This window comes from Mustela nigripes, chromosome 4 (genome assembly GCF_022355385.1).
Source record: "Mustela nigripes isolate SB6536 chromosome 4, MUSNIG.SB6536, whole genome shotgun sequence".
NCBI lineage: Eukaryota > Metazoa > Chordata > Mammalia > Carnivora > Mustelidae > Mustela > Mustela nigripes.
In genome coordinates this window covers 156,519,548-156,591,398 of record NC_081560.1, presented here as the reverse complement: position 1 = coordinate 156,591,398, position 71,851 = coordinate 156,519,548, and the positions used below count along the sequence as shown (strand labels likewise).

Here is a 71,851-nt window from a genome sequence, read left to right as displayed (position 1 = left end):
CAGTGATGAGTACACAAAGGCAGGGGGAGCTTTTGTCTGCTCTTTTCAGGCACTTTTGTCAGAATCATATGCTACTAGTCAGATAGCATGAAATTCAGAAAATTGGTTTAGGGTGAAATCCCATGTAAACTGAGGACATTTAATACAGTTTTGTGAAGAGTTTTGTTTCGACTAATTATTTGCTCTCTGCACTGTTGGTTTAAAAAATAATTACCTGAAAAATTACAACCGTGCATGTGGAAAAAAAAGGTTCGGGAGGTTTGGTTCAGGTTCTCAAAATATTCGGAGATTGTTTTCTGTTGTCGTTTTTGCAAAGACAGGCATGTTCTGTTTGGCTTCATAGTAATATTGTTTTCCACTTAACTGGAAGTCTGATGTGTAAGTATGTTGGTTATCTGTTGCTTCATAACTAGCCACCCTCAAACTTTGTGGTTTAAAACAAGGATTTGTTCTCCTGATCCCTATGGGATCAGGAGAGATCTTCTGCTTGCTTCACCGGGCTCACTCACACAGCAGTATTTGGCTGGAAACTCAGCTGTACTTAACACAGTGCTCAGAAAAGTTCTTCTACAAAGGGCCAAATATTAAATATTTTAGACGTTCATGGCCTGATATGGCCTGTGTCACAAATACTTGAGTCTGCCATTAGAACACAAAAAGCAACCACAGGCAATATATAAACAAGGGTGGCTATGTCCTAACACAGTTTTATTTGTGGACTCTAAAATTTGGATTTCACATAATTTCCATGTGCCATAAAGCAGTATTCTTCCCTTGATATTTTCCAACCATTAAAATGGCTGAAACTATTCTTAGTTCATAGGCTATATAAATATAGCCAGACTGGATTTTGCCCATGGGCTAGTTTGCCAGCTCCTATTTAAAAGGTCTGGGATGGTCTCACTCAATGTCTGGCCGTTGTTGCTGGCTGTTGTCAGGGGCACCTTGGTTTCCCTCCACAAGGCTTCTTATCCTTGAAGGGGCTGGTCCAGCTTCTGGTTGTGCAGTCTCAGGGGAGCAGTCCAGATGACAGGGGCTGCGAGGACTCTGGAGGCCTACCTAAGCTCCACACTTTCCGTGGAGTCATTACTGTTATATTCTCCGAGAAAGAGTACGTCATCAGTGCTATCTAGATTCAAGGAATGAGAGATTAAACTTTACCTCTTGAGGGGAGGAGCTGTAAAATATTTTGGTCATGTTTTTCAATCTACCACAGTAAGTAACTGTTCCTGGTTGAATTGTATCTCCTCCAAATTCACAGGTTGAAATCTTAAACCAAGTACCTTAGAACGTGACCTTCCTTGATATAGGGTTGTAGTAGATATAATTAGTTAAGATGAAGTCATGATGGAGGAGGGGATGGGCCCTAATCTGATATAACTGCTGTCCTTTATCAAAAGGGGAAATTTGGAGACAGACAGGTAGACACACACACACACACACGAAGTATGCCATGTGAACATGAAGGCAGAGATTGGGGTTTTGCCTCTACAAGCCAGCAAATGGCAACATTGTGAGTTTATTAGTTTCTTAGGGCTACCATAACAAAGTACCACACACTGGGTGGCTTAAACAAAAGAAATGTATTGTCTTACAGTCCTGGATGGTGGAAGTCCTAGATCAACCTGTTGGCAAGTTTGGTTCTTTCTGAGGGCTGAGGGAACATTCTGTTCCAGGCCTCTCTCCTTGACTTGGAGACAGACATCTTTCCCCTATGCCTCCACATCGCCTTCCGTCCATATGAGTCTGTGTCAAAACCTCCCCTTCTTATAAAAATGCCAGTCATAATGGATTAAGATGCACCCTAACGACCTCCTTTATTTTGATTAAAGGTCTTATCTCTAAATAAGGTCACAGTTGGAAAACTGAGGGTTAGGACCTCAACATACAAATTTTGAGGGAATATAATTCAACCCGTAAGAGCCAGAAAATGACCAGAGGCTAGGAGATAGGTCTGAAACAGATTTGTCCTCGTATCCCTCAGAAGGAGCCAACTCTGTTGCTTACAGCTCCCTGTCTGTGGACCTTTGCTTTGGCAGACCTAGGAAACAAGTATGGGAACCGTAAGTAAAAAGCAGCTTTCCAAGAGCTAAAACTGCAACTGGAAATCAATGGGAGGTTATAACACATTAAAGATCTGAAGTTCAGCACTCGGATGCCTCTACCCAAATCTCTGACAGATAAAAATATTCCAAAAGTCACTGTGAGTGATTTTACATGTGTTAGTTACAAATACCAAGGTTTGAAAGTCTTCACATTTCACACTTTTTCAAAATAGAAATCCAGGTAATAATATTCCCGATCCTAATTTATATTCCTATACAAATATGGGAACATAAATTGAAGGAAACCAATGATTGAAAACCAAAATATTTAGGGATAAAAAGAGGCATTTAACTAATTTCAGTTAATAGTTGAGAAAAATTAGTGTTTTTTGAGAAAAATTTAAGTTTTGTTTTGTTGTTGTTGTGTTTTGTTTTAATATATGCTTTATCTAAATTCAAGAAGTTAGAGTGCTAGGTCACTTACTCAGACCCACTATGTAAATACTGTGATCTCTTTATTCTTAACCAAATGTTCTTTCAGCCACTGAGCTATCTCCCTCCTTTTGAATTCAACACAGAAATATCATACTGTATAATTTCAGTTTAGGGGTTTTAAAGTTTTTTCATACACACACACACACACACACACACACATCCCCTCCCCCCCCCACCATCTTTGTCCTAAATGGCAGAATTTGTTATATTAGTTTCATAGATGACAGAATGGGAACTCAAGATCATTCAAGATAACTAAGTCAGGTGGACAGAACCTGAACCCTGGTGTTTAGATTCCAAATTCAATCCACTTTCCATTACAGTTCAGCTGCCTCCCTAACACTAAACAAAGGCATCAGAACTCAAAACCAGTTGGTTCACATAATCAGGGAAATCAGATCTGGCCTTAAGTGGTGAAACTAAAGCTTCACTATAAAAGTTCTATGCATCACTGTTTATTTAAACCCATATTGTGCTTTCTTCAAAAACTAATACATATACATTTTTCAAAGACCTGACCCAAATATGGTGAGAATGGTGTGAATTTTCATTTCATTTTGTAAAAGACCAGCTAGTGCTGAGCATCACCCTTGCCAAGTGGGGTTTTCAAACACTGTTAACTATTGTTGCCTTTACAAAACTATAGGATGCCACCAACATGTTCGTGCCTCAGGTAAGCAGAGTGCTCCTATCCCTGGGCACTCGGGCTAAGGCAGCACTGTCAGCATTCTCTCATTTCTGATAACAGCACTATGAGTTGGTTTAGTGAAGAGTGTGGGGCTAGAAACCAGCAGACTTGACTTCAGGTTCTGGCTCTGCCACTTGCTAGCTGGGTCGATGTTGTTCAGTTACTCAGTACCTTTGAGTAACTTTAAAATGCCTCAGGGTCTCCATCTATAAAACGGGGATGATGACTAGAAGTGCTAGCACTGCACTAATATGTAGTGTTTCTCAATTTTAGCCATCAGTAGTATTAATGTGAAGCATCTCATTAATTGGAAGGCATATCCAAGCCATCGAGGCAACGGGGGACAGACACTGGACAGTGATAGCCATTGGTGTTTGTTCCTTGATCAGACTGTACACCTCCCAATGTACTTTTGTTCTGAAAATTATTAGTGTATTTTATCCCTGTTCTCATCTGCTGGATCATGTTCCTCCTTCTGCTTTAGCTGTTGAAAGATCAGAACCAAACTGGCTGCTCAACCCTAATGACAGTACAGAACTAGAAACCCTATGAATCTTTGACCTGAAGTTTCCTTTTCTTAACTAGCATTCTATTCCATTTATATTTTTTTCTTATCCTAGTTTTTATTTCCCATTGTATATAAATGCCTTCTTATAAATTATTTTAAGTCTTCTGTGGAGCAAAGTCAGGTAGGTCACTAGGTTCCTGAGGACCTGTAACCGGTTGGAAGATAAACATGAAACATTTTTGTTTCTTTCAATAGTTGCTCCCAAGTCCCAATTATCTTTTATAAAATCATTCCATATGCTTTCACAGTCTCTTAGATAAGAGTCCATAGCCTTCTCTTCACTTTCAGTTGTTAAAATATAGTCTGGTACAATATAAACTCCAATCTCCTATGTACTTCAAAGCTCTTTACTTTTCCTATCCACTCATCATGGTCCTAGCTCCTGCAGTGGGTTAGGGTGATGTATTACCCAGGCCTCTCCAGAGAAACAGAACCAGTAGGATATTATATTCAATATATAGACATAGTTATAGAGACAGATAAATAGGTAAATAGAGATTTATTATAAGGAATTGGCTCATGTGATTACAGACCCTGAGAAGTCCCAGGATCTGCAGTTGGAAGCTGGAAACCCAAGAGAGATGATGTTCTCAGTTCAAGTTCCAGTCCAAGTCCAAAGGCCTGACAACCACGAGAGCAATGGTGTGAGTTCCAGCCTGAGTCTGAGTCTGGAAACAAGAGACTAATGCTCCGTCTCAGAGACAATCAGGCAGAGTTCAATTTCTCTCTTACTCAGCCTTTTATTCTATTCAGACCATCAACAAACGAACTGAATGAGGCCCATCCACACTGGGGAGGGCAGTCTGCTCTACTCAAGTCCACTGACTCAAAGGTTAATCTCACCCAGAAACACCCTCAGAGATATAGCCAGAATGTTTCAATCACCAAATATCTGGGCACGCTGTCCATTACAGTTGACATTATAAAATTAACCATCACAAGTGGGGAAGAGAGAAGGAGAAAGGGCAAACTTGTTTTTACTTAACTGGTTGAGGTCTTCCCATGCTGTATTGTTAATTATCTAGCTCGTGCCAGTCAATGACCACACCTCCTCTATGACGGATTTTCATGCAAAGGTTCTTTGAGGCTCCTGAAAGCCCCTTCTCCTTCCTCCTACTTTATAATTCCCTGACTGGAAGATGTGGCTCCAGTCCCACTTCTAATCCTGGGCTCTCCTTCCACTTCAGTTCCCTCCAAGGGTGGCTTACGCAATATCCACTTATTGTTGGGTATCTGCACAACAGACAATCCTCTTTGAGGGGAGAACAGCAAGATGGCTCAAAGCCCAAATCCCTGAAATCCACTGTGTCCAGTTTTCCCTTAGGAAACTCAAGCTCTTTGCCAGGCCCAGTGGCATGAGAGCATCCAGCTACTCCAAGTGATAGACAATCCCCCTGTACTCTCCACGTTTCTCCAATCCTCCTTGACACAGATGAGGAAGAACTAATCTGCTGTGAATATCCAACCAGAGGAAGGAGATGCCAGTCTCCTTTTCATGGCAGAAGCCCCAATCTCTATACCCAAGTCTCTTACTGATGCTCCCATCTCCCTTTACTTGGCTTAGGTGGGAAGCTTCTTCCTCAACCTCAACTGGGGAAATGCAGTTGTAGCCATGCCTGATGACACTCTCTTAGACTTTCATTCCTTTCTTGGTCTTCTCTATAGAGGACAATGTCTGCAAAAAGTGTGACACCATCTCCTAGGGGCACTTTGGAAATATGTGAAGCTGTTATTGGTTGACACGGTGACTGGGAGACTGCACTGACACTTAATGGGCAAGGCCAGGAATTTCAGACTGCCAGGAATGCATGGGATGACTCTATACCAAGAATGGTCTCATATCCAGCATGTCTTTCCAGTGCCCTGCAAGATATTTTATAATTATTTGAGCTTAGAACCTAATTCCATTATACATAAAAAATAAAAGGTATTTTTTATGGCTTTAATCGACCTTGTTTTTCCAGAAACAGAACTACATGTGAATCAAGGGAAGATTATACAGCTCTTCTTCTTCTTCTTCTTTTTTTAAATTTTCCTAAGAAACATTAATGATTTTGGACAATCACACCATTGATGGCAAGGTCAACTATGCTGCTTAAGCTGCCAATCTATCGATCCACCTGCTACCTGTTCTATTGATAATAAATCTACATGTAAAAAGAAATTTACTTAAGGGAGAAATCAAGATGGCAGATGAGTAAGAGACTGAAATATCATCAGGTCCCAGCAGCACAGCTAGATAGTTATCAAACCATTCTGAACACCTACAAACTCAACAGGAGACAGAAGAGAAGAAGAGCAGGAATTAGAAAATTGACACTTTCTAGAAGGTAGGACGTGTGGAGGAGTGAATCTAAGGTGATGGGAAGATAGACTGCTGAGGAAGGGACTGGTTCCTGGCAAGTGGTGCAGCAACAGAGCACAAAAATAAAAACTTTTAGAAGTCTGCTCCACTGAGGGATGTCACTCCAGGGGATAAGTGGGGGTGGAGCCCTCGCAGGGACAGTGTGGTCTCCAGACCTGCGGGGTTACAGAAAGACCAGGAGTGTCTGAGGGTGGTAAAGCTCCCAGATATTGGAGCAGGGAAGCTGGCTGCAGAAACGGAGCCAAGGTGGGGGCTTTCAGCTCAGGGTTACCTTAAACCATGATCTGAGGCACAGTCAGGCCACTGCCACAAGTGGCAGATCCGGAAAGACCCCCCCCCCTTCTTCCTCCAAGAGAAGCGGCGGGAGCACACTGCAGGAATCTGCTGGGTTTGGAGACTGCAAACGGGACTGTGTGCCAGAGATAGAAACACTCGGTCACAGCCCGAATGAGCAGAGTGAGGCCAGAGACCAGGGAGACGGGAGAGATTGTGCGCTGAGGGCACTGAGGAATGGGGCTACGAGCTCCCAGCTCCTCCCAGCGGGAGATTGGGAGGCCGCCATTTTCATTCCCATCCTCCAAAGCTGTAGGGAAAGCGTTCAGGGATCAAAAGCTTCAAGCGCTAACCTGAGCAGATTGCTGAACCCGGCCCCTGGCAAGGGCAGTGCAATTCCACCTTGGGCAAAGACATTAAGAGTCACTGCAAAAGGCCCCTCCCCCAGAAGATCAGCAAGAACATCTGGCCAAGACCAAGTTTACCCATCAATGAGAACTGTGGATGGAACTCCAGAGGTAGGGGAAAGCAACATATAGAATTCATGGCTTTTTTACAATGATCCTTTAGTCTTGCAAAGTTAAATTTTTAAAATTTTATTTTATTCTTATTCATTTTTTTTAACTTTTCCTCTTCCCTCTTTTAACATTTTTAACTATTTTATCTTATCAATACCTTTTTTAAAGAATCTTTTTAAATTTTCATTATTATAGTCATATTATATCCCTTCATTTTATTTAACCTTATTTTTTTGTATACAGATAGGGTTTTTTTTTTTCTTTAAATTTTTGGGATACAATTTCTTTTAATAGATCAAAATATACCCTAAATCTAGTGTGTGGCTTTGTTCTAGTCTCCAGCCTGATTACATTTTTTCCTCTTTTTTTTTTTCTTTTTCCAACCAACTTATCAATTCCTCTTTTAGAATCTTTTTAAATTTTCATCTTTGCAGTCATATTCCATCCCTTCATCATGTTTACCCTTATTTTTGTGTATGATATGTTTTTCTTTCTTTAAAATTTTGGGAGGTATTTGGGAGGGCATATTTTGATCTATTAGAGTTAATAAAAATTATATAAATCAATTAATAACAAAATCAAGGAAACACATAGACAATAACACAATAATAGTAGGGAGCTTTAACACCCCCCTCACTGAAATGGACAGATCATCTAAGCAAAAGATCAACAAGGAAATAAAGTCTTTAAATGACCTACTGGACCAGAAGGACATCAAAGATATATTCAAAACATTCCATCTCAAAGCAACAGAATACACATTCTTCTCCAGTGCACATGGAACATTTTCCAGAATAGATCACACCCTGGGTCACAAATCAGGTCTCAACTGGTACCAAAAGATCATTCCCTGCATATTTTCAGACCATAGTGCTCTGAAGCTAGAACTCAATCACAAGAGTAAAGTTGGAAAGAACTCAAATACATGGAGGCTAAAGAGCATCTTACTAAAGAATGAATGGGTCAACCAGGAAATTAATGAAAAAATTCATGGAAACAAATGAAAATGAAAACACAACTGTTCAAAATCTTTGGGGCACAGCAAAGGCAGTCCTGAGAAGAAAGTATATAGCAATACAAACCTTTCTCAAGAAACAAGAAAGGTCACAAATATACAACCTAACCCTACACCTAAAGGAGCTGGAGAAAGAACAACAAAGAAAGCCTAAACCCAGCAGGAGAAGAGAAATAATAAAGATCAGAGTAGAAATCTATGAAATAGAAACCAAAAGAACAGTAGAACAAATAAATAAAAGTAGGAGCTAGTTCTTTGACAGAATTAATAAGATTGCTAAACCCCTGGCCAGACTTATCAAAAAGCAAAGAAAAAGGACCCAAATTAATAAAATCATGAATGAAAGAGGAGAGATCACAGCCAACACCAAAGAAATACAAACAATTACAAGAACATATTATGAGCAACTATACACCAGCAAATTTGACAATCTGGAAGAAATGGGTGCATTCCTAGAGACATCTAAACTACCAAAACTGAACCAGGAAGAAATAGAAAACCTGAATAGACCCATAAACAGTAAGGAGATTGAAGCAGTCATCAAAAATCTCCCAACAAACAGGAGCCCAGGGCCAGACAGCTTCCCAGGGGAATTCTACCAAACAGTCAAAGAAGAATTAATTCCTATTCTCCTGAAACTGTTCCAAAAAATAGAAATGGAAGGAAGACTTCCAAACTCATTTTATGAGGCCAGCATTATCCTGATCCCAAAACCAGACAAAGATCTCATCAAAAAGAATTACAGACCAATATCCTTAATGAACACAGGTGCAAAAATTCTCACTGAAATACTAGCCAATAGCATCCAACAGTATATTAAAAGGATTATTCACCACAACCAAGTGGGATTTATACCCAAGCTGCAAGGTTGGTTCAACATCCGCAAATCAATCAATGTGATAGAATACATTAATAAAAGAAAGAACACGAACCATATGATAGCCTCAATAGATGCTGAAAAAGCATTTGACAAAGTATAGCATCCTTTCTTGATCAAAACTCTTCAAAGTGTAGGGATAGAGGGTACATACCTCAATATCATCAAAGCCTTGTATGAAAAACCCACAATGAATATCATTCTCAATTGGGAAAAACAGAGCTTTTTGGCTAAGATCAGGAACATGGCAGGGATGTCCACTATCACCACTGCTATTCAACATAGTACTAGAAGTCCTGGCCTCAGCAATCAGACAACAAAAAGAAATTAAAGGCATCTAATCAGTAAAGAGGAAGTCAAATTCTCACTCTTTGCAGATGATATGATACTTTACGTGGAAAACCCAAAAGACTCCACTCCAAAACTGCAGGAACTCATACAGGAATTCAGTAAAGTGCCAGGATATAAAATCAATGCAAAGAAATCAGTTGCATTTCTATACCCCAACAACAAGACAGAAGAAAGAGAAACTAAGGAGTAGATCCCATTTACAATTGCACCCAAAACCTTAAAATACCTTTGGTTAGGAATAAACATAACCAAAGAGGCAAAGAATCTGTACTAAGAAAACTATAAAGTACTCATGAAAGAAATTGAGGACGACACAAAGAAATAGAACAATGTTCCATATTCATGGATTGGAAGAACAAATTTTGTGAAAATGTCTATGGTACCTAAAGCAAGCTACACATTTAATGCAATCCCTATCAAAATACCATCAATTTTTTTCAAAGAAATGGGACAAATAATCTTAAAATTTATAGGGAACCAGAAAAGACCCTGAATAGCCAGAGGTATGTTGAAAAAGAAAGCCAAAGTTGGTGGCATCACAATTCCAGACTTTAAACTACTACTACAAAGCTATAATCATCAAGACAGTATGATACTGGCACAAAAACAGACACATAGATCAATAGAACAGAATAGAGAGGCCAGAAAGGGACCCTCAATTTTACAGTCAACTAATCTTTGACAAAGCAGGAAAGAATGTCCAATGGAAAAAAGACAGTCTCTTCAAAAAATGGTGTTGGGAAAGTTGGGTAGCCACATGCAGAAAAATGAAACTGGACCATTTCCTTACACCACACACAAAAATAGACTCAAATTGGATGAAAGACTCAAATTGGATGAAAGACATCTGCAAAGAGTGAGAGTTTGACTTCTTTGCCGATTCAGATGCCTCTAATTTCTTTTTGTTGTCTGATTGCTGAGGCTAGGACTTCTAGTACTATGTTGAATAGCAGTGGTGATAGTGTGAGACAGGAATCCATCAAAATCCTTGAGGAGAACATAGGCAGCAACCTTTCTGACCTCAGCTGCAGCAACTTCTTCCTAGAAGCATCACCGAAGGCCAGGGAAGCAAGGGCAAAAATGAACTATTGGGACTTCATCAAGATCAAAAGCTTTTGCACAGCAAAGGAAACAGTCAACAAAACCAAAAGACAACTGACAGAATGGGAGAAGATAGTTGCAAAGACATGTCATATAAAGGGCTAGTATCAAAAATCTATAAAGAACCTATCAAACTCAATGCCCAAAGAACAAATAATCCAATCAAGAAATGGGCAGATGCCATGAGCAGACATTTCTGCAAAGAAGACATCCAGATGGCCAACAGACACATGAAAAAGTGCTCCACATCACTTGGCATCAGCGAACTACAAATCAAAACCACAATGAGGTACCATCTCACACCAGGCAGAATGGCTAAAATTAACAAGTCAGGAAATGACAGATGCTGGCGAGGACTCGGAGAAAGGGGAACCCTCCTACACTGTTGGTGGGAATGCAAACTGGGGCAGCCATTCTAGAAAACAGCATGGAGGTTCTTCAAAAAGTTGAAAATGGAGGTACCCTACAACCCAGCAATCGCACTACTGGGTATTTACCCTAAAGATACAAGTGTAGTGATCCAAAGGGGCATGTGCACCCAAATGTTCATAGCAGCAATGTCCACAATAGCCAAACTATGGGAAGAACCTAGATGTCTGTCAACAGATGAATGGATAAAGAAGATGTGAAATATATATATACACACACACACACACGCACACACACACATACACACATATATATATATATATATATAATGGAATACTATGCAGCCATCAAAATAAATGAAATCTTGCCATTGGCAACTATGTGGATGGAACTAGAGGGTATTATGCTGAGTGGAATAAGTCCATCAGAGAAAGACAATTATCATATGATCTCCCTAATATGAGGAATTTGAGAGGCAGAGTGGGGGGTTTTCGGGGTAGGGAAGGAAAAAATGAAATGATGGGACTGGGAGGGAGACAAACCATAAGAGACTCTTAATCTCACAAAACAGTGTTGCTGGGGGGAGGTGGGTTATGGAGAGGGTGGTTGGGTTAGGGACATTGGGGAGGGTATGTGCTATGGTGAGAGCTATGAAATGTGTAAGCCTAATGATTCACAGACCTGTACCCCTGGGGAAAATAATACATGTTAATAAAAATAATTTAAAAAATTAAAACCTTACATGTGGGAAAAAAAAGAAATTTACTTATTTAAAGTATATGGGGAAAAAAGAAATTTACTTATTTAGGCCTTATTTCAATATGTTAACTATAAAGACAAAGTATTAACAATATTCAACTTGATGTTGGCTTCTATTTTTTTTTAAATCCAAACTTATTCATTATAAGCAGGCCAAGCGATCGGCTACTTTGTTATGATTTCTAGTGTCGTTGTGCCCCAGGAAATAATTACTAAAGCAGATAGTACTTTAATTACAAATTACCTCCCTTTTATTTATATTAAACATTAGTTTTTCACTTCAATTCATTCAATTCTGTTTCAGCTCAGCTGGAATTGACTCAATTAGAATTTTGAGTATTCTCAGAATTTCTGAGATCTGCCTTCATTCCTTCTTCTGGAAGATCTGAGTTTGCACAAAATATATCAGAAACAACATAATTATGGCAAGTGTGCTGCCACTCCTCATTCTAGTGTCTGTGCTGACATGGTTAATCAATCATGATCCTTTTTCTCACCAAGTCTTGATCCATCCTAAGACTATTTTTTGAAAGACTTCAGAGTAGTCATGATCAATGGATTGGAGATGGCCCAGCAGAAGCAGCTTAAAGGACCCTGGACAAAGATTCAGGTAGACTTGGCCCAGGCAACGGCTCTGAAGTTACCAAATATGTGACCTTGAGAAAGTACTTAACCTCACTGGGTCTTAGTCTCTTTTTCTGTTACAATGGGAATACCAATCCTTAAGTCATAGAGTTCTAGAGAAGATCATCTGAGATCATAGATACCAAACTGCAAATGGCATAGGACTTGATGAACCTGAGTACTCTTTCCATGATGATCTCCATAACATTCTGAGATTTACTGATTAGGCCCAGGGGAGGCTTAGCAGGATCCCCATCTGGGACATTTGTTGTCACTGGTGCTCAGAGCCAATTTTCTCTCTGGATCTGGACTCCTTGGTGGCAAGTCTGGCCATACGACAGGTATTTAAAAACATAGACTGTAAGATCAGCAATTGTGGGTTTGAATCTCAGATCTCTTTCTTCTTAGCTGTGTAAACGAATTGCTTTAACCCATCAGGCTCTATTTGTCCATCTGTAAAAGAGAGAAAATAATCATACCTTTTAAAAATGACTATGAGGGGCGCCTGGGTGGCTCAGTGGGTTAGGCCGCTGCCTTCGGCTCAGGTCATGATCTCAGGATCCTGGGATCGAGTCCCGCATCGGGCTCTCTGCTCAGCAGGGAGCCTGCTTCCTCCTCCTCTCTCTCTCTCTCTCTGCCTGCCTCTCTGCCTACTTGTGATCTCTCTCTGTCAAATAAACAAATAAAATCTTAAAAAAAATAAAAAAAAATAAAAAATAAAATAAAAATGACTATGAGATTTATATGAACAAATCAAACATTTGTCCCAAAGGGTAGCATATGGTGAGTGCTCAGTAAATGGTAATAAATAGGTTAGATTGAGGGAGAGTCCCATTACAGTTCAGAATTTGTCCTAGGTGGAAAATTTCATACCCTATATAACCCTTCCACAAGACTTTAAAAGCCATTTCTAATCAATTTCATGAACCATGAATTTAAGGGATAGGTTTCCCAGCCTTTCTGGCTTGGAATCCCCTTTAAAAAAAAAAAAAAAGTCAACGGTCTATACCCTTTACATTCTTCACTTTTGCCTGTCTGTCTCCCCTGACCTTCACTGCAGCTGTTTTCTGCAGCTGAAATTGGTGTCATCCATTTTGAAGATTTCCTGCAGGTTCTAGAAGGATTCAGTAAAAATAAAATCCCTAAAATGCCATGGAGGAATGCTTGATTAAGCAAAGCTCTTTAATAAAAAAGATATTTTCCCATAGATTGGTTTGAAAGGTTTTTAGCCAGGCTTTAGCTCAAGGAGCACCTTGGAAAAATACTTCTCAGGGGGGTTAAATCTCAGGCAAACAAAATCATTCGCTATCCTTCGTTCTAAGGAATGAACAATTGCAGTGTTCTAGAATGTTCCTGGCATTAACCACAGCAAGAAATGAGAGAAATTCTTGATATTTCAGAGCTCTGATGGGGCAATTCTTTGAATATTCTTTTAAAAGGAGGGTGAATTTAAAAAGAAAAAAAAATCTTTCAATAGTTGCATTTTTGTATCTGAGCATTCTTTATCCAGTGGATTTACTCTAATTATCTAAATTGATTCTAGGGAAGACAGTTTCCCCTCCACTAAGGGCACAGCAAAGTGATCATAACAGAGACATGAATGTAAATTGCTTTGGGATGGAAAATCGACGGAACTGTAACAAGTGGCAGCTGCCAACAGAGAGTCTCTGCTGCCTTTTATAAACCAGGGTCTGGCTGCATCACTCCGTTTCCTCTGATCTCAGGAGGATGGATATAAGGTGGGTCAGTGTTTGTGACAGACTGAGTTTCCCTGAGTATGGTGCAGGGTGTGAGCATTGCTTGTCTACCATGATCTCAACCCTGACTGAAACCCTTACCATATTTGGGCATCCTTAATGCTCACTCCATCAATAGAAAATGCATCATAGCAGCAGAGGCAGCAGCCAGAGCCAAAGCAAAAGGCAGGAGTAAGGAAGGGAGGGGGACAGAGAGAGGAAGAGAGAGGAGTGGGCAGCCAATGACTGAGGAATACACTGAACCCCACACAGAGAAACGCAGAGAGAAGACCTACCCACTGGCAGACACACAGGGAATGAAGCGGTGTTAGAATGTAGAGGAGAAAGAGAAAAGAGACTACAAGGAATGACAAAGAGGCAGAAAGAGACCCAAGTTCATCTCTCTTTCTCTCTGCAGTTAAATATATAGAGATATATACATGTGTTACATATATGTATATGTGTGTGTATGTGTGTGTGGCTAACCCTTTCACACACCAGCCAACCTTGTTAATGACCTAGTAGGGTCTCCAGTCCATGTTTCCACAGTTTGAATGTAGAACTTAAGGCACTAGTGACCTCAACTACATCAAATTCCCTTCAGGTGAGAATTCACCTAAGTACCTGACACAGGATCAGGAAGAAAAGGTCCTCTCCTCTTGGAAAGCTATCAGCATGTCTAACCAATTCATTGTCTAATTTACACTAGAATAAACTCTAGATTAGCATGTACTAGTTCTTAGGTTTTCCTTCAATATCCACTCAATTTTCTTCCCTTTACAAGATATCATTTAGAATCCTAGATGCCCAAGGTTGTCCACGGACAACGTTTTTCCTCATTAGCTTCTTGCTCCCCGTCCCCTCACTGCTGGAGAAGATGAGATCTGTTTAAGAACTAATTGCTTCAGTTCCACATTTTTGCTAGGAATTTCATGTCCCCTATTAGGAGCTCTAAGCGAATCTTCACTCTCTTGCCCAGAATGTGGTAGATATGAATTGAAGTAACTGGTTTTCTTTCCGTCTTTCTTTCCATTTTTGGCAGGAAGGGGTTCAATATCCTGGCATAAATTCCTTTCCTGGATTCATGCCCACAGCCCTGGAAGAGTTTAGCCATCAATTCTCTAAAGTTTGATTGATTTGTCATTTTCTGATGCTGGAATGAGTTTGTTCGGGGAAATTTATGAACACATTACCTTAACTGGCAAGGGCCTTGAGTGCTTGAGGATTTCCTGAAGAGACACTCCAAGAATCTTCTGTGGCTTTTTGTTTTTCCTTAGGATGTAGTGTGATTTTCACGGTCTATTTTTCATAATGCTTCCCTGACATAAAATACTCATACAGCATAAATAAGCTCTCCCTGAAATACTTTGGATCTTTTCAATCTGTAAGTCTGAGCTTAAGCTCCCTGCCTTAAATATACTGCAGACAATTTATCCATTGGAAGAGACAGCAAGTTTCTGTTGGGTCCAAACAGTACTTTTTATTATGTGTACCTGTTTTTAGCATGCCTGAGTATACAGATTTGGTCTTTCGATGTTTCCAATGCTATGTTGTTGAATACATGCACGGTAATGATGCGCAGAACTTCTTCTCAGATGTTGTTCATCTCTCTTTCTCCCATTTGGCGCTTTTTGCCTCAGATTTATTGTGTCTGGTACTAATATTGCCCCTTCTGCATACTTTGGTAGCCTTTACATGGCGTCCCTCTGTCCATCCCTTTATTTTCTTCCTCTCAATCTTGTGCTAGCACAAGTGTGTCTCTCATAAATAGCTGATAGCTTGGTTTATATTATTTCACCCCATATAAGAGCATTTGTCTTTTAAAAGAGAACTCATTCATATGTATCGATTTGGATGTATATCCTGCCACTTTGTTTCGTATTTATATTCATTCATCTGCTTATGTGTTTAGCAAATATTTTCTCTGCTTTCTTGTTGTTTCTCAGATATAGAAACTTTGTCCATTGCATCTGAGTTGGGGTTGTTACCCCAGTGGATGTTGATGGACATGCAAATGTACCTTTTGATACCATGCCTTGAAGAAGGAATGCTTGTCTTGAAGTTAAGGATACCCGAACTTGGCAAATCTTCTCATGGTGACTGCCATCAGGGGTATGCTCAGTTCTGATGGGATTTAACTGCAATAAAGGGCCTCTGGACATGGAGTCAGCCTGGGCTTTGGATTTGAACTCTCCCTGCCCCCCAACACGCACACGCACATACGTGCTTGCTATGTGACCTCTGCACCCACTAATTTCCCCATCATAAAAATCTTACACTGACTGAGGAGAGACCCTGGAGGAACACGGGGAAGCACATTCCATAATTCTAGGCTTATTGCAATGTCTTAACAATGTCTCTATAAAAATAAACCTCCATCTCTCTTGGTTTGTGGTGTGTTCCCTTTTCAGAGCTGGGGTCTGGTTGGTATGCAGGGAAAGGAGAGGCATGTGAGCTATGTTATCTGCTTGTCATCACAAGAGGAGCCAAGTGGCAGGCCATGGGTTGGAGCACTTCCGGAGCACTAGGGTGGGCCTCAGAATTCCTCAGTGAAGACTCTGAGATAAGACAGGGGGCTGGGGAGGGGTGGGAGGGGGGCGCTGAATGTCTGGGCTTTTGCTGACCAGGGCCCAGTCCTCGTGCAATGAGAGATGAGGAGGGAACTTGGCTTCTCAAGCCACCAAATAAGGAAGGACATCATCTCTTTCTGCTAAATGTCAGCCACCAGAGCTACTCACCCCACATCATCCAGTGGCCCCTAAACACAGGTTTGAGAAGACCTAGGTCAAGCTCTTAGCTAAGTAGGGAACACATACACCAACAAGTCAAGCATTCCTCTTATTTCTCCCTAAGTGATTTCCAACCCCTCATTTTTTCTCCTTTTCCTTCATTTGCCATACATAACCTACCTAGAAAAGAGAATAGCTGTCCTTCAAAGGCAGGAGTTGCTTTAAGCATCACCAAGCTCCCCTAACCCTCAGCCCCCACCCCCACCCCACCGAATAGGGCTTTGTCCAGGTTGATGGTTCTGATGGTTACTATCCCAAACTGAGTCCCCAGGGAGTGACCAGTTTGTGCCTCCAGAGGTCATTTCCTTGCCAAACATTCCTTTTCAGTGAGAGGACATTTTCATTCCCTGTAAACAATCCCCAGCCTGCACAAAGCAGAGAAGGGTGCCTAGCCCTCTTCCTGGCTCTCCACTTAGTACTGAGCTGATTCCAACCCCAGAGGCGTCAGTCTGCTCTATAAATTCCTTTGTGAAACCTGAGAGCCCCGGCTCCAGCTCCGAAGGAGAGCTAAGAGCTTGGAGGGGTTACAGTTTCCCTCCTCCCTAAAAGGTCTGCTTGTGTTGGCAGTAGAAGAGTATGTTTTTCCAAACAGGCTCTTCCCTTTCTTAGGTGAATTCAGTTCAGAAAACCCTGCCAGGCTCCTTCTGAGGGGGAGGGGTAAGAACACCTTCACTTTTTGCAGGTTGACACAGGAAAGGGATGACATGCCTGGGGGTGGGAAGAAGTTGGGGGCGGGTGTTTCTAGTTAAAGGATCTGAGCCTCTTTCTGAAATAGTCACTTAATAGGATGGCATGGCCCCACTTACCAAGTTTTAGGGACGATGAAGGCTGGGGTCCTTCAACCTGACTTTGGTTTCAGTCCCTCTGGTTTTTGAGGTAGCTTGGAGGTAGAGAAAAGAGGAAGAAAGGAAGGGAAAGGAGGGATAAAGAAAGGAAAGAAAGAAACCTTTAGGTGGTCGCCCTTGGGCTGAGCCCCTCTCTAGTCTGCATAACACCTGAGTCCCCCACCACCCCCAGGGACTCTCCTCCTCCATTAGCCTCCAGGGCCATTTTTGTTCTATTCATCTTTTAGCCATTAGTACACATTCAAACAGAATTTGGAAATGACGTAAGAAGTCATCAGAAGTCCTCAATGTTAGACAACTTTTGAAAGCAATACACTCTTTTGGTGGCAGGAAAGGAGATTTAATAGAGAAAGAAGGCAGCTGCCCCCTGACCATAAGACTTTCAATTTCACCATTTGCATGGGGGGCTCTGGGACCTCACGACCCCAGAGGGTCCACACATGCTCACATTTCCCCTGGGATCCATGGGGTGTGCCTGAGCAGCTGCGTGAGGTCAGAAGCCCCTGTTTTCTCCTCTCACCAGAAACCTCTCCATGCCATTTCCAGCTCCACGGGTGGTGTTGGCAGGAAAGCAGGTCACGAGTAAGCCCTTCAGGCTGAGGGACTCTCTCCCCAACCTGCTGCCTCTCTGGCAGCTCAGAGGCAATGCAGACAGAGGGCTTGGTGAGAGGGGCCCCGGTGCGGGCGTTCCTGCCGCCGGGGTCTGCAAACCTCAGAGGGACAGGCACGACACCTGCAGGCTCCCCGCTTCCGGCCCTTCCCTCCAGCCCCAAGCCCACCGCCTTCTTCATGTTCGCTTTGCATTAGACCCAGGTTTACTGAGTGCCTACTATGTGCCCAGCGCACATCAGTGAGACAAGCAGGCAAACCTCTCCTGCTTCATGAAGCTTATGTTCTAGGGTTCCTATTTTACGAAAAAGTTGTGGGTATTTTATTTTTTTTTTAAGCTTTTATTTATTTGAGACAGACAGAGAGAGAGAGAGAGACTATGACTGGATACAGGGGCAGAGGCAAAGGGAGAAGCGGACTCCCCGCTGAGCAGAGAGCCCAGTGCGGAGCTTGATTCGAGGACCCTGGGATCTGACCTGAGATGAAGGCAGATGCTTAACTGACTGAGCCACCCAGATGCCCCAAGTTGTACTTATTTTAAAGTTTGAAAAGGTACAGAAAAATGGAAAGAACAGCAGTCAGTGAGAATCCCTATACTCTTCACCTAGAGTCAATTGTTAATATTTTATAGTTATGCTCTTTTTTCTTTCTTAGTCTTTTCTCTCCAGATACAGATACACACATAGAGTTTTTCTGTTGAACCATTTGAAAGCAGGTATCATGACATCCCACCCCAAAATAATTCAGAATATATAAGGACATCCTCCTGCAGTACCTTAAAAGCATTATAAAACATAAGAAAACTATTGTTAATAGTGTTTAAAATTTAAGTTGTATTCAAATTTAATTGTTCCCAAAATATATTCTATGGTTCTTGTTTTTTAAATTACAGGATCCAACCAAAATCCATGTATTTTGTTCGATTGTTATGTCTCTTTAAGTTTCTTTTAATCTAGAAAATCCCATTCGTTTTTTGTTTGACTTTTCAAGTCATTGACCTATTTGAAGAGCCCAACTGGTTGTTTTGTTGAGGGTCTGACATTCTGGATTTGTCTAAATGTTGCCTCATGATTGGACTCAGGTTAATTATTTTTGTTAAGGATATTGCATAAGTGATGATGTCCACTTCTTATCGCAACACTTTAGGAAATACATGTCAGGTTGTCCTGCAGGAACAGGCTAAATAAACATTGAGTGAATAATTTACATATAAGATGTATTTTTTCCCAAGGTCTTATAGTCACAACTCTGAGACTGTGACAAGGGTGGCTTAATTGTTCACTACAACTTCAAAAATACATATATATGTATATTTACATACATATTCACATAAATCTCAGCCCTAGGATGGTCTTCTCAACTCTACATGGAAATTTGAACAGATGGAAAGTTTTAAAAACTACTGAGACCTGAGCCCTAGTGCTTCTTTTGATAATAAGTTTGGTCACTCCTGAAAATGGTGCCTGCTGGGTCTCTCCATTTTAAAAGTGCTTTTTGCCCCTTACTGTCTAATAAATAATCTCTGTGTGATCCTTTAGTACTATGAGAATATCCTGATGCCCAGAGACCTTTCATAAAATAGTTTTAGCATTCATTGATAATTTTTGCTTGGGTCAATTATTTTGCTGGGATGAACTTTCTAATTTTACCTTCTCTCTACATTAATTAGCTGGCATTCTTCTGTAAAGAAGAGCTTCCCTTTCCCTTCCTTTCTCTGTTTACTCGCTGACATATTTATCTTATTTTATTATAAACTTTACAAGGTTTTTAAAAAATTTATTTTAGAGAGAGAGAAAGAGTGCGCTGCATGCACATAAGCATGAGTGGGGTGGGGCGGAGGGAAAGAATCTTCCAGCAGGCTCCCCACTGATCAGGGAGCCAGATCCCACCACTCATGGCATCATGCATATCTCAGCAGAAACCAAGAGTCAGAGGCCCAACCAACTGAGCCGCCCAGGAGCCCCATATTTATATTATTTATTTATTTATTGAGTATCACTATGGACCCAACAGATCGTTTCATTCGTAAGTTACTGTCATTATTCTTTTTCACACTCAGCATACATTAATCATGAGTACCTGCTTGCTTTCTGACACAGAATATTCTAAGCTCATCTTATACCTTCTTTGTTCCAAACCTGGAATCAGCAATTTCCCCAAGGGATAAGAGGCTATGTGTATTTTTTAAGTGACAGAGCTATAACCCTCTGTATACAAGGAGATAGAAAACATGAAATAGTACCTGTGTGGACATTTACTTTGAAGGGAATGGAGCACCAGATATCAGCTAACCTATCTTTGTGAAGAAAAAGTATTTTTTCCCATCCTCATCTGGGCATGAAGGATGGGCCTAGAGAGCTGGATTTGTACCCCGGCCCTGTACCTCCTAGAGAGCTGGATTTGAACCCCGGCCCTGTATGCGATTTGGGAAAAGCCCCTTGACCTCTTCAGGTGTCACTTGCCCCAGGGTGTTTAGTTAGGGGACTGGGCTAGACAATATTGAAGGCTTTTCTACTTTCCAAAATCCAGTATTCAAAAGAACTTGAAAATACCTAGTGATAAGAAGGGTTTTGAGCCAGCAGAAGGGGGTAGTTGCAGGAGGATTTCAGTGGCTAGAACTTGATCTTTCAGCTCTCTCTCCCTTGATCTAGGAAGACTCACAGTAAAACATGCTCAGTGGATGTTTTTGTTGTGGATGGCCTTTTCTGAAGCTAGAATGAGACAAACTGACTAAACTGTCAAGACTTAGGTGAGCCACGAGAAGCAATGTTGCGGTGAGATTTCACACATCAGGATGTTTACAAAGGGAGGTTTTAGTCTTCAAAGTAGAAGGGTCCTGGCTGCCTCAGCTTGGCCCTTCCTAAAGGCCAGTGACTCAGTGACCACTCAGTGCGTTTACTGATTTTTACTAAATTTCTCTGCTTCGCAAAGAACCCATACTTAAGATGTCTTGCAGCACTTTCTTTTTTATTAGGAAACTCCAAACTATACCGAGACATTTTTTTCCAATACCCCTTACCTGAAGTCAGAAATTGCATTTAAAAAATAATTCTTCCCTGCTTTAATAAATTGACTAAAGAGGTTAAATGCATTTTCCTTCTATGTTTGCAGTCATAGAAGCACTTATCTCTCACCCCAAGTGGATGTCCTATGTAATTGAATGTGAAGTTATTTCCAAAGTTGCTTCAAAATCTTTTCAGAGCGTTACTATGACAATTGGACTTTTTTTTTTTCCCCCCAAACTGCTTCAATGCAAACTCTCTACCATGCCCTTGTCCATTCAGTGAAATTTCATTTTATGAAGTAAGTTTAGCTTTTCAGAAACGTTAGGGGCAGGAAGGGGAATCGTTATGCATTCACATTAGCTGATTCTCCTGCACACCTGTTCTTCCCGTAGTAAGAGACAGTCCCCTCAACCTTATCACTGGCTCAGAATGTTGATTGTTGAGGGCTCTGTCTTACTAAGACTATGGAAATTAATGCAGGGGCCTAAAATAGAATCCACTGTTTGGAGAAATACGACTTTTAATATAAAGTCCCTGACAGCCCTTCCTGTCCATTGATCAGTCCTTTTTCTACATGGATTCCAGCAAAGGCCAGAATTGGGGCAGAGATTCTCACATGGGGAAGGAGGAGGGAAGAAGCCTTATCAAGATCTCTAAGGTCTGGGGAGGCTTTGGAAAAGCCTATTCAAAATGACTATTGCTTTGATTTGGTTTTGGCCTCAAGTTCCTCTTGACATTCCTATTCATGTTAACAGAAGGTGTGAGATTTTCATGGTTATCAAATGGGGGTGTGTCTTTAAAATGTCTGGGCTAGTGGAGGCTTTATGGACCATTTCCTCTTTTAGAGGCTTTGGAGAATCACCTCTGCCATCTGCATGTAATGCTGCATTCAGGAATATTTATTTCTACCTTTTGATTCAGTGGTTTGAAGACCTCTGTAAAATTTTAGGGCCCCAGAGATCATTTCATTCAAAACTCTCCTTGGATATCTGGAAGATTTGAGGTCCTAAGATGTGAGAGGACTTATTCAACCAGACACAGGGCAGGGTGAGGATTAAAAGCCAGGCTCCCTCTTTCTTTATCTCAGCTCTATAAAACTGCCTGACACATAGTAAGGCCAAATATTGAATAAATAAGGTGTGTGTGTGTGTGTGTGTGTGTATTTTCCATAATCATCATAAAGACAGAATCTTTAACAATCAAAATTCAGAAACTGGGGTAAGAATAGCTTGACTGCCTCCTATACCTTCAAGAATATATGTACATTTATTTATATACATAGTCACTTAAATTTAGATCCTGTGTTGGTATTCTCAAAGCTGGGTGGAGATTAGAATCAGCTGGAGAATTTTTTTTAAATGCCAATACCTGGAACTTACAGCAAAGGCTCAGATTTCATTTACTTAGGGGGAGGCTGGAGTATTAGCATCTTTTAAAAGCTTCATAGCCAATTTGAAGATGCACCCAGCCTTGAGAACCACTGCCCTGGGAAAGGTTAATTCACCTCTGACCTCTGGCACAGTACACTTGTGGTTACTTAGGGTTTATAAGAAGTCTATCAGTTTCCAGAATGTTCTGGAAGAGACTACCACAAGCCCTTTAACCATCTTTAACTCTTACTAGTACTAAAGCATTCTTTGTTAATTAGCATTAACAATATTACAAATTATTTATCATTGAAAGGAGGATTCAAGATATGTGGTGTGGCTAGAAAAGCATATAACTATACAGTCAGGTGTTACTTAAGTATTAAGCTCTACTGTATGTTAGACATTTTGCTATGCCTGTTAGAGTCCTAGGTCTGTAGTGAGTACAAGGACTTTGTCAGATCTCGTGTTGGGCCATACATGGAATGTTCTGTCACCTGATTAGACCAGAAACTTAGCTAAAATTTGCTACTAAGATGTGGTTTCATTGGCCTCAACTGAACCTTTTATGCTGTTTGTTGTATGAGGGCCTAAGATGGGGCCGGTTTCATTGAGTTTGTAGAAGAGAACATGTGGCTGTGTTTGCCTATTGGCTGACATGGGTTCATATGTATGGCAAAATTCAGGTTGAGACATGTAAATTACAAGGCACCTGCCATAAGGTGTGGAGGTAAGACCTACCCACTCACCTACCTCTCCCTCTGGGGGCCACCAATACCTGCAAAAAGAAAGCTTGTGCCCCATTGCTTCCAGGCAGTGTGCATGTGCTTTGATTCCAGAGCCCTGGGCAGAAAAGGACTTGAGTCTTACCTTTGTCTCTTGAGAGGAGATGAAGGCAGATACCACCATCCTGCTCAAATATGTCCCCAGTGTGTTCAGCTTTTCAAATACAGGTTATTCCATTCCTGGTTGGTGGGGGTGGGGAAACAACCTTGAGCCTTCTTTGCTTCATTTTATGACCTGCCTTTGGCATTTTCAAGTGTGTAAACTGAGCCATGGCTTGGCCGTAAGGCTACTTGGATTCCTAGTCAGGCAGAGTCAGCCTCTTCTCTGAGCCAAGGGAGGTGAGTAGCTGCTGGCTCCGGGAAGGTTATGAAGAGGGATGGCAAAATGAGCAATTGTAAGTACAACCGCGGAACAAGGTGTCTTCTGAGTCAGAATCTGGCTACGGTCCTTGGAGTCATTCCTTTTAGTATGGAGGTGGGTGCTCTAAGGACACGGAGTGTTAATAACAATCAAATGTTATGCACTATAAGATGTCTTTGATTGGAGCAAATAAAGGGGCCTGTTTCAAAAAAACAGCCTAAACATCCACAGATGGGAGAGTGGGTAAATAAGCAATGGTCTGTCCACACGTGGAAATCCATGCTGTTGATTAAGATAGCGAAATAGATTGGTCTGTGCTGGTAGAAGACGAGGGCTCAGACACGTTATCGGGTGCAAAAAAATCAAGTATCAAATCAACACTTGGTAAGATTGCAAATAAGCAACATTCTGGGTCTTTTTAACAATGACATGCACAGATTACTTACGTACTTAAGAAAATATAATAAGAGAAATATCTTAGTAGAAGTACAGTGAAGTACGAGGTCCCCAAATGTGGAAAGACAAGATTGCCCTTGGAGCGGAGCTGCCGCACAATTCCCGGGGTGGGGTCTGGGCACGTCTTTGGAACTTGGGGTGACAACAGTTAGTGCCGGGGGCTCTGTTCCTCTGCCTCTCACTCTCTCCAGCTGGAAACAGGGTGCTAATTCTGGTCCCACCGAAATGCAGACATGCTGTGGAAATTGGGTGAAAGGCTCATGAGGCAACGCCAATAAAACCCAGGAACCATTTCCCTGCTCCCTCTGTCCACAGACGGCTGATGCTGCGTAAAGAATGGTAGAACCGGGGCGCCTGGGTGGCTTAGTGGTTTAAACCACTGCCTTCAGCTCAGGTCATGATCTCAGGGTCCTGGGATCGAGTCCTGCATCGGTCTCTCTGCTCAGCAGGGAGCCTGCTTCCCTCTCCCTCTCTCTGCCTGCCTCTCCATCTACTTGTGATTTCTCTCTGTCAAATAAATACATGAAATCTTAAAAAAAAAAAAAAAAAAAGAATGGTAGAACAACTGAGAAGCTTTTTTCTCTGAACTCATCTCGGTAAGGCAGGGTTGTACCTAGTGTAAGAGTAAGATCCAGCCAAATATATATGTTTCAGAACATCCCCCATGAAGTGCTTTGACAGGAGGCAAGTTTTTAAAACAAAAAAACAGAAGAGACAGAACTTCCCTCTAGTTGAGAAGTTCTATTCTCAATTTTGACAAGAATGATTCGAAAATACAATTTTGTCTTCTGCGTTGTCAGGGAGCCAAATGCACCTAGAATCGCTTTTTGAAGCACAGATCCTGTCCTATGTTGTCATGCCTACTGGCCCAACACGGGGACAGGGGCGCGGAGAGGCCCGGCAGGGATTTTGCTGACCTGACAATCATGGCTGACCTGCCTGGTTGGCTCCTTTACTCTCAGTTCAGCCCATTCCATGAACTGTCCTCCCCTCTCACCCTCTGCGAAGTTCCCTTCAAGACTTCCTGGAGGGGCACCTGGGGGGCTCAGTCAGTCAGTGGGGGCTGACTTTTGATTTTGACTTAGGTCTTGATTTTGGGGTCGTGAGATCAAGCTGGGTATAGAGTCTGCTCAAGATTTTGAAAGATTCTCCATCTTCCTTTCCCTTTGACCCCTTCTCTCTCTCTCTCTCTCTCTCTCTCTGTCTCAAAAAAAAGAAAAGAAAAGAAAGAAAGACTTCCTGGAGCGTCCAGTACAGAATTAGTCAGGTTTGAGAGGAAAAACTCAGGGACTAGGGGAAGATTAAAGCTTGATGTGCCAACTTCCACCCACTTCTGCTTGCATTGTTTGAGGTGATCTAAACAATGAGCGCCTTTTATCAGTTTTGGTTGGGGCTTGCCCTTGAAAATCTCCTCTGTGCTCTGTGAGCTTTAGCTTTTGTTGGATGGAATCGAAACTCTTCAACCGAGTATCCACCAACCTGCTGTGTATCTGCAGCAAGTTACTCACTGTTTCTGGGCTGCAACCCCCTGTGTAAAATGAAAGCATGTGGGTCTTGCTTGAACTTTCAGGGCACTGATGGTGGTGGGATTCCATATTCAAGATCCTTAACCTGTGACCCTTCCCCAAAGATGTCTCCTAACCCTATTCTTGGTGTGGGTCAAGCCTGGAACAAAAAGTCCTGAGAAATGGTAGGAAAAGCTAAAATGGCCATTTCTCACTTGGATGGAAAAACCAAGGAAGACCTAAGAGTTGTGTCTGCCTCAAAGAGAACACCAGGAAATTTGTTTTAAGTAAAACCCTTTTTAGGAAAGAACAGTAGGAGACCAGAACAGATAAAGGAATTATAAGGAGGGTTCTTCTCCGCCAGGGTAGGTAGTCAATGTCTCATTCTGGCGGTTCCAGAAGATGTCCAGGAGCTGATCAGTTTGAGGGGAGAAGAGGATGGCAGCCATGTTGGTGGGGCAGAGTAGTCTTGAGGGGTTACAGATACATAAATTCAACATAACATCCTAACAGTCCCCTCCATAAATACTCCCTCTCATTCTCCCCTTTGTTTCTCTTACTGAGAAAACGAAGGTTATAAATGGCTTTGAAGGTATAATCCTAGTCTCTTCCTGAACCATAAAAAGACCTAAATATTGGAGCTCTTGGGTGTCTCAATGGGTTAAGCCTCTGCCTTTGGATCAGGTCATGGTCTTGGGGTCCTGGGATCGACCCCCATATTAGGCTCTCTGCTCAGCGGGGAGCCTGCTTCTCCCTCTCTATCTGCCTGCCTCTCTACTTGTGATCTCTCTCTCTCTGTCAAATAAGTAAATAAAATCTTAAAAAAAAAAAAAAGCCTAAATATTTTTAGATAATTTAACAGCTCTGAATGAGAAACCAGAAACTGGGGTAGTCTTCACCCCTCCCCAGAGCAAAGCCCTCTGCCCCTCTAGCAATGTGTCTCAAACCTCTATGCATCAGAATTTTCTGAGTGCTTTGAAAAATACAGATTCCTAGGACCCACCATAAATGGATTCAGAATGCCCCGGCGTGGGCCCAGGAGATCTGCATTTTTGATAAGCTCGCACAGCTGAGTGTTTTAGTGATAGCCTCTGAGAACCTTGGCTCTATGACCCAAGCAACACCATGCCATTTCTAAATAACTGATCTCCTCTAATCTTGGTGGGGACCATTTGTATCAAAGAGGCCCCAGTAAGTATGTCCTTTTAGATGACAGGAAGCGTGTCATGTGCTAATTATGGCCAGTGACACCATAAAATAAAAGTGCATTACTGAATGCTTTCAGTTTCTTATAACGAGGGTAAGGTGGCATGTCATGAGGCCTTTTTAGTCCTAGACATCACTCCAGAGAATTCCAAACTGATATAGACAAGGGTCATTAGGACCCGGATCCTTTCCTCTCAGACTGTTTACCGATAGGAATAGGATGTCCTAAAGCAACACTTCCCCCAAGTGAAGTGTTGATAAGTCTGGTTATCAGCAAGATATTACTGGCAGTATGCTATGCAGGGTATTTACATTTTCTTGATAGGGTTAGTCATATGAAAGCTGGCAAAGAAGGAAAAGGAGCAGCCTGTGGTGTGGCATCAACAGACAGCTGTCCCCTGGCTTCTCGATAAATGGATGACTTGCATTGCTGAGCGGTGTGGTCACCGCCCAAGGAATGGCCCTCTCACATTTCTTCCTGATTCACACATTCAGGGGGGTTACTTGGCAGCCCCTCCCTCCTCTGCTTCCCAGACACAGAGTCTGGAATGAAAATTCACCTGCCTCTGAGTTGGCCGCGGGTGGGGGCAGGGGTGTTACTTGGGTTCCCAGGTTGGGAGATGACCTCACCCGGCCCTCACTATATAAGGCGACCGGTGTGGAGGGGCTCCGCAGGGCTGACACGAGGCACTCGTTCCACAGCAGCAAACAGGCAGACGAACCAACCTCAGGCTGACATGATGGTGATGAAAGTGGAAGAGTTGGTATGTAAGACACGTTGTTGTCTCGCCGTGAAAACCAGTGTAGTCTTGGTTTTTATATGAACCCCGAAATGTCCTTCTTCTTCAGGCATAATGCATAGGTACTCTGATGTCGTCCACAGAGCAGGTTTGGCCTAAGTGATAAAATAAGTGAAACTGGGAAAACAAATCTGGCCGTCATGAATGTTCTCTGTATTTCCTATTTATTCTCCTTTGGTTTTCTTACGAAAGTGTGGATTCACAGGTAGTTATGAGGATGCCTTAGGGAAGAAGTTCTATGGCAAGAATAGATGTCTGGAAACTTACACAACTCAAGGCCAAGAGTCAGTCAAAAGTACCCGAAATGGAAGAATTTTAAATAATCATGGAGGGGTTGTAGTTTTCTTAGGTGAAGTGTGATTAGGTGGATTAAAAGTGCATTTAAATGTATCAGCCTAAACTCAACCTTGCTTTACCAAGAGAGGAGGACCATCGTCTGATGGCCTTCCTGGTCTCCTGCAGCAGCAGCAGCAGCAGCGTGTCCCAGCCTGGGATCTGAGAGCACAGCCCACGGAGGTGGCTATCATCAGGCAGGGAGGACCAGGGCCCCCCTGCAGCATTGTCTCTGGAGAATGATCCCAGGACAGGCCCTGCTACTTCTGACCTACAATTTTCTTTCCTCCTAGGTCACAGGGAAGAAGAATGGCAGTGAGGAGACTGGGGAGTTCCTACCTGAGGATTTCAGAGATGGGCAGTATGAAGCTGCTGTTACTTTAGAGAAGCAAGAGGACCTGAAGACACTTCCAGCCCACTCCCTGAGCCTGGGGGAGCAACAGTGGAAAATTGAGAAAGAGCGAGAGGCGGAGGTAAGGACCCTTCTTGGAATCCACTAGTGTGGGAAGTCAGGGATGGGGTGAGAGAAGGAGGTGCCAGGCAGGAAGGAGAAAAGGGAGGAAACAAAATAAATGCAACCATCCAAAGGTGTTTCTTTGCCAAATTCAAACCCATAAAGAGACAACTTCTATAGGACAGGTTGTAGGAACTAATTCTGTAGCAAGACAATGACTTCTGGATTCTAAATCAATGATTGAAGGTTCTACGACTACGTTCTGATTTAAAGACTTGGAAAGAGAAACATGACCAGTGAATTTCTGATGTCATACACTGTCTAGTTAATCCCAGGCAAGAGAGACTTTTTCTCAATCACATGGCTTTGGCTGTGTTCATTATCTGTGCTGACAATCCGTGGTGCCGTGTGAATTTACATTCCTTGCTAATTGCAGATAAAACATGCCTTAGTTAGCAGTAGTCTCAGGAAAGCCTGCTTCATGAGCCCTGCTCTGTAGGCTGCCTGAAAGAGACTGGCATTGATATTTCGGAACTTAACCCTTATTGTTGGATTCTTTTGAGTTAAATAAAAAAATTTGACAGAAACCCAGGGTTTGTTTATGGAAATGATGACTCGATGCTCAGTTACAGACTACATCCTAACTCCAATGAGTCAAAGGCTGATGCTACAGGCAAGGGAAGTGAAGATGAAAATGTAGACGCCCCAAATTCTTGAATAAGAAGTCACTAAGTCAAAGTCCATGATTAGTTTTAAAGGTTGCTGTTGCTTTTCTTTTTTTTTTTTTTTTTTGTTTTTTACTTTTTTTTACTGTTTTGCTCCCGCTGTTTCCCCCATACTTATCACAGACCTTGCAGATTTTGTTTAGACACAACCAGAATGCTGGTCACCATGTTTTGAAATATGGATTTCTTTTTTAGCTCAAGAAGAAAAAACTAGAACAAAGATCAAAGCTTGAAAATTTAGAAGACCTTGAAGTCATCATTCAGCTGAAGAAAAGGAAAAAATACAAGAAGACTAAAGTCCCAGCTATAAAGGAACCTGAACCTGAAATCATTGTAAGGATGGTTTGCTTTGCTAGTATTACATGTCTGGCATTAGGCTGCTGGGGAATAAATATCTGTGGAGGGTTTGATCGGATGTCGGAAAGCTCACAGTAACTCCCGCACTTTGCTCTTGGCTTTAGACGGAACCTGTGGATGTGCCGAGGTTCCTGAAGGCTGCCCTGGAGAATAAACTGCCAGTAGTAGAAAAATTCTTGTTGGACAAGAACAATCCAGATGTCTGTGATGAGGTAACTTCTACAAAGTGCTGCAAAATCCAGCTCATTCATTTTGTGCTGTTTCTGCTTAACTTCTGCCTTGCTAACACGGTGCCAACAAGCACTCCACCTGGAACAGTCTCTCCAGCTGTTGTCCCAGATGCCACTAGCATATTAGGGTAGTGCAGTGGTCCAGAACAAAGACGCTGGATTCGAGCTGAGAATTGCAGCATTTTTTGCACTCTCATATTCTTCCAGCTGACTTTTTAGTTTGTCTTTAGCTTTTCATGTTCTTGGGGTAGACTTTTAATAAGGCAGGACCAACAAGTCCCTTTTAGACAGACATACAATAGCAGCATCCTTTAAAAGAAAAAAAAAAAGATTTTATTTATTAGACAGGGGAAGGGCCTGAGCAGGGAGCATGATGCAGGGTTTGATCCCAGGACCCCGGGATCATGACCTGAACTGAAAGGAGATGCTTAACCGACCGAGCCACCCAGGTGCCCCAATAGCATCATCCTTGATTGGACCTAAACACATCACCACTACTCAGGGACTCTGTGACTTGAGTTCAAGTGCTGGCTCTATCACTATGTGACTATTTGATTTTAGCAGCTACTTTGCATTTCCTAGACCTCTGTTTCCTTGTCTGTAAATAGAGGACACTGGAGTGAACAGTGGCAACAGTTGTTCTAGGCCAAATAGTCAACCCATTAATATGAAGTCTTTTTACCAGAAGCACTAATCCTTTTTGTATCCTTTCCCCCCCTGAACTGAATGGAGAATCATTTCTGAAGTTGAACTAAAAATAAGTCCCCCATTCTCTTAAAGAAGAATTGAATACTTTTTGATATTCAACCCAGCAACGGTCCCAGATGGGAGAAAACCTTCTGGTCTGCATGGCAAATTCTACACAAACAATGAAGGCACAAAATTCAAGAAAGGGAAATGTCAGCGTTGAGGTAGTTGTGAGCTTGAAGTTCACATCCCTCCATGAGGACCACTGAGCACTTAGAAATGTACCTGCAGGAAACTCAAGCCTCAGTTGCAGGATCACTGTTCCAGTTCTGAAATATTAGTGCATTTGACATTTCTAATTCAAAAAGTACTCGAGTTTCTATCAGTGAGGTTGTAGGAGTCCTCAGCTTCCTGCCTCTTAGAAAGGATTTCTGCTCATTTTTATATGCATCGCTATCTCTCTCTTTTTAAATCTCTCTTCTGACAGTATAAACGGACGGCTCTTCACAGAGCGTGCTTAGAAGGACATTTGGCAATTGTGGAGAAGTTAATGGAAGCTGGAGCTCAGATCGAATTCCGTGATATGGTAAATATATTTCTTTGTTTGGAAATGAGCCAAAATAAGGAATCCATATGAAGCTTGAGAAAACCTACGATGAAAAATGGGGCTGATTGGATTGAAAATTGATCTGAGAAAACCAGGCAAAAGCTCATTTCTCCATACAAAAGAAGTTGGGAGAGGGGGCTAGGTCATGTGGAAAGTATTTTCCATACATACTGAAGAGGAGACGAGTGTTCCAGGGAAAAGAAGGAAGTGAAAGCCACTGCATGCAATTCAATATCCCCATCAGAGAGTTGGGTCAGTATCAAGTCAGTAGCATTACTGAGAAGTAATACAGTCAGCACTTGCCTCTCGGTGTCCCTGTCCTTCCATTATACACGACAGTCCACTCGTGGCCCCTTGGCAGCCAGCGATGTGTCAGAATTCTCTAGCTGTACACCTTGTATGATAGATGCCATCAGTGAGATCAGGGGCTAAACTGCATACGGAATGAACTGCATCCATGGAAAGTAGCTGCTATTCAGACTTCAAGAATTCAACTACTGTGAGTTCTACAAAGACCAGCACACAGCATATTTTATGGACTGAAGATTGGGCTGGGAAAATGCTTTATTTATTTAAATGCAGCTCAATTTGACTTTATAGCAAAGTGGAAGAGGGATATTAAAAAAGTCCAAAGAATTTGAACAAAATTGAACCCTGAAGACAAACACATAGGAAAGCAATAAAAAAAAAAAAAAAAAAAAGGTTTGCATGAAAAGACACTAACATTCATGAATGCATGATTTGGAAGGCCAGGAACATGTCAGAGAGGGGAAGAGGGCATCTCCCAAGAGTCAGGGCAGTGTGTGATGACTTTGAGTGGGGACACTTGAGGGACACTGGTTGTGTTGGCATAAACGTCAGCACAGAACCAACAAGAGATGAGGAAAAAAGCACGGGACACAGAAAGAGGGGGCAGATCCAGATTAAAATCTCTTGGAAGGGAGTACTTTTATTCTGCCAGAATTTTAAAATGCGTTTCTCTAGAACTTCTGAGTATATTTGGCAAAAGTGGCTAAAAGTTCCAGGCAGATGTGGGTTTGGATATCTATTCTGATACTTACTAGCTGTTCTTCCTTGGGCAAGAAACTTGACTATTTTGGAGACTTGTTTTTCTCATCTGCCAAACGAGTGCAGTCACACTTACCTCATAACGTTGCTGGGAGGACCAGTCCATCGAAAGTGCACAGCACCTTGTCGGCATGCTGAAATTCTCAATAAACTGTAGTTCTCAGTCGTAATGCATAGGGGGACAGCCTACTGCTACTATGGATGCTTCAGCCAGTTGGTGTTCCCAGGTCTCAGAAACCAAGTATTAACTCCTCGGACTAGTTCTTTACATTAACTCATGTCTTTTTACCTTCTGGTATAGCTTGAATCTACAGCCCTCCACTGGGCAAGCCGTGGAGGAAACCTCGATGTCTTAAAATTGCTACTGAATAAAGGAGCAAAAATCAGTGCTCGGGATAAGGTATTTATCTCCCCCTCCCCCATTCCTGGGCCCCTTTCCCCTCCCTCCTCCTCTCCTAAAGCCACCTCACCGTTTGGGTCAGCGGGAAGCTTATGCTGTGTGGGGCACCATAGTGGCCACTTGTCCCCCTCGCACATGCCTTAGGGGTCTGGGACAACCTCTGTCCCCGAGCCCCGCAAATCAGTCGCATTCTTTAATTTCCCAGTTGCTCAGCACAGCGCTGCACGTAGCCGTGAGGACTGGCCACTACGAGTGCGCAGAGCATCTCATCGCCTGTGAGGCTGACCTCAACGCCAAAGACCGAGTGAGTCCCTGGGCCAAGTTCCACCTCCAGCAGCTCCAGCCTCACTTATCTGGAATCACTCCCCAAGCCTGGGCTCTTGTGGGACCCACTTGCTGGCCTCAGGCCCCACTTTAGCCTGTGGTCTCTGCTTCTCTAGGAAGGAGATACCCCTCTGCATGATGCTGTGAGGCTGAACCGTTACAAAATGATCAGACTCCTGATTATGTATGGGGCCGACCTCAACATCAAGAATTGTGTAAGTACCCGAAATAAGCAGCCCCGCTTGTGGGCTTTCTGATGCACGAAAGCATCTCTGCTCTACTTGAAAATGGCCCCATGGTGGTAGGATTTCAGGGTTTAGGGGGTGGTCTTGTGATGCTTTAAATGCCCCTGTCTATTCCCCTAATGACATTGCTAGTCCTTGGCAAGGACTCGGGTCACCTGGTCAGAGATGGGTGGAGCCATCATAACACAATCACAGTGTCCGGCGATTCTTTTAAGATTTCCTCTTGAAAATATGAGATGGTCAAATTGCTCACCTTCACAAACCTAAGCACTGTCTTCCCTGGACACCCGTGGCTGAGCAAGGCCTGGGGTTGTCAGGAATAAAGACAGGCACCATTCTTGAAAGGATTAAATTCCACAGCAGTCAATGGGGCCAAGAGCCAATGAACTGAAATTAATCAATATCGCATCTGAGTAATTCTGAGTAGTCCTCCCCTCCTTACAACAGCAGGACATGCTACCACTTTCTTCCAGGGTTAGCCATGCTTTTGCCTATATTTTTTGAGATAATTTCTATCCATTCTCCAGTGTGGTTTATCTGCATATCCCTCAAAATAATTTCCTATATTTAGGCCCTGAAAATGCTCATATAAGTCCCTTCTACAAGTACGTGTTAATTTAGCTTCATCTGCAAGCCAGGGAAGAGAGCCAACTTTTCCTCATGGTCCCAATTCCCAGACAAACATCATCTAATATAAGCTTTAAAAATATCACTGGGAGGAATGGATAGAAATTACCAAAGAAATAATTGGAAAGATTTGGTAGAGAATCACTTCACAAAGAAGGAAAACCCCAGTCATCTTCTATTGTGAATAATTTCCTCCCCTTATTGTGTTACTGTGAGACTGAGAGGAATATTTTATCATAAAAAAAAAAAAAAAAAACCCTCAAAACTGTCTTGGTGTTAGGAACAAAGGATAGAAGCATTAAACAGAGGCTGCCTGGATGGGAAAGTGTTAATAGTAGGTCCCCTCATCCTTCATATTGGGATTGGTCTTATCTAATAAATTAAATAAATTAGCGGGAAAAAAGTAGATTTAATGAAATCTCCAAAACTGCAGAAACTATGACAATTATTTTTAGGCAGTAAGACATTACCAGCCCAGAGAACTAGCCTACAGATTTGGGGGAGACAGTGTAAGTAGCCAGAAAATCAGGAGATAAATTCTAATAGAGATGAGGTAAAGGAATTCATGGAAGAATAGCCCAAAATATACCAATGGGGCTCATGGCTTTGAATTATCAGTTAGAGTCCAACATAAGGGTCCTAGAACTATTAATGTCATTGATCCAATGGCTGGATATTCCCCAAAAGACCACAAAGCCACTGGACACCATCTTGAGGGGGACTGGAAACAACACACAGTACATTATTCTGTTGTCCAAAGCTCTGTCACCATGTGTACCCATGAGTGTTTCTCAAGGAACATGCTACAGAGGTGGGGAGTTCCAAAATGAGGGTTACAGGGCCACTACTTCAAATAAGCACAGGGGCCAGGCAGATCACCTAAATTACATAAATGTTGGCTGCAGGGGGTCTGTGCACATAACTTTTAAAGGTGGTGGCTCCTCCCCACCCCAGTCCATTGTTGCTCTGTGAAGTCCTAGGTATCATGCTGGCCAACTCTTCCGCCTTTCTCAGAGAGTTCACGGATTCAGTTGGGAAATCTCCTAATTTCCGACTGTTGCCAATTAATTCCAACTTTTAAGAAATCTGAGTTCTGTGTGGGCCCAAACAAAAGAGGTCTCTAGACTGATTTGCATCTTAAAGCTGCCAGTTCACAGTCTCTGAGTTAAAGAGACTTCAAAAGAACAGGGGTGGGAAATTTTAAGACTTCTCATATTTAAAGACAAGAATTGAGAGGTGACATGGTATGCATTTTCGTAATTGTCTGGAGACCTACGCATAAGTGGAAAAGCATTTTGGTCTCAAAAATTATTTACACATTGTTGATGTCCCCCCAAGAAAAAGGAAATTTCCCAGGAGATCCCAGTTGAAAACTAGCCCTCTCGGAGCAGTAATAGTTCTGCACAGCACCTGAGGACTTCGCCAAGGTGTCCAAATAGCTCGTTTACCATCATGTTTTATCAGGAATCATTTTCCAAATTGATAGGAACTGGTTCTTGACCACTTTCTCCCCAGGCCTCTGCTACAGGATACTGGATATATAGAGAGGCATTTTTAAAATTTCAAAGTGACTTGGAATGCTCTTCCCATTTACTGTCTAGGAACTGGGGATTGAATTTTTTTTTTTTTTAAATACCTGGGGCAGTCCCACAGGGCAGGGGAAAAAAAAAAATCAACAACAAAACCCCCAAACATTGCTCATCTGAAATGCCATAAAGCATTCCTGTGAGAAACACTGAAGGGCTGATTTGAATATAAACTGCAAATCACTCATAGTGGAAAGCATAAAACAGGTCAACAACATAGACCCATCCATTACCTCATTAAACACACACACACACACACAGAGGATGTGTAGAATTTATAGATGCCTTCCATCTGAAAGTCACATTTCCTCCTGCACTTTGATTAGGCTGGGAAGACCCCAATGGATCTGGTCCTGCACTGGCAGAATGGAACCAAAGCGATATTTGACAGCCTGAAGGAGAACTCCTACAAAACCTCTCGCATAGCCTCCTTCTGAGGGAAATGGCGCCGCTCGCATCCCGTTGTTCTTCACCAGCATTTTGAAGGCAAGGCCCCAAGGAAGAGCAACGAGTCCTAACACCCAGCTCCTATCCACCTGTTGTACAGCTGCACCCAGTGAAGTCTGGAGAAAGCACAGGCATATAGTTAGGGGAATTTCCCTTAGTGAATCTCACTCTATTTATTTTAATTTATTTCCATTTATTTATTTATTTATTTACTGTGATGCCACTGGAAATTCTGATCCTTCACAATGACCCACTTGGTGAGCAAATCTTCATTTGTATATAACACTTCAGAGCCTCCCCATAGATTTGCTCTTAAACCATGTTAACGAGCAATGCTGCTCGTGCCTAATCATGTGCACCTCATTGGTGGATGATATTTCAAGGTGTTTTTTTTTTAAAGGACAAGGGTGATTATTACAGCCTTCTTTTCTCCTGAATTTTTAATACTGAAGTTTGGGGCAGTGGGAGGCGTGTAGAGACAGGAGGAGAAACTGTAGAATGAGAGGGATTCTGTGAGGAGGACGGTGAAGCCAAGCCGTCAGACGCCCGGGCCTGGTATTCCTTACCAAGTCACATGTTGTCCCAAGGTGAAGAGAATGTCGTGAGTGTAAATGGCATGTTCGTGGCAGGTGCAGGCCACTGGGCCATGATGAAGTGAATTTGCTGAAAAAAAGATGAAAGTGACCGCAAAGTGTAAATGTGTACATGTATATTATGTTGTATGTCTATTTTATATTCATAATAAAAGCAAATTCTAAACCTCTTTCTAAGTACTTCTATAAGTATGGTGGGAAAGAACCATGTGAAAAAGGCCATTTAGATGGAGTTTTTTGTCTTCCAAGTTTTGGGGATTGGAAATGTCCTGTAAAATAGTACCTCTCAACAGTATTGACCATGTATGCAGACCACCTGAGGATCTTGCTAAAATGCAGTTTCTGATCCCTCCCATTCATTGCAGGGGTGGGGGGTGGGGAGAGGCAGACTGCATTTCTGAGAAGCTCCCTGATGATGCAGAGGTGGTGGTACACCAGAAGCACACCTTGAGCAGCAAGGCTGGGAAAACCATCACCAAGATAGAGGAGTTCAAGTTCTTTTGGCCCCAGTGGTGGGGAGAAAGAGACCCCTGGTGGGAAGAATGATTACTGCACGTTAAACAAATGATCGTTGACATTCCCATCAGCGCTAATCAGAGGCTTAACAATTATTGTGGACACCGCTGTGTGTCAGAGGCTGCCCACGAGAAAATACACCTGGTTAATGATTTCTGACCTCCAAGGGGAGCCATTTTGTTGCCAGGTGCTAGGCCAGGTGCTAAGACCTGTGACGAGAAAACCAGATTGTCCCTGCCCTGCTTTCCGGGAACAGATGAATATTAAAGAAATAATGTCCAAAGTTAATACACAGTAATGATCTGTGGTAAGTCCAATGAAGGGAAAAAAACAAGAGTGCTGTGAGTCTCAGACGCAAAAGCACACTCATTTGAAGGGGAGAGACAAGGTGGGGAATTCTACAAAGACTTCACTGAGGTGCTGACTTTTTGAGGCAGTCTGAAGGATGAGCTGGAGTTATTCCAGACAGCAGAGAGGCCACCGGAAAGGGCACAATCATGGGGAAAGTCTGGCACTTTAGGAAATGTATGAAGGCCAATATAAAACAGTAGCATTGGGGTCCCTAGCTCCAAAACTCTCTCCGGGTGGAAGAACACATAGCCTTTTGGCTATGCCTCTAACACTGAAAGCGTGCGCAGGCAAGGTCCCTAAGCAGAAGGTGTTCTAGTCAGCTGCTCCCAGACACCTAAGTTGTGAGGATGGTTTGAGATACCTTTGAGCCTTTTGTATCTAGTCTCCTAACCTCCCAAGGGCATCAGGAACTTCAGTCCCTCCATTGTCTCCCTCCTGCTAGTGTCCTGGGTCTAACTAGTCACATCCTTAAGGCTTGGGTCCTCCCACTTCCTCCTCTTAAAGCATCCACAACACAAATCACATTTTCCTTGCTGGTATTGGTGTCTCCCACAGCATAACTTGGCAGGTTATTAAGTGACCGAGCTCTCTCTTTATGATGGCTTCCTCAAACCCCCCTCTCCGCAACAGCTGGGAGGGTACAAAAAACACTTCTGAGTCACCACATGAGATTTCCACCAGCACAAAGGTAAAGGGCGAAGGTACCCCATGAAAGACAACATGAGGTAAGTCCCATTTGAATAAGGCCAACTCCGTCACCTCTGCTAATGGAGAAGATAAACACTTCAGGCAAAGCTTTCACCTGTCTCACAGGTGGTCAACTTTAAAGCTCTTTGTCTTGCCACTTGAGCCAACTCTTTGCCCACAATCTGTCTCTCATCTTGGCTCTTCCTCAGTAAAGAGAACGTCCCATTGACCAACAGATGCCTGGTGGTTTTTCTTGCTTCTCTTTTCCTCACTCCTTTATCCCCATCAACCTCCAAGTCTTCTTACCAAGTATCCTCTCTAAGTGGCTCTGCAGTCTGTCCACTTCTTGCATCCCAGGGGCCACTGCTCTAGCTCAGATGGCCACAATGTCCTCCGTTACTCAAATGACCCTTGCTGGGCTCCTGGCCTTGGGCTCTTTTCCCGCCAGTCTGTTAAGTTGCAGGTTTTTTTTTTTTTTTTAATTTTTTTTTTTATTAGACATATAATGTGTTATTACAGAGTGATTTTTCTAAACTGCAAATCTGGTCAAGCCATTCACCTCTTTCAAATTCTTCAGTGGCAGGGTGCCTGGCTGGCTTAGTGGGTTAAAGCCTCTGCCTTCAGCTCAGGTCATGATCCCACGGTCCTGGAATGGAGCCCCACATAGGGCTCTCTGCTCAGCGGGGAGCCTGCTTCCTCTTCTCTCTCTCTGCCTGTCTCTCTGCCTACTTGTGATCTCTGTCAAATAAATAAATAAACACAATTAAAAAAAAATAAAAAAAAATTCTTCAGTGGCTTCCCATTGCCCTCAGGATGAAATGAAAACTCAACATTTTTCAAAAATCCTTGAAATCTGACTGCCTTTAACTCTCTATTCTCATCTATTTCTTATCACTCTCTTCACTAAACTGAATTTCAACTGTGTACTTTTCAGTTCCTTAAAAAATCCAGGTATTCTTATGTTTCAGTTTATAATGGACCATTTAGTCCTATTATTGTTTAAGTTGTTTCCATTTTCCTGTTATTCTAGACATTGTTGCAGTGAATATCCTTATCCACTACCCTTCATACCTAACCAGCTATTTCTGAAGAAACACATTCACAGAAGACTCTGTAAGATTAGTATCAAATTAATCCCCTTCCATTATGTTATTGATTTTCCCCCAAATTATGAGAATTCTCATCTTATAAATCTTTTCTCTTCCAACCTGATTCACCTGATTCACCTGTGGTGAATTTTCCTAATTACTGAGAAAGCTCACCATCTTTGTTTATGGAGCATTTTTTGGATCCATCTTTATTGCCCAGTTTCTATTATGTCAGGTTCCTTGGAAGCAGAACCTGAAATGAGGATTCTTGTGTTAGTGATTTATTGAACGTGCTCTTTAAGGCGATGAGGAAAACAGGACAGGGCAGGAGAAACAGGCAAAGATGTGCTTTCAGGAAGAGTCTCTCCTCAGCCTTATCCCAGCTCCGGAGTATCAGTCACGCTGTGGAGGCCAGAAGGCCGGGTGATAATGTCCTGCATCAGGCACAAGCCACAGGCCGAACTGGGTTGGGGGTAGGGGGTGGTGAGGTAAAGCTTCCCAGGCCTCTTTGGGTAAGGTGAGTTCCATCAGCCCACGGCAGTGCTCTGGGGAGAGTGAAGAGAAACCATGAGTGCTCAAATTTGAATCAGCTGGAGAGAGGGTACACCAGCCTGGTGAAAGGGATTTGGTGGACACTAACAGCATTTATCAAATAGCATGTTTTTATTTGTTTTTTAGATCGGTGGGGGGGGGGGGGGGGACAAAGTGAGGAAAGAATCTCAAGCAGGCTCCACGCTCAAGCTCACCACCTTGAGATCACGACCTGAGCCGAAATCAAGAGTGGAACACCCAACTGACTGAGCCCTCAAATTGCATATGTTTTTAAAAAATAATTTTTTAAAGCTTTTACTAAGGATGCTAAACTCCTCTGCTCTATAAGATGCCTCATTAATCTACTTTTTTAGTTGTACTTTTCTAACAGAACATTAGTTTTATAGAGGCAAGTTAATTTTCATGTTTTCTGGCTTTGATGACCATATTTAGGTTTTTTCCAACCCAAGGTTATTTTAGACAAAAAAGTACCTACCTTTTCTTTAGTATTTTACAAACTTTAAAAAAAATTTAATTCTTTAATCCATTTGAATTTAGTGTGGTGTACATTGGGTAGAAGATAAGGATTAGACTTTTTTTTTCCTAAATGATAGAACAATAGCTAATGCTTAGTAGGTATGTTCTGTAGGACTGGTCCTTCTTTGAGCCTCCTACAAATATGAATCTGCTTAACCCTTGCAGTAGTGCCATCGGTAGGGAGAAAAGAAGAAAGTGAGTCACGGAGTGATTATGAAATTTGCACAAGGTCACAGGTACAGAGTACTGGCAGGTTCAGATTTTAATATGCAGAGTCTTTAGTCTTTCCACTTAACTTTGTTTGCTGTACTGCCTTTCCTGCATAGCTAACCAGTTATTCCAACATCACGGAATTGAGAAGTCCACAACTTCCTGTAAATGGAGTTGTTCTGGACTCCGAAGTCTTTCACTCATCTCTATGAATTTCTGCACCAGTTACACAGTTTTAGTTCCCAGAGTCCTGCTGTACTCTGTAATACTGGGTGTACAAGTCCCTTCCACTGGTGTTTTTTGCTTGAAGACTGTATTTATTTATTTGAGAGAGCAGAGAGAGAGACAGAGGGCATGAATAGTGAGGAGGGGCAGAGGGAAAGAGAGATGCAGACTCCCCATTGCACAGAGAGTCCAGATGGGGGCTCGATCCCAGGACCCTGGGATCACAATCTGAGCCAAAGGCAGATGGTTAACTGCCTGAGCCACTCAAGTTCCCCCCTCCCATTATTTTTCTATGAATTTTTGTAGGTATTCTATTTATTCTTTCAAATCCCAACATATATACAAGGAAACCAACATATGTGGATGGTTTTAAATTTTGTTAAATTTATAATTTGGGGGAAAATTTGATGAACAATGTCTCATCAAAAAAAAAAAAAAAAAAAGAAAGAAAGAAAGAAAAAAACCCCAAAAGCAGAGTGTCTTCCAGTCGTCTTTAATTTCCCTATTAAAGAATTTTCTTCATAGAGGACCTATGTGTTTCTTAATTTATATTTTTGGAATAGTACCACCTTTTAAAATGACACTGAAAAAAAAGTGACATTTTATAGCAATTTACTATTAACCAAACGATTACCTTTTGTGTCTTTAGCTTGTAACTGACCATCTTGCCGAACTTTTCTCTAAGGTACTGACATTTTGTTGCAGGAAGTCAGTAATGCATCATGTTTTAACAAAGATAAATATTAGAAGGAAACCTGCCTGCCACTCTCCACTGAGGACCAGCCATAATGCCCACCTATTCTGAACAGGATAAGCGTCTGTTCATAAACTGGAAGAAGGCACATCTGCAAATATGTAGCAAAGGTACATAAACGAAGGAGCACCTGTATTTCTAAGCTTTTCCCAGTTGCTTCCTTTTTGAAGAGGCCAGACTCATCTACAGTAACTTTACTTCCTAATGTAAGAGGCCCTTGCTATTATATCCGCTGCAAGTGAGGCAAATATACACGTAATATAACCAGTTGATTGAAATAGTAGAACAAAGTGGGACCTCAAAAAAAGATGACCATATGCCCCCTTAAGTATTTTGAGTTTAAAATCTATAAATGCATACTCCTGTGCCAATCTGTAAGGATCACATCTGTTCTTGGGATTATGGACCCTCTGATGGGACACCTACGGTTGTCTTTGATTTCCTGTCTCTTTAAAGAAGAAAAACAACTTAAGACTTGAGTGAAGCAATCCAAGTGTGGAATTTTTACTGGATCCCCCCAAATCTTAGTTGTCCTGTTCACACCTATTGTGACAGGTTTTTTTTTTTTTTTTTTAAATGGCTCATCTTTTCAAGCCTTTCAAAAGCATAAACTTGGATTTCCTGGGAATTCCTTTTTTGTGCTTCATAGTGCAACAGTTTTCATAATATTTAGTTAATATATATATAAAACTTTACAATGCTAACCACAATAGCATCAACAGACTGGTGAACAAACATACATTAACCATTGGTGAATCCAAGTGGGGTGAGGGCAGAAGCAAGCCGGCACTTGAGGGAGTGGTGGACCCCTGTGTGGGCCTGGAGTGACAGTGGCATCAGCATCATTTTACGGAGGGAATGGGGTTGGCTAATCCATCAAACTGCTCAAGTAGAAGTCAGACAAGAATGCTTTTAGAGCCACCATGTTCAATACATACAGTATATAAACATACGTGTGTATATATGTGATATATTCTATTTGTAAACGTTTGCCATGGGTTTTTATCATTTTTTAAGACCAGGAGTGGATTTTAAGTTTTATCAAATGTCTTATCCATTAAAATGATTGATTTTTCTAATTTGATTGATAAATAAATATGATAAAGTACAGTACATTAAAAATAACTGAAATATCCTTACAATCCTAGAATAAATCTCATTTGTCAGGCATACTGTTTTAATGGTCTCACTTTACCAATATTTTACCTAAGCATCTGTATCCATAAGTGAGACTGATATACAGCTCTTTTAAAAAATTATCTTTTCTCTCTCAGAATGTCCTTTTTCTCACGGAAATGATTCTTTATATCAATAAAACATAACATGAATACAGATATTTGCAAAAAAGTCCACTTCCATTTATTTTAATGATTCTGCTACTTTAAAAAAAATCATTTCCAAAGTTGTTTGAGTACAATGGTTTGATATTTTTAATACAGCTATTAGGAAAATCAGTAGTAGGTTTTCAGGGACTTCCACCTCAAAGGAGGAAATTCTATTTCAAGAATATCATGAAGGTAAGCAGCAAAGGAAGAGGCCACATGTAATTTTACATGCACTTTCTCTCTCCTTCCACAAAATTTATAGCAATTCCTTTCAGAAAGAACTTTGACTTGATGAATACAAAGAGAGAGGTTTACAACAAAAATAAATCACCTAAAGGCCAATCCCTTGGTATGCCTTAATAGGCCTCAAAATGACCCCTTTTGAAGAGTAAGATCAAAAAATAAGCCATGTATATCCAGCAAAGCAGCAAAACATGTATTTTTAAATGAAGAAGAAACTTTTTAAAGAGTCTCCTGAAATACGGAAACATCTTATTCAATTATACCTGCTGTTTTATTACTTAACACAAAAAATAAATAAACTCGTCTCTGATTTTTCTCTTAAAGTATATCTAAATTCATTAAGTGGGCAGTCTTTTTTTTTTTTTTTTACTGCTTCACTAGGTTTTGTTACTTTAATGGCTTGAATATAGAACTGTTTTTATAGATTACTGATTTCTAGTTCCAAATGAAAACAGTAAATCATAAAGGTTTTATTTCTATTGCGGCTGATGGACTATCCAAGGGAAGAAGGGAGTGTTGACAGAGACTGGGGATTCTTTTCAGCTCTCACACTTGGCTTTCTTGCAGGCTGGAAGAGAATCATCATCTGCTTCTGATGGTCGAGGTTTCTTCACTGTGGAAATAATTCCAAAAGCAGTTTTTCTAGTTTCTATAAAACAAACAGGGAAACCATAGCCCTTAAGACCGGATTTAAAAAGATGTGGTTTAACAAGTATCACCATGTTACTTTGACTTAACAACATTAGTAAATAATAAAGCCAGAATAACTGCTATGGATACTGATGTCATTCACTGTCAGTACCTTGCATCCCCAATGGATACAAATACCAGTATATTATTTATATCTAATTCATTCTAAAGGGATTACTCAAGGGTAAAACCGCAGGACAGGTTCTCTCCAATGGTCTGTCCATGGTACCTTTGGCAGCCAGGGCCCAAGTCCCAGACTTTGGTGCAGCAGATGTTTTAAGTATGGTAGAAAGGCACACGAATCAAGAGAGCCTGGTCAACAGTCAACTGTGTTCCTCCCATGGTGATGACATGAGCTTACTTCACTTTACAGCACATACTGTATCTGGGTCCCTCACTAGGTCATCTATGTACCTCTGAAGAATCAGTCGTATTGTATTAACACCCAGCAATGCCTGGTTATCTAACAGGTGTTCAATAAATACCTGTTGAGTGAATGAAAAAAAATCAAACTCACACATTTACTGATCTCTCATATACTGGTGACAATGGATAAAGAATGGGAATTGTGAGATACTAGGTCAGGCTGGCAGCAGAGTTCAACTTAAATCTATCCAATTTTAGCTAAAAATGTACTACTGGGCCAGGCCCTGTGTCATCTATAAAGGGTACTGAGATGCCTACCACAGAGATAAAAGAACGTGAGGGGCAAATGTAACGGGAATGGAGGCATCCATAAGAAGAAACTCTGCCTGGATGAATCAGGAAGGTATCATAACAGAAGTAACACTAGGAATACAGAAAAAAAAAAAAAAAAAAAAAAGATGGGATTCCTTTGCAAAGGCATGCAGGAAAAGGGAAGAAGAACCTAGTATCTCTGGGGGACAATAAGCTGGTGTGAAGGGGGAATGTGAAAAATTTATGGGAAAATGGGGCTTGATGGGTAAGCTTAAGGCCGTAACGCCTTGAAAAGATCCAAATTTAGTTCTTAAGAAATAAGGACTAGGGAGGAGAGAGAAGGAGAGATCCACTGGCTACAAAGAAGACAGAATCAAAAGAACTTCGATGAACATAAATTCAGTTAAGATTTCTTGTTTCAAGTAATAAAAGTCAAGTCAATTCTAGAGTTACCTAGGCATGACCTTCTCACTTATCAGGATTAATTCACCAAGTCTACTGAATCTTTGCCAATTATCTGAAGTGTTCTAATTTGTAAAAGGGACAAACTTCTCTCAAGATCATTAGAATGCCAACTTCCTCTGTCCCTTCTCTACAACCTCCTTAGAATTGCTATTCACTGGTTTCTGGAACCCTGAATGGCCCACCTAATCCTGATTCCCTATAGAGAGCCTTCCAGTGTTGAATGGCAGCTACTATGTGTCCTAAGTCTTCTGTTTCCAGATATCCATTCCAGCACTACTTTCAACCATTTCATGATAAGGTTTCCAGACCCTCTAAGAACCTAGTAACCGTCTTCTGGTAGTGCTCCGGTGCACTGCTGTCCTTTGAAAAGGGGCACTCAGGATAATACACACGCCAGTTGAGACTTCATCAACGCAGAGGGTAGTAATAGTGAGACTCTGAATCCCCTTGCTTCAGATTCCTTTATTTCTTCTAGTGTAACTTGAGGCTGAATTCAGAATCTTAGGAACCCACCACACTGCAGTCTAATATTGATCCCAATGTCAACTAAAAGCAGGGTAACTGTAATGTATCCTCCAGATGTGCTATTAATTCTGCAGGGACAGCAGCCATAAACCAGGACTCTCACACAGTGGGAGGGTAATGCTACCTAGAGTCCATAAGGTCTCCTTTAGTTTAGCTTCATAAAAGCCTAGCTTTATACATACCCTCTGCTGAACAGCTGAGTTTTTTTTAAGGGCAGAACTTCATATCTTTCCAATTATATTTTCTTATTAGCTTCCTTTTCATATTTTAGTCTACTTTGGAACACCAATTGTTATCCAAAATCTTGATGACTCCTTATGTTCATTTAAAACAGACAAAAATAATGGCAGAACAACCAAAGCACAAACCTACATTTCTTAATTTCAAGACAATCTTGATAAAGTCCTAATGAATCTGACCATTCCCAGAGCTTATGTGATAGGGCCTAGCCTACATAATACAGTTAGCCTACATAATACATAATACATAATACAGTTAGCCTACATTATCTCAAACTAAAAATGTTGAAAACAGAAGCAAAATCATCTAATTTACAGTAAGTCAATACAGAAATCAATTCTCCCAAGTGGGGATCAGATCATTAAATCTAGAAAATCTAGACAAAACATACATGGCCTCAATAACTCACCTATTCATATGTCAAATAACCTAGTCTACATGTAGCCTTATTCTGAAGTTTAAATTTATGTAGGTGATATCAAGCAAACTGCTTCGTGACCACTATTTCTAGTGCTAAAAATCACAGAGAGAACAAAGATAAAACAGATCGAAAGTATAAATTTTTCTTTTTTTTTTTTAAAGGGAAGGAAGAGAGACAGTATGTTTTGAAAAGTTTATTTACTTGAGAGTGCACGTGTGCACACGAGGGGCAGAGGGAGAGGGACAAACTGACTCTGTGCTGAGCACAACGCCTAACGTGGGGCTCGATCCCACAACCCTGGGATCAAGACCTGAGCCAAAATCAAGAGTTGGGACACTTAACTGACTGAACCACCCAGGTGCTTCTAAATTTTTTTCTTTTTAAAAAACCTCATCTTCGGGGCACCTGGGTGGCTCAGCAGGTTAAGCCTCTGCCTTCGGCTCCGGTCATGATCTCAGGGTCCTGGGATCGAACCCTGCATCGGGCTCTCTGCTCAGTGGGGAGCTTGCTTCCCCCCTCTCTCTGCCTGCCTCTCTGCCTACCTGAGATCTCTGTCAAAAAAAAAGAAAAAAAAAATCTTTATAAAGAAACAAAAAAAAAAAAACAAAAAAAACAAAAAACCCCTCATCTTCATTCTCTAAAGTCTTGGCATAGCAAATATTTCTGGTTTAATTTTTATCATCTGATGAATATGAAGTTCAGTGGCTTCAAGTAGTGGAATTAAGGTGAGGATGTAAGTTTATGTAAATGAAACGTGAGTAAAAGATACACAGTCTGCCCATAGTTAAGCATGAAAAAAAAATGAGAAAAAGGATCATGAGTTGTATTAAATATGAAAAGACACTATTTGAGTTTTTTAGTTGGGTTTTTAAAATGTATTTGCTGTTTCTGTGTTCCTAATAAATGGTTTAACATCAATTTTTTCACATTTCAGTTCTTGCAAACAATGACTTCAACAGGGGAAGCATGCCTCCCTGGAGAGGAGGGAGGAGGAAGGTAGACGGGCCCAAACATGTGGAGCTTGGAAGACACATTCAGTACTCAGTTTTGTAACACAGACCACGTTCAGTCCACAGAGGACACTAAGTCAAGTCTGAAGCAAAGGGTGAGAAGCAGTGGTGGGTAAGGTTAAAACAGGCTGAGCAAAGATGAGCCTAAAGGAGGTTTGCAGAGCAGGATAGTAAAAGTAAATAGGCTCCATTGTCTGATTAAAAAAGACTGGCTTGGGGCACCTGGGTGGCTCAGTGGGTTGGGCCTCTGTCTTCAGCTCAGGTCATGATCTCAGAGTCCTGGGATAGAGCCCCGCATCAGGCTCTCTGCTTAGCAGGGAGCCTGCTTCCCCGTGCCTCTCTGCCTACTTGTAATCTCTGTCAAATAAATAAAAATCTTTGGGACGCCTGGGTGGCTCAGTTGGTTAAGCCGCTGCCTCCGGCTCAGGTCATGATCCTAGGGTCCTGGGATCGAGTCCTGCATCGGGCTCCTTGCTGAGTGAGGAGCCTGCTTCTCTCTCTGCCTCTGCCTGACGCCCTGCCTGCTTGTGTTCTCCCACACTCTCTCTCTCTCTCTGACAAATAAATAAATAAATAAATATTCTAATTAATTAATTAATTAAAATCTTTAAAAAATAAAAAAATTTAAAAATGCTGCCTCCTAACATGAGCATTTGGTGTTTTTATTGGAAGAACTTGCTCACCTCCGTGCAGAAGCACCGCTCGGCAGTTGGTGGACACGGCGGCCTTGGCGTCACTTTCAGACAGCCCAAACAGTAGTCCTCTGGTGGGGCCATTAAAGCTTTCAACATAGCGTCAGCCAAGGACAGGGGGCTACCAGAAACCCAACTGCCAACCCCGCTCCCCTGGCCACACCAAGAGGGATTTTCACTCTCTAGTAGTTCTAGCCTGAATGCAATGGGCATCTGTGAAGAGACTGAATCTAAGCTTTTATGATATAGAGTCCCTTCTTCCCCTTTTTCTATTTCACCCTTAACACAGGAAACAACAAAAGGATGAAGCTCTCTACAACGTATGTAATTTATTTTTGAAATTTTACATTGGTAAACTCACAGTAAAAGGTTAAAAAAAACCCTTAAACTATAATACCACATCAACTTCCAAATTTCCTACATTTCAACAGCTTCCAACTCAGAAAAGGATACAAGTTTGCCACATCGTATGGGCCTCTTATTTCTAAAGGCTAAAATAAAGTAAACAAAAAAAGACAGGAGAGAAGTTATTCATAGTATTTCAATGATTTCATTTGCAGTAAATTAATAGGATGCTTAAATATCCAAAAACTAAAGGAGTTAACCACATCAATTTAAGTCCTTACAATTTTGATGATTTTCTTAAGTTTCCAAGTTTCTAAAAGAACCCTGAAAGCATTCTGTAACAGCATAAAGAAAAAAACTTCACATAAACAAAACGTGTATCCCAGAAGAAATGGGGATACATTTTATTCTCAGCAACCGCAATGGGCACAGGCAATTCAAAATGCAAATATGCAATAAGCATTCATTACATTACTATTAATTTATCCTCTAGAAACACGTTTCAAAGTTTTATAACTTGAAAAGTAAAAACAAAGTACTCACGCCAGACTTACCCTTTCTGCAGCACTAGACAGAATCACATTCTGCCAAAGAGAAAGTGTTCAGTATTAATTTCAGATAAATGAAAAAAAAAAATGGAAAAGTCTTCTAATACAAATAACCAGTTATCACTTGAATAACATTTAAGTTTCTACAAATACCATTCTTCTAAAGATAAGGTAAAGAATCAAAGAGAAAGACCTTAGGATCAAGAGCAGCCTACAAGACAAGAAATACAGTAAGCCTTCCCACTAGATCTTACAAAAGGTGAATTCATTTAAAAAACTACTTGAAAAAGTCCTATAATCTTAATTCAACTAACTGATGACAAACAATTGTTATCCAGACCATTCTTTTCAAAGTAGGTGAACTTCAAATTCCTTATAAAGGGTTTCCACACATCTACCTCCCCCACCCTGCCATTCTTCTTCCTTTGATATTGCTCCTTCCCTTAGAACTTTCAGGGTTCATTGACATGGGAGAATTTGTTTCCCAGCTTTGAGAACTTGCTGCTTTAGGGAAAAGGAAGCAGTTAAACAATTCCAGTATCTTAATAATAAGCATAAACTGCTGGATTTGAAAAACACCTTGAAATTTGGGAACCATACCTTTCCTTTGCAGACCTGCATCAAGTTGAGGGCATTGGAAATTGTGTACCTTCTCATTGTGGAATCTTTGATAGCAGGGCTGTAGATGAGTTCAAAGCCCACGCCTCGGTCAATTGCCTTCACAGGAGAGAAAGGAAATAAACTGTCAAGGAGAAACACACACTGTCCTACTTTCTTTTCACTAAGAATCTCCCTCACCTCCCTCTTCAACCCCGCCTTAGACCTCCCACATGTCAAGGTACAGCCTGAAACAAAGACAGGTTCATGCCTGAATGGCACCATCCGCAGGGGAAGGCCGATGTTTGGCTCTATCTGATCAATAGTGGATCTTAGCTGTGGGGAAGCTGACTTTATATAAATAGGAATCATGAGGCAGCTACAGAGAGCAAAGTTGCAGTGGGGTGGCAAATGGGTTATTCCTCCACGAACTATTAAAAGGAAGATGAAGATGTGCTCCCTACACTTCCAGTAAACTGCAAAGAAAACAACAACAAAACTTAATTGGACCTAACAATGTAAGAGACAAAGAAATGAAGAGCTGAAAAATGCTTGAAGAACAGGGGTGGGAAGGCCCCTCAGATGAGTCAATTATTACATATGTTGAATGAAGGAAGTATCGTGTCAAGTGCATGCTAAGAGTCTTATGTGTGTATTTAACCCTAATGACACCTTTATGAGGCACTGTGACAGAGACTGCTAACTGACCCCAGTATCTGTTCTCCCCTTGTCCTTTACTACTAGAGTCCTGAGTTCTGGCTGGGCTCAGGCATGAAAGAAGCCTGGCCTCTTAATTAACTATTTCACCCAGCTCACCTCACCAGACAAGCTTAGTCTTTTACATGAGAAAAAGAAACTTCTTTCCTACTTACAGCATTCTTAATAGCTGGGCATCCAGAAGTAAGAAAACAGTCTGGAAGGGGTGGAAACAGAACTGAAATCCACCACCACACTGTCCGTCTTTTCTGACGACCAGCTCTGTATCCTCATCCATTCATGACAGGTGTGTGTTCAGCCAACTATGTGTGGGAATGGTGAGCAAACGCTGACATGGTTCCTCCCTTTTCAGAGCTTTTACTCTAAGGGGACTACCAAATAACTACCAAAAACCCTAACACTTCAACTGTGGAAAGTGCTATCAAGAACTTTAAGAGTCGATGATGAAGGAACTGAGTAAACAGGCATTTTCAAAGGGAGGAGTACACGGAAAGGCTCTGGGGTTGGAGGGAGTGTGGGAGCACAGGGAGGAGGTCATGGCTGGGGACAAGAGTGAGGGGGCCCCCTGTGGTGGGAATGGAGGCTAAGGAGGGTGGGAAGGGCCAGCTGCGCCGGTCTTTAGGACTGCAGACACACTGATCTCAGCAGTGGGAAGCAATGAAGGATGCTGGCATGGCAGGGGAAGTCCCTAGTTGGCGGCAGTGCTCTTCTGAACGAACAAAGGAAGGACGGCAGGCACAAACTGGGCAGCACCTGGCAAGTGGGTTTCTATTACCCTCCCGTGTGGCCACAGGAGGTCTACTTCTTAATGTTCACAAGGAATGGAAAAACTGGTCTTCCAGAACTGGCAGCCCACCTTAAACGAACTCAGGTGCACATGGAAGGCCCCTACTTTCCCTCCCTGAACCGAGACTCCCTTTCTCCTATCCCCTAATCCTCCCTTCATTAACTTTTCCTCTTGCCTTAAGGTTCTGAGATTTTACTGTAGAATTCCTTACATACCTGATACTAGTTTAGTTAAAATTTACATGGGATTTTCCACATTGCAACCTCCCCTGACAATTTCTTCCCACCTCTAAACTTTGGGCTTGTGTTGATTATTTCTGGGAATGGTGTCTGTGATAATACTCTTTGTGCCAAAGTTAAATGTGCACCTCGGTCTCCCTGCCTATCTTGTACACAGCTGGAGAGCAGCGTCATGATATTTCTTTGTAAGACAAAACTGCCTTTTATGCAAAAAGTGTTAAATGTATTTATATTCTGAGTAGATAAATAGTAGCTTATAGGAAAGAGGTTATGTAATGATGCTGCTCACCACAGATTATTCATGTAAAAGGAACCAGGATAAAACTGGCGACTTATTCAACAGTTAAACCACAACACTTCCTTTATCCAGATTCTCAACTATTTCTTTGGCTACTTCTCTTACCAAAATTACTAGTTAGTCAAAGAAGCTGACATTTTTTCTTCATCCTGCTATTTGCTGAACTAAAACACAAGGCAGGAGGATGGAGAAGGGGAGAAGATGTGGATGATACACAGACCTGGGGGACCAGGTCATAAAGTACCCCTAACTGTATCTAAAATTTTAACCCCTTCTGGGGATGAGATCAAAATAAAAACTCTCTTTCACAGAGGGAGGGAGCGAAGACAATAATTAGCTTAATTAGTCTTAAAGAAAAATGTTCTGATTTTGCTCTTAGTACATTAATCAAGTTCACTTTTAAACAGCTAAGAAAAGTCTGAGACAGAGAAATTACACATAATGTGCTACTGACGGTTGTGAATATTTCTTTCATAATGCTATACTTTAAATTTTTCAATGGATAAAATATAGACTCATTACCTGGGCCTGTTTCTAAGGCCATTCTAATGTAAATTGCCTTAAGCTTGTCAAATGATTGTTCTTAACAGCCTCTTCATAAAGCATGACAGTGCCTGCCTGATTGGCTTTTGTTCACATCTCTGACCAAGGTTCTGGAATAGGCAGATGATCAGATTTCTTTACTAATGAGAAGTAACAGTCATAATGACGCTACAAAGGGCAGGTGTGTGATACGTGATCAAGAAAAAACTGGTGGTAAAATTCCAAAAACTAAGCAAAGCTAAAGATGACAGGAAGAAAACAGAGAGTTGATTACCAGGCCAATATACAGATTCTCTGGTAATTTCATAAAAATTCTTTACTGAGTTCAAAAAGATTCAACACCCTCTGGTGTAACATTATTTAAGGTAATTTGTTCATCTAATTCACTAATGAAAGTCACATAAAAAAGCAATAAGAAGTTTTACTTGTATGTCTGCTCCCATCTGCCCCATTCCCACCTCTTATAATTACTTCTATTAATTTGTGTCTTCTTCCAGAGTGTCTTCATACAAACATAAGTAAATATGAATACATATTATTTTTCCTCTTTCTTACCCAAAAGGTAGCATACCATATTCTTGCTCTGACTCGAGGGCTTTTCTATGTCAGCTCCTAACTCCCGAATTCTGTTTTATAGCGGCACAGTATTTCACTGGAGAGATACAGTGGCGTGTAATTAACCATGCCTCCATCAGGAGACTTTGGGCTATTTCAATCTATCTGTAGAATAAACACTCAAGCTGGGTATTACGGGCTGAACTGTGTCTCACCTCCCCACCCACCTGAAAGGTATGCTAAAGTCCTAACTCTCAGTGCATCAGAATGTGACCTTACTTGGAAACAAGGTTGTTGTAGATGTAATTAGTTAAGATGAGGTCACTGGTCTAAGATACACCCCTGATCCCAAAACTGGGGTCCTTACAACATGACAACCACATAAAGACACAGACACAGAGGCAGAACATACTGTGAGATGAAGCCAGAAGACTGTGGAGTCACACAGCTGCACACCAAGGACCCCCAAAGATTATTTACTGGCAAATCAGAAGCAAAGAAGGGGCAGAGAAGGATTATCCTACAGCTCCTACAGGGAGCGTGATCCCGATGATATCCTGATTTCAGACTTCTAGCCTCCAGGAGCATGAGACAATAAATCACTGTTGTTTTAAGCCACCCAGTTTGTGGTGCTTTGTTTTGGCAGCCCTAGGAAACTAATACACCAGGTCAGAAAGGGAAAGCAGTTGTAATTCGGATGGTTGTTGCTAAATCACCCACTTCCCCATAGGGATCGTTCCAATTTACACTGTTCCAGCAATGTACGAGAATGCCTGCTTTCCTGCAACCTTACGGCAGAGTGTACATCAAACTCTCAGGCTTGTGCCAATCAGTTAGGTGTTTTTCATGTAAATTTTTCCTATAATGAGGAATTTAAGTATCTTTCATTTTTGAGGGCCATTTGTATTTCCTTTCCAGTGAAATGTCTTCACATTCTTAATCCATTTTGGGGGGGCTGTTCATCTGTGCTTTTTAGCTTCTCATTAGCCTTTTAGCTTTGAAATATGTGAAAATATTTTCACCAGTCTTTTAACCGTCTTTCTGTGTTTTTTTGCCACACAAAATTGTTGATACTAGCAAGTTTGCTAGCACTGGTCTAAGCCCTGGATCGATAAAGCACTCAACACATTTAGGTTCACAATATGTGTGATGAAAAATAAAGTTTATAGAGCTCTCACACCCAGCTCAAGTATATATGGCATCATTCCTGGAACAACTTCACTGCTTCAGACACTATTTGCTGGACACTTCTCAGTGGGGACTAATTGGACCATGAAGACAGAAATAGATTATAGTTAAAGGGAGTGCTGAGAGGAAAACATCAGGGAACATAACACATATAAGCACTGAAATAACTCCATAAACTTGAAGTCATTGTTGAATGGCAAGAACACTGGGGAAAAAAAAAAAAAAATTAAAGGGAAAAATCAAAGGAAGGTAAAGATATGTGTTGCTAAAAAAATTGTTCTTGAAACCTGAATTCCTAAAGATCATGTTCTAAAATATAAGATTATTCTATGCTTAACAAAGAGTTGTGCTGTAAAGTAATTTTAAATAGCATTTCCCAGTGGGAAATGACAGCAGATTTAAAATCAGAGCTCGAGTACAATTCTGAAGTCAACTTGTGAGAGAAGTGTGAGCCACAAACTACCTGAGTCCGATCTTATCTGCATAATGGAGGTACTTCACATCCACGTGCCCTATGGCTGCTGGGCTGGAGCAGCTGAGAAAGTGCCTAAACCATAAGATAAGTAATGAGAAGTCATCTGACTGTCTAAGAAGACAAGCTGAATTTAACTTTTTGAAATCCAACTATCACATGATGAAGTTGTGATTTCCATACAGGTTAGACTCCAGAAGAGGACTGTAGGAGATTTTAGAGGGAATTACATAACTGACATTATGGTGCCCCAAGCATGTGTTGAAGATAACTAAGGGGGATGCAAGCTCTAAGTTGTACAAAGGAATGCTCTAGTGTGCTGCTCCAGCTCCTGGGCCACTTTCATGACCCCAGCTGTCGTTGTCTTCTAACTTTACTGAGGAATAACTGACAAATACAACTATACATATTTAAAGTATATAATACAATGATCTGATACACATATACATTGTGGAATGATTACTAAGATCCACACAACTGACATAGTTAATGATATATAGTTAATGTAACCTATCACCTGACATAGTTAATGTAACCTTTTTTTTTTTTTGGTGAGAATGCTTCAGGTCTATTCTCAACAACTTTCAAGTACACAACACTGTACTATGAACTACAGTCATGCGAGTACATTAGAGTCTCCAAAGTTATTCTTCTTGTAACTGGAAATTTGTACCCTCCAACCTATCATGCCAACCTTTTGAGGTGATAACTGTCACATGGCTTAAGGCCTCTGGGAAGAAGACTAATGAATTAAGTATTTTAATGTTCCTGCTTTTTACCACCACAAAATAAAGGGATACATTAATCCTTTCTAAATTAAGATCTGTGCCCAATATGGTGATCCTTATAAAGTCAACCTATCAACTTTTCATGGCCAAAGACAAGTTTACTAACAAGTCCAAAGGAGCATGCAAGGACCGGGACCTAAGATTAATTATTACTCTCATTTACCACATTTTCTATCCTTTCATGGTGAACATATTTCCGTATTTTAATGTAAAATCTTACAGCTCCATATCTAGAATAGATATTATTAGATACAAATAATACATACATATCATACAACTCTTACTTACCCTGAACAATAAGCTAGCTACCTCTTATTATATGTTTCCAGCTTACTCTTTCAAATGAAAAAAATGGGTGGTGAATAAATATGGACTTTTGTGCTTCCTGACCAATTCACACCACAGCCTACTTCTACACTAGATGAAGACTAAAAATAATCCTGCACAGCCCTTCCTTCCACTCCATCATCTAGTTTTTATTAAACAACATATGTAAAATGTTCACACCAGATTTTTAAAAAAGCAGACACTGTGTTAAATACTGCATATCCCTCTCACTTGTCAAATTTTTACTTTTCAGAATTCTTAAATTGAAATACATGGGCATTGAGCCAAAAATATCCATCAAACAGCAGTTTTCCTGTACCTACAGATGGAACTGGAGGGTGGGCAGTCCTACTGCCACTGTCCCCACTGCCATCCTCCTCATGCTGCCCCAGTGCCCCACTTCCCTCCATGCCCACACTTCCTGCCAGACCCTGACAGCCAGATAAAGACTGATGACAAGGACGATTTGGCCATGTTCCCCAAGCTGCACCTTGATATGCTAAATTTGACATATATTCATTCGACTGACAAATTCTAAGGAGCATCCATTGCAGGCAAGATTTTGCCGATAATTAAAAAGACCCAGCCCACAGCTGGTACACTCTATAAGCTTACAATCTGGGTTGAACAGTAGGGCACATTCATAAGGAACTAACTGAAAGCCCTTGCCAAAACAGCCATTGAGAAGCCTACCACTGTTGAAGGACATGAGGAGTTATGTGCTGTGCACTGCTGTCCATCTGTTCCATGGACTTGGCCTTAGCATCCCATGCTACTATCTCCTCCCAGTCAAGGGCACAGTACCGTAAGTGGGTTCACTCAGGCAAAGAAGTCTAGAAAATGGCCTTCCTTATTTATTAAGACAAAGAGAGAGGTTAAAAAAAATGTAAGCTGAATAGCAATTTACAGAGTGGCTGCACCACCTAACTGCAGAAATTGGACGGGTAGTTGGAGGCTAGTAAAATGCCTTCTAGAGACAGAGCTTGCTACCTCTGAAGAGGAACAATATGTGAGGCCAATGAGACTGCCATCATCTCGGGTACTGTATTTGTTTGTGCCTTTTATCGCGGGTAGCTGGAGCATCTCAGAGTTCTCTTTTGACAGGGTACCAACCAGAACTTTCCCCATCCTGGGACTGTCGGGTTGAATGGCTTCTCTTTGCTAGCCTGCATTTACCACACTGCACAGGTGAGCTGCTAAAAACAACACAGATCTCCAACCTGAACATGTGATGATTCAGGATTGTTTTTAGGGTTTATTTTTTTAAGTACCAGAAAGAAGACAGGAAACATGATTTGAGCTTAGTAAATACTGTTTTATGTTCAGTAGCACTCTCTGTATTTATCAGAAAAGAGCTGGTTTATAGTTTTCCTCTTACATATACGACTTTAAAATTTTGAGTCCTTTTCAAGTTCTTTAGTAGCATATTTTTAGGGCTGGAACATAAGCCAACTTAAATTTTTCCACACGGATTCAATTTCTGCACACCACATAGATCAATGTTCTCCTTTCACTGTCTCCCCCTACTCTTGGCCTCGAGCCAATTCCTTAGCAGCGGCGACAGCGAAAGAAAGCTCGAGGAAGTTGTGATTCCACAGAGACAGAAGAAGAGGGGAGTTATCGATATTGAAAAAGTGCCTAAGTTTTTAAATTTCCAATTCTGACAGGACAAGGTATGAAATGTGGACTGCCTGTGACACCCTCGGTCTCCTTCGAGAGGAATTCTTGAGAAGGGGAGACAGGTTTGGAAGCTGCTCTTCTGAAACAGCATTCTAACCCTTCCCCAGGACCCGGCTGCCTGCGCAAACAGCTGACCGCCGTGCTGACCCGACAGCCATGGAGGTCAAGCTCTACCACCTTTCTAATGAAGACTGGCAAGAAGGTGTGACAGATGGAAGATAAAGGGTTGGGAGAAACAAGAGAAACTACGTAGAAAGGTAAGGAGAATTCCATTGCAGAGCAGGAACAAAACTTTCCTGAACACATGGCCACCTTCTAAGATTATTATAAAAGTGATCCTGGGCTTTTGCGTCAACCAGCGAGCTTCAGGGTAGATCATCCTGCTTGGACCTCGTCCGCTGGGCGTTCTGCACCTGGCTCCCTCCTCTACACACCCGCCCAAGCTCGCTGGTACCTCAGGAACCCTCTCTGTTTTTTACCCCCTACCTCTTCTTTTCTAGATTGCCCTATCCCCTTACTGTTCAATGCTCAGGCTTTAAGTGTCTGTGATTATGGCTATCCTTATAAGAAATATCCTTCATTAACTCTGACTTCTAAGGTCTTTTAAACACATCTTAATAATTTATTGGATAATTTTTGTTTCAAGTTCCCTTTCTACCTCTAGTCAGCTTTCAAAAATGAAAATCTTCTTTCCTAAACTGCCTATTTATCATCAGCCTTAGGTTTTTCCTTCTAAAGAATACTAGGTCCTTCTGTCCCTTTTCCGGTTCGTTAAGGTGGGTTTGTACAGATTCACATAAAAGAGAAAGTACAACACTCACCACATTAATAGGTGGTCTTTTGAAGTAAAATGGTAGTTTCTCTGTTACAGTTATGCAGACTAAATCCACATCTAAATGTGTACAAGCGACCTGTCAAGAAAAAAACAAAAACAAAAACAACAGGTAAAGACGAAAGAAAGAAATGGCACACATTAAGAATGGGAGACATAGTCAAATCTGATTTAAGGAAATATAAATTATATATGGTTCAGTCCACAGGCATCATAATAGTGTTGAAATGTATCTGTCAATGAGTAGCCACTCCTTCACATTCGGTTTGAGTGGTTTAACTGTAACCGAACTGGAGCACAGTGGTATGTCCACGGATCATCTCACCAGACAGAGCTTGGAGACTCTCTAACTCATGGTTGCTACAGAAGGGTGGGATGCTAAGAGAGGCTCAGTTTCTGGAAGGCTACATCAGATTGTTCCAGAAAGTGGTAACTAACTGTTCCGAAATCCAGGAAGAAAAACAAGCCAAAGGAATATGAGCATGGTCCATTTATTCCACAGATTATCTATTTTTCTGCCAGGAACTATCCTAGAACTGTGGCTTCTATCAGACTACTGAGGGGCTAGGATACTAGCATGGCCCTGCTGATGGCATTTTGTTCCAACTAGAAGAGAAATAGTCCACGTAATGGGTGTAATGCATAAGCTGTCTCCATAGAGGGGAAAGATGATAAGCAGCAGGGGGAGGAGGAGGAGATGGAGAAGGAGGGTGGTGGTGGTCAAAGCACAGTTGTTTCAAATCAAATGACGCTGAATGTATTTTTCAACTTCTAAGTTCCCTTTCCTTTGTTCCAATTTTTGTTCTTGCTTATTGATCAGTACTTTGCATTTACCTCCAAAAGAGGTTTGAAATAGCTTTCAAAAAAACGAAACAAAAACATACAAAAGAAAATAGATAAGGAAAACAGAATGAAAAGAAAATCAGAGGAGCAAAATGAAGCTGGGAAAAAATTACGAGCATAAGAGTATATGCCAAAACCACAGCTAGAAGATGCATATCTGGCTCTGATTTGGCCTTTACTTGATTTACAGTGACAGAAAGAATTGTCTGTTTTGTAGTGTACTGAAAACAAGCCTTACTGACAATGCTGGTGTAGACAGGCTTGATGAACAAATTCAAAATGCGAGGTTGGCTATGCTGGCAAACTAACACCAGAGCTCTGGCCAGAGGGGAAGGGCAGAGTAAGGAAGAGGGGTAAAGAGCAGGTCATAATATCCCCCATATGATCAGCTTGGACTTTTAGCAGTGACAGGAATGTCACATCTTGCCTCTCTTCTTCAGAATTCCCACTTTGGTCATCCCTACCCCCACTCCAGGGCTTTAGGAAGAAGCAAGCAATGATAGAGGCTGCCTGGCTTTAGACGGTCATAGTAACTTAGTAAGCCTGGGAAGTAACACTGTTTTGGCAGAAACACTTGGCTCATAAACAATCTGCCCCATCCCAACTGCTACAGCTGTCCACCTCATAAAAGACTCACTGAGAATTTGATAAGAATGGATGAAAAGCTCTGAATAGAAGATATAACAAATTCAGCTTCTGGTCACCATTTTTAAGCTATCAGAATAGCAAAGATCCACAAGTTTAGTAATCCACTGCTAACAAGAGAATAAATAAACAAGCACTCACAGGGTCTTTGAATCAGTACAGGACCTTGAAAAGGATTTTAAAACAGGTGTCAAAATTTTAAACACACACACCAGCAATTCACCTGTAGGAATGCATCCTGTAGAGAGCCTGTGGAAATATATTCTACAGCCTTATACCCAACAAATGCTCAAGAATATTAGTGCGAGGAGAGTCATAGCAATAGCAATCACCAAAGACTAGACACAATTTGATATTCCTTTATTTTACTTCAATAAAATACAGTCCCTTTATGCAACCGAGTATGAAGACTCCAAGGGAATGAAGTACATCTGTGATTGATATTATGGAACCATATATACTGTTAGGTGAAAAAAAAAAAGCATGGTGTTAGAAAGGACGGAAGGGTGGAAGGAGGAAGAGGGGAATTAAGGAAGGAAGGAGTACGTATGTAATTACTGCTGAGAAGATACACAAACACTGTTAGTAGTGGTTGCCTAAGGAGAAAAGGGAGCGTTTCAGCTGGGAAGAAAAGTGTCCATTTCGATACATGGCCTTTTGTCCTATTTGAACTTATCATTGTTTTTCATCTAAAAAAAAGCGGATTCATTCTTTTAAAAGCCCATCAAGGATTCTTCCTCAGAATAAGGCTAAATTAGGTTCTTTTTGAACAGATCTATTGCTCATTTTCCTCCTCTTACATAATGGCAGCTAATTAAAAACAATCCCTTGTGTTGGTGTAAGTACATATATTCTAATAAACGTTCATTTACAAAGGACAGCTCCACTTGGCTCCCTCTGACACCTCAAACTTAAAATGTTTCAAACTGAATTCTTTTGTTATTTAACTTTCTATTAATCCAAGTGTTTAACTGATACACTCAGGACATTATAAAATAACAGCTCATTTTACATTATAATGATATACTTCCAAAATCACTAAAACAGATTATGTTCAAATACTATTTGCAGTTGAGAACCTGATTATAGTGGTTTTGCCAAGTTGCGTATCAAGCCATCTCGGCTCTTTTCACCTTTCAGGGAATCCTATGAGGATTTAAGGAAGGCAGAGTTTCCAAACTGCACATACCCACAAATACATTTACTTTTGATTCAACAGAACTGGGAGAATGGGAGGGTAGGGGTTCAGTCTCCCACAAATCCCCTACATGGGTGTCAGGTTAATACATGTTGGTACTTTATGAGAAATAAGATGTAAGGGAGAGCCAGACTTACCCAGAGAAAAGCGAGACGTCCAGCAAGGGTGACTCTCAGTCTCAAGTGTGTGTATATAAACTCCTCTGAAGAATTTAACTAAACTGGAAATTAGCAGGTCTTACTCCCAGTAATAAACTCAGTAATAAGTAGGGCGTAATAACCTGCCTTTTAACAAACAGCCCTGTCAGTTCTGAAGCTGGTGGAGCCAGCTTGAGGAGCACTGCCTGGCAGGTACTCCCTCTCCTGAGGAGCCTCCGGTGTTGCACACATGGTCTCCGACAACACTCTTTGAAGGCTACCGCATGGATTTCGGAAGGAAAAAAAGACCTTCTATTTCCCTTTATTTTTTAATTCATTCTCTTAAAACTTGTTTTGTGTGCATGTATTGTTTAAAAAATCACACTGATATAATGAAACATACACATAATTTATAAGAAAATAAACAAGGTACTGGGGATGAAGACTCTTTTTTTTTTTTTTTTTTAAATTGATGGAGTACAAAATCAAAGTACTTACTTCAAAGCGCACTGTACTAAATAACTTGAATTTTCCTCATCCTGTTCAGTTGCTTTAAATCCTAAATGGAAGTAACTCAGAAGTTCCCGAAGCTTCTATGTAATGCCGCCTACCAAATTCTGTGGTCATGGACTCCCCTTACAGTCTTTCACTTCTGCCTTAGCCCCTAGGGTAACCCTGGAGAGGGAGGATTTATCCATGAGATATCTTCCAGATACTCCGAATGGAAAATCATGTTATTTCCCACGGAAACAATGCTATTTAAGGTGGTTAGATTTTAAACTACTACGTGTTAACACATGTGTGTGTGTGTATTTGTTTTTGTGACTCATTTTAGAGACCTTAGTTTTAGAATATCACATCTACAGGGATGCTTGCTTAAATTCTAGATAATCTACTTAAAAACCAAACAAATAAAATCACTTAGAGAATACAACCTGCTAAGCAACACATTGCTTGCATCTGACCCAGTTCCAAACCATGATATACTTGTAAAACCTTTAGGATTAAAAGAAAAATGTCTCTTAAAATTGATTTTCTATAGAAAACAGGGAGAATGCTAACTTTAACTGCTCCTTAATGAACGGGGAAGATGTGAACAGATAAAAGGAAGATGTTCCAATTTTAGAATCTGTTTTCATGTAACTTTTCATGTAACTCTCTGCATAGTCTGTTCCAAACAAATACCTTGTATGTTACTTATAGCTTTATTCTATCTTCAGGGGTATTTCTGACAGTTCTACCCACCATACAAAGCATGTGCTCATGCTTTTGAATTCACACAATCGGAGAAAAACAAGTACAGCTGACTCATTAGCAACCTAGGATTGAGGGGTGCCATCCCCTCAGAAAATCTACGTATAACTTCTGATTCCCACCCAAATTTAACTTCTGTTGACCAGAAGCCTTACTGAAAACATAAATAGCTAATGCACACATTTGTATATTATATACTGTGTTCTTACAACAAAGTAAGCTAGAATAAATATTACTAAGAAAAACATTAGGAAAATACATTTATAGTACTGCATTTATTGAAAAAAATCTGCACAAAAGTGGACCCGTGCAGTTCAAGCCCATGCTGTTCAAGGGTCAACTGTAATAAGATAAAATTGCTAAATGAAATTTTAATGTGTTCTAAAACCCAAAAGTCCTGGCTCTGTTATATACTATCCAAGATTTAAAGCAAATCATTTAGCCTAAGTCTCAACTTTCTCTTCTAAAAAATGAGGATAATAAAGTATATATGTTCTATTTATTCCCAGGATTATTGTGTTAAAGAAATAAATATGCAGAAGTTTCTGGGAAGATATTTAAACATATGCTTCTCCACCATGTTATATAACTATCAAAAATATAAATTATGTGCACTTCAGAATCAATTAAAAAAATAAATGGGCAACAAAAAATTAGGTACACTGCCAACTTTCAGTCTAGAGTTGCTATTACTTAGTCAGAAAACTAAGCTGCTATTCAATGAACTTGGATATGCTCATATTCCTCCTTGGGGTTTCAATACTGAATGAGAATCTCCTATGGGACTTGGAAAAAACAAAACAAAACAAAAAAAAACAAAAAACCCCAGATATTCTAACCCCAAACCTAATGGATCTGAATCTCCAGTGGGGGAATCTGAAAGTGCCTGGTTTTCACTAGTTCCACAGGGGCTTCTGATAAATAAGAACCACTTGATCCCACTCACCTTTTTCTGAAACAAAATTCTTGATAATTACTATAGTTGAGCATTTTATAAAGGGCATCACCAAAGTAAAAAAAAAAAACAAAACAAAACACAATTTTTGCTATTTCCTTGAAGTAATATAAACAATTAAGAATTGATATTTGCCCTAAAAACTAAATTTAATCACACATCAGCCTCCTTAGTTAACAGCTCCCTCTACTGGATAAACCAAAGGAAAATCATCCTATAATTCTAGAACACATTTTGCTTAAAAAGGAGTGCTGTGAAATGTGTAAGCCTGATGATTGTGAATCGTCCTGTACCCCTGCGGCAAATGATACAATGTATGTTAATAAAAATAATAAAGTAAAAAGAAATGAACTGGCTGTGGGGCATCTGGGTGGCTCAGTGGGTTAAGCCTCTGCCTTCGGCTCAGGTCATGGTTCCAGGGTCCTGGAATCGAGCCCTGCATCAGGCCTTCTGCTCAGCGGGGAGCCTGCTTCCCCCTCTCTCTCTGCCTCTCTGCCTACTTGTGATCTCTGCCTGTCAAATAAATAAATAAAAACTTAAAAAAAAAATGAACAGGCTGTAAAATTAAAACATCAAAGATCAGTACATTTTTTTTTTTCCTGCAGTATCCTTTTGGGGAGTATAGTTTTGGTAGTTGGCTATTTTCTTCAATCTAGATAAAAGAACTTCCTAAAAGTAGCTATGCCTATTTTACACAGTAAAACATTCCTGAAAAACTATTACAGCTGATTTTTGTTCTTTCCTATAATCATTTAAAATGTGCAGAGTGAAAAAAACAAAATACCCAGTGTGCTCTGTTTCAACTTGACAAAATGACCATGCATGCTCAACAATGTTGCCTCTTGAAAAGTCACAGAAATGGCAATTTTAAAAATACAAAAGGAATTAAATTCATAAAGGCACAAAGAACACAAAGGGCAATAGAATCAGCAGATGGCTGATTCTGAAGAACTTCTCTAAGACTAAAGGCCGACATGATCTTGCTAGCATATGGACCACACCTCAGAGCATGCAAAGGAGAAAGCCAAACCAGAGAGGAGATCTCTTATGCCACAGCAGAACTCTGCTCCTTTCTTCCCTCATGGGTAGCAATGCATGGTACAAAGGGCAGAAACTGAGGTGATTTCAGAGCTTTGAATGAGACAGAACAACATTCACCTAAGAGACATTTCAGATGAATGAATGAATAAGTGAATGAAGCAGAGATAAACAGAAAAAACCTTGAGACTTTCAATTTGAGCCCAGCAAATATCCAGCAAGATGAACAAAACAACACATGCCACCTAAGCACCCCCTTGTGAAATTTCAGAATCCCAGGCATACATGAAAAATCTCAGAAGTTTCCAGATGGAGTGAAACAGATCACCTGCAAAAGCAGAACATCAGACTTCTTACATAAAATAATAAATACTATGTTCTTTCACTATTTATTACTTACATACTCACATGAAAAAGTTTTTCTGTCTTTGGAAAAACTGCAACAATATCATACAGCCGGACCCTTGAAGATGTTGCTCTCTAGCAGTACAAAAAGAATGTTATTGTATAATAATCAAGAATGTACACATGGAATTCTGACTTGTAGTCTAGCTACGTTTATTTTAATCACGTAGTATTTCTTACATGCCATTTCTGCTTTGCTTTGTATACGAGGTTTTAGACCCCACCCATCACCCTCCTTCCCACATTGTAACCCTTTAACTGCATACCAAATTGTGCTTATGATATAAAAATCAAACTGGATAGCTGGTGCTCTTACACATGAGTGGAGAAGGTTACCAGATATTTCTGAGCACCTACTGTGTGCAGGGCACTGGGGATATGAACTCATTCAAGGCATGTCTGGGCTCTCAGTGGAACTTACCATTTTTTTATGAGACAAGAAATACACACACTAAACATGATACAATTAGGCTCACAATAAGAATACTGTTAAATATAAATTAAAATGCTAGATGTGCAAGAAAACAGGAGTAGTAGAGGGATAGATCAGTTAAACAGTTATTGCTTAAAAATGAAAATCTCAAACTTAACACCATATGTGTATGTCTATGAAGAGGTTGGAAAACTATGCAGCTGAGCCCTGAACATGGGTTCACACTACACAGGTCCACCCATACATTCTTTTTTTTTTTTTTTAATAAATCTAGTACAGTACTGTAAATGTTATTACTGTTACTATAATGTTGCTGTTATGTTATTAGTAAGGCTTCTGGTTGGCAGTAGGATGCCATTAGTTGTGAAGTTCTGGGGGAGTCAAAATTTATACATGTATATTTAACTATGTGGGGTAGGAGTAATGGGGGTCTGTGCCCTCATCCTTGGCATTGTTCAAGGCTCAACTGTATGTTCAAATATGGTTTCTGAATGACAGGATAATATGTGATATTTCTTCTTTGCCTGTTTGTACCTTTAAAGCTTTTACCTCTGATTTTGTAGAAAGAAAAGGCATTCTAAAAATCAGAGCAGGAAAGGGGAGGGGTGAAGAGAAGCAGAAGTAGGCACGAAGGGCTGCTGGGCAGACATGCTGACACAGGGCAGACCCCACGTCTTAGAAAAGTTAGGACCTAGGATTCTGTGCCCTCTGCTTGCCCACTCCCAATTGAAAAGGAACAAAGAGGGGTTACCAGGATGCTCATGATAACAAGAGAGAATGAACATCTTTGTGATCCATCAAGTCAGCTCCCTTTAGGTCTACTTGGGCCCAGAGAATCAGAACTTGGCTTTCTACTTTTGTTTTTAAGCAATGTTAATCATTATAAAAGAGGCCAGCCCTTCCTTGATGACTCTTGTTCTATGGCAGAGGAGTCCACTCCAGCTCAAGATAAAACTGCTCACATTTTCAGGATCTCTTTCTCTCTCCTTCATTAGATCCTTCCCATCAGCAGGCATACTCCTCTCTCCCAGCTACCTAAAACCCAGAGATAGCAGGTTCTTGTCTGCCAACCTCCCTGTGCCTTCTGTTCCCCTATGGAGTCAACTTTGCAAGCGAAGTCAGCATCACACACTGTCTGCATTTCCTCCCGTCTCTATCACTTCCATGGAGGTGGTTTTTTGCTAAGGCAACCAATGACTTCTTGTCAATATTCCAAGACATGTCTGAGCCCCTCTCCTGCTGGACTATTCGGGCTTGAAGATGCTGCTGACCTTTCCTCACATTTCCCTTCTCACTTTGCCCATTGTCTTCATATTTCTCACAGTCCCGCCTCCGTCTCCAGTTCTAGCTCCCCTTCTCTACTCCACCATTAAATGCTGAAGTTCCTCAGGACTCTGTCCGAGAACTTCTTCTCAGGTCCACACGTGAACCAGGGATTCTCATCCATTTCCATGACTTCATTTACTCTCTACAGAGCGACCGCTTCCAAATCAGTATCTTTAATCAGATCCCTCTTCTGAGGGTCACGTCCCTTTTCCCAACTACCCATTTTACAAACGCCACTGGAATCCTTACAATAACCCATCATGTCCCTAACACAATGCCTTCAAATCTGCTTCTGTTTTTATGTCCTTTCTCAGGAAAAGGTACCACCATCTACTAGCAGGCTGATCAGGCAGTGCTGGGAGCCACCACATTACACCCAATCAACCATGGAATCCTGTCAATCCTCAGCCCCTGCTAAGCCTCTTAAATCCCCTCAACCCCTCTGATCCAGTCTCTATAATGGAAACATCATAATTTCACTCCCTCATTTAAAACTTTCAAGGGCTTCCAACTGCTTACTCAGACTAGCTCCCTAACCTCATCCCAGGTTAGCCAGCTCACAAGGGTGAGCCCTACTGGTGTTGTTTCATTTCCTAGAAAACGCCATGTTTTCTTGGGGCCCAGAACCTGTGCCTAATCCATCCTGTCTGTGGGAACACTCTCTCATGTGCGCAGCACCTACATAACACTTACTGATTCTTCTGGTCCCAGGTGGAACATCACCTTCCTCGGAGTATCTTTTATTTACTACCTCCAACTCTTCAAATATTCCTCACATTCTCAATTATCTGTTTGGTGCTTGTCTTGTCAATTAAACTATAACCTTCCTAAGTTCAACAATCCTGTCTGTCTTATTCACAGCAATATCTCTGGCACCCACTGTACGTCTGGTTCATGTGAGTTCAATGAAGAACAGTTGTCAAAGGATTTGTTAACTGTGGTACCCCTCTATCTGTGACAAGAGTAGAAGAGACTGTTATGTTATATGAATTCTGAGGATAAGGAGAGTAGGCAGGTATCCTAACTGGGGGCAGGGGATTCAGGGATTCAGAAGGTGGTGAGGTTCAGGCTGCCTCGGTGGCTCAGTGGGTTAAACATCTGCCTTCAGCTCAAGTCATGATCCCAGGGTCCTGGGATCGACCCCCATATTGGGCTTCCTGCTCTGTGGGGAGCCTGCTTCTCCATCTCCCTCTGCCTGCTGCTCCCCATGCTTGTGTTCCCTCTGTCAAGTAAATAAATAAAACCTTAAAAAAAAAAAAAGAGTAGGAAGTGAGGTTCAACATGAACCAGTACAACTTAAAAGGCCAAAAAGAAGAAAAATTAACTTACCAAAACATTACAGTGAGATGGATCTGAAACGATAATCGTCAATCTAGTTAAAACTTTGATCGGTCTTGATTTTCCCTATAATCAAAAACACTCTATCAAAAAAAGTTCAAATGCCAATGAGTGACTTTCCTCTTTACCAGTGGGAAGTGGTCATTAAAAGATACCAGCAATAAAAGATAGTGACGATCAGTAAAAGCTAGTCTTCAATACCAAGGAATTTATAATATAATTAGTAAAATAAAGATGTACATGTGTTAAACTACATAAAGAGATTAAAGGTTATAGGACTTCAGGAAAAAAGATAATCAAAGAAGTACTGAATTCATAGTAAGTGAATACTTCAGGGAAGAGCTGAGTTTTGTGGAAAAGTAAGACTGGCAGAGGAAGGAACAGTGCCCGTTAGAAAGCCCTACATAAAATTGGGCATATTTGAATAGTATTATAGTTCTTAAACAACAGAAGACCCACCTGTACAATTGGCAAAGTTGTAAAGAGTTCAGAAACAGCTACTGGTTTTTCAATTTCCTATAAAAAACAAAAAACAGTCACCCTAGATCATACATGTTAAAGGAATGAAGCATAATGGAAAACTTATAGGGGATTTTCAGAAAAGTTAATTTCTGGTGTAGAGAAACACTTAAGTTTAAAAAAAAAGTAAAAGGAAGAAAGCTGGAAATCAGAGAAGTGGTTGAAACATCAATGGAGAGGAGAGATGAAAAATAGTTTTTAGACTGAAAAAATCTAAAAGGTACAGTTGTTGGGCCTGACGAGAAATATACGCATTTACATGCACGTGTAAGAGGGGAATTAATAATGAGTCCATGTCAGTAAAATAAAAAGGAGTAATACTGGGATTACAATTCAGTCAATGACAACGTACTTTTAAAAATTACTTAAAGTTGTTTAATTAACATCACCTCAACTTTAAGAATCTTTCTACCATGCCCTAATACTTCACAAAAGCTTTGCACTGACTCAACTGTTAACATAAGATAGTACACAAGAGGGCGCCTGGGTGGCTCAGTGGTTAAGCCGCTGCCTTCGGCTCAGGTCATGATCTCAGGGTCCTGGGATCGAGTCCCGCATCGGGCTCTCTGCTCAGCAGGGAGCCTGCTTCCTCCTCTCTCTCTCTCTCTGCCTGCCTCTCTGCCTACTTGTGATTTCTCTCTGTCAAATAAATAAATAAAATCTTTAAAAAAAAAAAAAAAAAAAAAAAAAAAAAAAGATAGTACACAAGAGGGTGCATTTAAGAAATATGCTCATCTGTAGCTTCCATATTACCAATATAAACAAAGACAATTGTAAATGCTGGTTATTAACTTCAGAAATTGTTTTTTTACCTGTTTCTTTTCCTTGAATTCAACAACATGATTGATGGCAACAACTGAATAGCCAACTGAAAAGAAAAATCGAACATTCTTGTTAAATGGGACAACCTTTTCCCTGTATGCACAGGCTAGACTCAATTCATGTCAAGATTAGGGGTCAGTAGGAACAGTGGTTGTGGATATGGGCTCTGGTGTCAGACCACCTGCCTTCAAATCTATGGGTTACCACTTACAAGTTACTTAACTTCAAGCTTCAGGTCTTCAACTATCAAATGGTGTTAACAGAACTTAACCTCACACAACTGTCATGAGAAAACAAGATAATAAGCACAGGATGATTGAGAGCAGTGTGTGGCACAGAGACAGGGCTCTGTTTGACTTCTGTGATGTATTATTAGCACGATTTTTTTTTCTCGCTCATTTCTTTTGCTTTTGACCCTCTCTACTTCCCTCAGAGGCCCTTTTCCTAGGAAAAAATGGAGTAATCACTCCTTCACACCACTGCTCACCTCCTCTTTCCAGCTGCCCACCATCAGTAGATTGGGAACTCTCTGAAGGCCAGGGCCCTGCTGTATCAGCTCAACACAGCATTTTTCTGGACATTCGGACTACTGAAAATATGTCTGGATCATGACTCCTATTTTTAAGTTACTTAAATACCAATGAGGACGACAGGATACTAGTATTAAGAGATCATGCATATTAATACCAGAAGAATGGCTCTCTCTCTCTCTCTCTCTCATCTGTTTGATTTCCTTCTTTCCTTCCTCTCCCTTAAATTGTTAATGAGCATCCATTATTCGACAGGCTCCAGAGAAACTTCCTCATTTTTAAACTTCTCTATCCTCGCACTTTACAGTGGAGTGTTGAGAAGACAACACTCATGATTAACTACAACCATTAAAAAGGATCTCTCAGGGCTTTGGCTTCCCTTGGATTCAAATATGCCTAACATTCTTGCATTCTGGCCATGCTGCCCCCCTCCCACCCGCATAGTACTTCTTCCCTCCTCCCCCTACCTCCTCTTCTTCTTAATACTGTTCCCACAATGTCACCCTCACGTCCCTCCCCCCTTTTCTTTGAATTTCCACAGCTTTATCCGCCTGTGCTCAATTCCCCGAAATGCTCTGATAGTGCCGTGAGGCGGAAAGGGGTGATACCAAAAGCAGTGGAGTAGGTGACTTGTACACTCGGAAGCCCAGGCTTCTGCCATCCCTCAGCTGTGGGGTTCTATGCACGTCTCCCATCTTCCCAGAGCCTCAGTTTTTTCAACTGGCAGGCAACAAGGAGCTGGACCGGGTAATAACTCCCAGGTGCCTTCGAGTTTCCCGCGCCCGGGATCAGAGCAACACCGCGGCGGCATCAGCTACCAGGGACATCCCAGAGATCTCAGGAGACCTGGACGAGGACAGGCCCTCGAGTCCCTCTTGAACTTGGCCCGATGGTCTGGGAAACAGCGAGAGTGGGCAGGCACCGCGGCCCGCAAAGCCGGGGAGACTCACGGTGAGCGGCGTTCTCCACCAGCCCGCGAAGCGCCTTCAGGTCGGAACCCGCTCGCAGGTCCAAATCTGCGAACACCGCCATGCTGAAATCACGTGACCGCCGCGCGTCCGTCTGCGCAGCCGCAAGGCTCGCCCCCTCTGGCATGCTGGGAATTGTAGTTTACCTGCGCCGCCCGCCCCTCTCTCCACTTAGATAAGTATTCGCTTTAAAGTTCGAAGGCACTTGCCTCGCCTAGAGTAGCAGCAAAAGTTAGTGTGTTGAAATCCACGGCCTCACTTCAGTCCTTCGTTGCCGCCTTCTGAATGAGAATGTTTGGTTTCCCTCGGAGGCGTTCTCATCTCCCACCATTCGTCCAGAAAATACTGTGGAAAGTGATTCTTTCGCGAACCGGACACTTCCTTTTGAAACAGTCGTAAGAAACCCTTTTCCCTCCGCCTTCTGAAGTACATTCTGTTCTTTGAAACGGGCTGATCCGGAAGACGGAGAACTGAGCAGAAGGTCTAGGGTCTCTCGGTCCAGTCAGAACGGGCGGTCCCCGGCGCGCGGCTCCGTCTTGCGGTCCCCGTCTGCGGCCACGAGATGGCAGGGCTCTCTCTCGGTCGAGCGGGGAGCCCAGGACTGGGTTAGCCAGACAGGTTCGACAGGGGAGATGCAAAATTGAAATCTGTCCGTTTTCCCGCTGAGAAGTGAACAAAGTGGCACATATCCCACACACATTGGATGTTTCCACATTTTTGGACTTCATTTAAATGAGCTCTCGAAGATTGATAAATTATCCGACAACGTAAAATTGTGGAACTACAGGGCGCCTGGGTGGCTCAGTGGGTTAAGCCGCTGCCTTCGGCTCAGGTCATGATCTCAGGGTCCTGGGATCGAGTCCCGCATAGGGCTCTCTGCTCGGCAGGGAGTCTGCTTCCTCCTCTCTCTCTCTCTGCCTGCCTCTCTGCCTACTTGTGATCTTTCTCTGTCAAATAAATAAATAAAATCTTTAAAAAAAAAAAAAAAAATTGTGGAACTACAGTTTACATCGGGGCTTCTCAAACTGGACCGGGAGTCTCACCTCTACCCCATCCTCCGGTCCCCTCCCCCGCCTCCAGTTCTTCGGAGACGCCGTAGGTGGTCCGGTGTGCGTTACGGGTGAGCAGGGGCTCTGGCCGCATAAAACTGGTTTGACAACAACCGGATCGACCTCTACTCCGCGAAATAAGAAGAGCCCACTGACTGGGGGCTTAAATTTCCCGACAGTAACAAAGTGCTGTAAACGTTTCTAAACAGTTTCAATTTCTGTACTTAAAACAAACAGTACCTAGGTAGTCTCTGGTCTATGGACCACACCGTAATGATTGGTCCTTCTTTAAATGCTTTCTTTCCTGATTTCGGAAGGCAATTTTAAGAGGGTTCTGTTCCATGTGAAAGCATGCAATTCTCCTTTTGGTTAAATTTAATAAAGAAGAAATATTTTGCCTTTTTCCAGTACTTGATATTTCTTAAGTAAGAACAATTTTTTTTCTTCTTTTTTTTTTTTACTTCTGTAAATAGAACAAGGTCATGCAAAGCAAACTCTGCTTTTCATCGGGAAACCTAGGGTTAATTTTGCAAGATCATACAGGTATCTTCACCTATGACCACAGTTCTAGAATGGTCAGAAATAGGACCAAGGTGTGGTGAAGGTGAATAAAATAACTGATTTTTGATGTCAGCATTAGACGAAAGAGGGCTTCTCTCTTTGAAAGTCATTGTGCTTTTCTTGTGAACTGTACATTTAGACTTCTTTTCCCATTTTCACCCCCAGGCCTAGATGAGGAGGAAACGAAAGGGGGAGAAAAAAAATGAATAGAGAAAAGTCACTGAACACTTTATTGAGGGCCAGCTAATTGGTGAGTACTTACTTGGATATCTTATTTAATTTTCAAAGCAACCGTGAGTTAAGTACTGGCTTTTTGTTTTTGTTTAGCAACATCTGCATTTTACATCTGAGAAACATATGGCTCAAGTAATAGGGATAGATCTATATATACATCCAGGCAGTTTGGCTCAGTTTTCCCTTCCTGTATTGTCTCCTGGACAAAATAAGCAGTGGAGAGAGTTGGAGGTTGGGAAAGGAGGAGGGAGAGATAGGATGGGATGGTGATAGGGGAGAAGAACAAGGAAGAAGGGT

At 41.4% G+C, this 71,851-nt stretch overlaps 2 protein-coding genes across 6 annotated transcripts; one reads left to right on the top strand and one right to left on the bottom strand.

The window, feature by feature from the left end:
• The first annotated feature begins 27,377 nt into the window (after positions 1 to 27,377).
• Positions 27,378 to 36,365, top strand: ANKRD1 (ankyrin repeat domain 1). The gene is made up of 9 exons (XM_059395901.1): positions 27,378 to 27,476; positions 28,139 to 28,318; positions 29,220 to 29,357; positions 29,486 to 29,593; positions 30,786 to 30,884; positions 32,275 to 32,373; positions 32,579 to 32,677; positions 32,814 to 32,912; positions 35,482 to 36,365. Exons 1-9 carry the CDS (start codon positions 27,450 to 27,452, stop codon positions 35,590 to 35,592), a joined length of 960 nt encoding a protein of 319 aa, XP_059251884.1. The 5' UTR covers positions 27,378 to 27,449; the 3' UTR covers positions 35,593 to 36,365.
• A 2,677-nt stretch (positions 36,366 to 39,042) lies between these two features.
• On the bottom strand, positions 39,043 to 69,822 carry RPP30 (ribonuclease P/MRP subunit p30). Of its 5 annotated transcripts, none has more exons than XM_059398118.1 (11): positions 69,693 to 69,817; positions 68,203 to 68,258; positions 67,331 to 67,387; positions 66,863 to 66,937; positions 63,778 to 63,849; positions 57,289 to 57,378; positions 48,877 to 48,993; positions 48,283 to 48,312; positions 47,837 to 47,874; positions 47,375 to 47,454; positions 39,056 to 39,382 (listed from the first exon to the last, which is right to left on the bottom strand). In XM_059398118.1, exons 1-11 carry the CDS (start codon positions 69,772 to 69,774, stop codon positions 39,231 to 39,233), a joined length of 849 nt encoding a protein of 282 aa, XP_059254101.1. In that variant the 5' UTR covers positions 69,775 to 69,817; the 3' UTR covers positions 39,056 to 39,230. The 5 variants fall into 5 exon arrangements, with proteins under 5 accessions (XP_059254104.1, XP_059254101.1, XP_059254103.1 ...); XM_059398120.1 differs by lacking the exon at positions 39,056 to 39,382 and adding an exon at positions 42,443 to 43,275 and having other exon boundaries at positions 69,693 to 69,815; XM_059398119.1 differs by lacking the exon at positions 39,056 to 39,382 and adding an exon at positions 42,443 to 43,311 and having other exon boundaries at positions 69,693 to 69,812.
• Between the last annotated feature and the right edge of the window lie 2,029 nt (positions 69,823 to 71,851).

Bases quoted from the DNA above. Each gene is read 5' to 3' on its own strand.
- ANKRD1 (XM_059395901.1), top strand. From the start codon at position 27,450: ATGATGGTGATGAAAGTGGAAGAGTTG. The intron at 29,594-30,785 runs GTAACTTCTACA...CTCTTCTGACAG, and splicing joins ATCCAGATGTCTGTGATGAG to TATAAACGGACGGCTCTTCA. The intron at 32,913-35,481 runs GTAAGTACCCGA...CACTTTGATTAG, and splicing joins ACCTCAACATCAAGAATTGT to GCTGGGAAGACCCCAATGGA.
- RPP30 (XM_059398118.1), bottom strand. From the start codon at position 69,774: ATGGCGGTGTTCGCAGATTTGGACCTGCGAGCGGGTTCCGACCTGAAG. The intron at 66,938-67,330 runs GTGGGTCTTCTG...TTTTGATTATAG, and splicing joins CAACTTTGCCAATTGTACAG to GGAAAATCAAGACCGATCAA. The intron at 57,379-63,777 runs GTGAGTATGTAA...TTTTCTTGACAG, and splicing joins AGACAGAAAAACTTTTTCAT to GTCGCTTGTACACATTTAGA.